The 72,089-nt window shown below is 36.3% G+C and overlaps 1 non-coding gene across 1 annotated transcript; it reads right to left on the reverse strand.

Annotated features, from left to right (window-relative positions):
• Positions 1-41,511: 41,511 nt before the first annotated feature.
• Positions 41,512-41,655, reverse strand: LOC115030486 (small nucleolar RNA SNORA48). Its single transcript, XR_003836081.1, has one exon. It is a non-coding gene; the product is annotated as a small nucleolar RNA SNORA48 (small nucleolar RNA).
• Positions 41,656-72,089: the final 30,434 nt, after the last annotated feature.

The following is a 72,089-nucleotide window of genomic DNA, read 5'->3' on the forward strand; positions in this document are numbered from 1 at the left end:
TTCTGTCTTGATTCTGCACAACTAAGCATTTTCTTTTCAGCAGAAAAAACATGGATGATGTTCCCCTGGACTTACATGCTCACCTCTCTCCATCTCTTTCATGTTTTCCTTTCCTTTTGCTTGATTGAACCCATCAATACTGGATGGATGCATGCTTAGTATGTGTTCTACCTCTGAACCATATCCCTAAGAAGTATTCATTTTTCTATAGATCCTCTGTCTCATAAGTCTTTTATTTTATATATTTATTTATTATTTCTTTTTTGACACAGAATTTCATGTAGCAAGACTGGCTATGTAGCTGTGACTAGCATTTAAATACTTGATCTTTCTGCCTCCATTCCGAGTCCTTGGATTGCAGAAAAACATGCTATCTCGGATAAAATTTGCAAAAAATAAATTTACTATGATTTTTTTTATTAAGGGAGCTTTGAAATTGACCTATCAGTTAGAAACCTATCAGCTTATAAGAATGAATATTCAGTTCTTCCCCTACTTAATCATAGTGATTTTAAGTCCAGTCTTTCTCAAATTTCCCAGCTATAAAATTAAAATATACCTATAACAACTATTTAATATGAGAAAAAGTAAATTTTTACATGTTTATATAAATGGCATGTTTCTTATGGGAATGTTCCTAGGAAAATCCACATTATTAAAATTACTAGTACTCAAAACTGGTAAGTAGAAATTTTTGTAGTACTGAGAAAACAGTTCTTTATGCCATTTGATTTTCCTCATATTTAGAATACAAGTATTTATTTGTAGTCAATTTTATCAAGATATAGTCATGATTCATGTTCTACCCCATCCCCAGCCAAGATGCCCACCCACCTGCTCCCCCACACTCCCTAGTTCTGTCTCATTGCTGGCCCACTGCTCATATTTAAAGAATTATCCTTTGCCAACTTTTCTATTATTCCTCTGCCCACCTTGCTACTGCCAAAAGTGATCTGTCCTTAGTAAATTCCTTAGACTGATCAAAAATATGGTAATTCTAAGTCGCTCTTTACAAAACAAGAAATGGAGGATAAAGGAATGTTCAAACTCTTTTACCCATCATTATCTTACAAATACAACAGTCTCACAACTAAAATGCTCTTGGTTTTTATTCTTTATGTGGCTGATACGACTGATGAGTGAATATATGTTAGGCTAGGATATCTCTACTAATTCGGACAAAAACCAAATAGTTGCCATGGTCCTTTAAACCACTTGATGTTTTTACAACCAATTAAACCCTTATACACATAGTACTCTCCCCTGAGTACTTTTTGATATGAATTTTAAAGTTAGAAGTATATTGGGTATGTTTCAAGAAAACATGAGAAGGAATTCCCAGGGTCATTTGTCTAGTAGTCCTATCTCTTCTCACCTTCTTTTCTCTCTCAGTGAAAAGATTAATGGATGAATCTTAAAACTAGCAATATGTTGAAAATAAAATTGGAATGCTACCTCTGTCTTAAAGAAGGTAGAAATGAATGTTAGTGAATCAGCAGTGAAATTATAGGATATTCATGTCCATTGCAGAAAGGAAGATGGGAAACCTAAAACTTAGCAAGACCACTTAAGAGAAGTTTTCTCTGAGTCCTATGTTGCTGTGGATGTTCTCTGTAGAAGAGTGACTAACAGTGACTTGACTATAGCTTTCCCATTACTGGCTCTAGTGCGCAGGAGATAATCTATTTGTAAATACGATTTTCAGTAGTGAGTCTACCTATCTCTTTGATTACAATCCCATTTTCATATCCCAAACTCACAGAAATCCTAAACAATATAAATAATTCAGTACTCACTGACACAGACCTGTCATATAAGCTCCAAATCTAACATTACTAGAGCTTAAATATAAATATTGACTGATATGCTTCCTAGGGTCACTTTCCCCCATTTTTCCTAGCTAATAATAATCTAATATGGCCTTTGTATAAAATGTCACCCATGTTGACTTAAAGTTCAACATATACACAGAGATACATTGTATTATGAATGTAGGGAGATAGCTTCACGGTAGACTTTTACTCTTTATTGAGAAACCTGCAGCACATTTTCTAAATTTACATTTTTATAAGGGAGATGAAAATGATCATAGAGTACCATGAAGTTATAAAATTAGTGAGGCAATGTTCTATATGTTTTAACTCTCATTATCAAAATAATTTGAACTGTAACATCTGAATTATATCTCTATAAACAGTGTAACTAAATGCCACTGTCAGTTACATCTCTCCCATCCTTTAAATTGAATTTTTACAACATCCAGTAGTATTGTAGGGAGTATCTCTAGATTGTACATTCAAAAACTCCTAAGCAGACATGAGGTACAGATATAACCAGTGTCTACTGCCCTTGCATCATTTCCTTTACTATCACTGAGATTGTTTCATTCTTGGATTGTGAGATTTAATACAAGATGGGAGGGAAGACTGTCATAGGAATCAGGCTATCATTTCCTTTGTGCTTCAAGTCACCATCATGATTGGAGGCTACCAAAGAGATATTTAAATAAGCCATCATAGATGTGATTTGAGTTTTTTACCACTTTGATGAAGTGCTTTCAAAATACTGTGTGTTAGTATGGAACTAATAACATGTGTGGACCCATAGGTTTAGTTTTTTGTTTATAAGATAGGTTATAGAAAAATCAGAAAAACAATGATATATTATCTTAATTCATTTCTTAGATCCTCAAATTTGATTCATTTCATGTTCATAATGACTAACTTCCTTGCCTTATTTATAACAGAGTGAATTTAATCAGCAAACATATCAATATAAATTTGATGAAAATAAAATATAAATTCAGGGCTGGATAAATAGATGGCTCTACACGTAGAGCACACATACTTTACTTAACAGAGGACTCTATTTTAGTTCTTAGTAACTCCAAGTGATCAGATACCCTCTTATGGCTTCCATAGGTACTGCATAAAATGCATAGTCTCATACTCAGAATTACACTCACACACACACACATACACACACACACTACACACACACACACACACACACACAAGCATAATTAGAACTAAATGTCTTAAATAAATAAAACACAACTAAATGTTCACTATTCATAGAAGGACATCATTAACTGAGTTCATCAGAGTTTAATTAGAGGCCTAATTTAAATAAGTATGCTTATATTAAGTAAATTTAAATTTTTCATCTCTAAGGTATCTTGTAAATCAAATTGGTAGCCTCCTGTTCTTTGATTATTATTACTGCATACATACATACATACATACACACACACACACACACGCACAAAATATGTAACTACAATATGGAAAACCTGTTTGGTGTTGCTTGTGTATATAAGATTTTAGAACTGACTTCTCTGTATTAGATAAACAATTATGGGACTCATCACTGTAAGAGACTAATTTGCTCTCACTTAGTACTACTTAATTGCTTTTTGTCTAAGGCAGGAGATGCATGTGTTGTTCCCTCTGTTAGCTTGTTTCTTGGGGTTTCTATTGGGCAGGTTTTGTTTTGACATTATCATTGACATGTTAATTTTCTCATTTTGCATAAGTTAAGATAGACACAGAAAAGTAATTTGTAGGAAATTTTTAGTTATTTTTTTTAGCTTACAAATGAAAATAGGGAAAAGGTAAATCTTTTTTTTTTCAATTTTTATTAGATATTTTCTTCATTTACATTTCAAATGCTATCCAAAAGTTCCCTCTACCCTCCCCCCGCCCTGCTCTCCTAACCCACCCACTCCCACTTCTTAGCCCTGGCATTCCCCTGTACTGGGGCATATAAAGTTTGCAAGACCAAGGGGCCTATCCTCTCAATGATGGCCGACTAGGCCATCTTCTGCTACATATGCAGCTAGAGACATGAGCTCTGGGGGTACTGGCTAGTTCATATTGTTGTTCCACCTATAGGGTTGCAGACCTCTTCAGCTCCTTGGGTACTTTCTCTAACTCCTCCATTGGGGGCCCTGTGTTCCATCCAATAGATAACTGTGAACATCCACTTCTGTATTTGCCAGGCACTGGCATAGCCTCACACGAGACAGCTATATCAGGGTCCTTTCAGCAAAATCTTGCTGGCATGTGCACTAGTATTTGCATTTGGTAGCTGATTATGGGATGGATCCCCAGGTGGGGTAGTCTCTGAATGGTCCATCCTTTCGTCTTAGCTCCAAACTTTGTCTGTAACTCCTTCCACACGTATCCACACGTTGGTCTTTCTTCTTCTTGAGAAAAAGTAAATCTTTATTATTTTTTTTACAGCATAGTTTTTATCACTGTCCCAGTCCACTCTCTGACTGTTCCTCATCCTATACATTCTCCTCTTCTCCAAAAGGATGACCCCCAACCCAACCCCAAGCCCACCCCTAATCCACCAGAATTCCCCACTCCCTAGGGTCTCAAGTCTCTTAACGGTTAGATGCATTTTCTCTCACTGAGGCCAGACTAAGCAGACCTCTGCTGTCTATGTGTCAGGGGGACTCATATCAGCTGGTGTATGTATGCTGCCTGTTTGATGGCTCAGTCTCTGAGAGATGTCAAAAGTCCAGGTTAATTAAGACTACTGGTCTTCCTGTGGGGTTGCTCTCCTCTTCAGATTCTTCCAGCTTTTTCCTAAATCAACCACAGGAGTCCCTGGCTGCTGTCCATTGTTTGGGTGTAAGTATTTACATCTGACTCTTTAAACTGCCTGTTGGGCCTCTTTGAGGAAAGCTGTGCTAGGCTCCTGTCTGTAAGCACACCACAGCCTTAGTAATAGTGTCAGGCCTTAAAACCTCCTCTTGAGCTGCATCTCAATTTTGGCCTGTCACTAGTTTTCCTTTCCCTCAGGCTGTTCTCCATTTTTGTCCCTACAGTTTAAGTAACCAATACAGTATGGGACTATCATAAAAGTAGATCCAGGCCAATCAAACAGCTTAGAGAACTCAAAAGTAAATGCAAACCTTCTAGCAAAAATTATCTTTAACAACAACAACAAAAACAAAAATTAACATTCATAAAGGAGAAACCTACTATTTCTATTGGTAAAATGAAATTAGACACATTAAAAAAAAAACTTGTCAAATCTGAATAATGGTGACTATAAGACCAACATGATAATGTGACTAGAAGAAAACGTGGAGGTTGAATTTCAGAATAATATAATGAATAATATACTTTTTATATCCTTTTCAAAAGTATGGGATACAAAATCAAAAAAGAGCAAAGGAGATTCTTAAAACCATGAATGCTTTTGCATAGCAACAGATACAATGAGGACCTAGTAAAGGTCTTCAAATGAATGTAATAAATATTTGTAAATTACAATCTAATAATGACTCAGAGCCAAAATATATGAAGATACTAAATACTGTAGAAATAAGTACACTTATTTGAAAATGCATAAACCATGGATAGATATTTCTCCATAAAAATATAATTATGCAATGAGTATATAAAAATTTGTAATTATGCCAATTAGTAGAGAAATTATGCTGTTTTGTCAACTCAACACAAACTAGAGTTACCTGTTAAGAGGGAATCTCAATTGACAAATTGCCTTCATCTCAAATTGGCCAGTAGCTATGACTCCAGGGAATTCTCCAAATCATTTATTGATTGGGGAGTACCTTGCCTTCTCTTGGTAAGGTTACTGCTGGGAGTGAATTTTGTATTATATAAGAAAGCAGGGTATGCAGTCCATGGAGACTAAGCCAGTAGAAAATACTCCATGATCTCTCCTATAGTTCTTGCTTACATTTTCCTGTCCTGATTTCTGTTTATGATGATGGGAACCTAATGTCCAGTAAACGCTTTTATCCTTCAAGTTGCTTTTATCAAAGCAACAGGAAATCAAGAACAGAGATAATAATTCAGACTATAATAAGGTGTCCTCTATTAGAGCAGTCATTATTTAGAAGGTAACTGGTTTTATGTGATAGGAATGGTATAAAGAAAATCAAAGTTCATTCACCTGCCACAGCTTTTGGAGTGCATTTTGAAGTTTCTTTAAAACCCAATGGCAGAACTATCTTAACTCCCAGTCAGTAGATAGTGAAGACAAATTCTCATTTTAGTCAGCAGCATTCTTCACAATTCCCAAGTTTTATGTCCACTTAAGTATCCACCAACAAAGAAATATTTAACCCATAAGACAACTAAAAAATGAAACACTACTCTGCCATAAAAATAGCAGATTTTTGCCATTGGTGATCATGGATCGACCTAAAGAACCTAGTTTAAAAAGGCACGACTAAAACAAATATCATGATTCCACCTGGAACCTACAGAAGCTGATGACATAGAAGCAGAGGATAGCATTCTGGCTTGCCATTTCCTGTGAAATCAGTTTGAGAAGTCAGGGAAATGGTAGTCAATAGTCGCAAAATTCAGTCAGACTAGAAACAGTTTTTTCAAGAGGTCTATTGTACAGAGCCAAAACTATAGATATACATTTATTAGTTTCTTGAAAATTATTTAGAAGATATAAAATGTTCTCACAGCAACATGATGTAAGGAAGGTAGCACACCACTTAGCCTAACTTAATCACATCAGACTATATATAATTAAATTTACCATATTAGGCACTAAACAAAGTAAAATGTACATATTTATAATTTTAGCATTAAGTATATAAAAATAATATAGTCAATATTTTTCTGTATCTTCAAAATTATTAGTATTTTAGTTTACATATTTTGCACAAGTACATGATGTAGCTCAGTATTGTAAATTGCATTTTTATTGCAGTCATTGATGATTGCTTCGTGTTTTATATATTGGTTACTGAAGTTTCCATACCCCAGAATCAGCTCTTCCTATATAGTATCTCTTTTACTTTTAGATTGTCAAATATTAATTAGAAAGTGTTTTTTAAAATATAATCTAGCAGTGCTGGGAATATGCCTTAGTCAGTAAAGTTCTATTCACACAAGTTTAAGACCTGAGTTTGGATCTACAGCAACCATGTAGAAAGAGGACCACCCAGTATAGCATGCATATGAAGCTATGCATTTTCATATTAAACATTATTTTTCAGTCTGTGAGATGACAGATTTAATATGTCCCCTGGAAAAAAAGATGAAAACTTTATAATCCCTCATTCTCTACTGGGAAAATGTCAAGGATTTGGCGTAGTTCACTATCAGCCTTAATATTCCTGCTTCACCTAGATGGACAGGCATGTCTGGTTATTATATGTCTTACATAAAGTATTTCCCATAGTAGCTAAATTCTGACTAATATCTTGCCAATATCAAGTCACCACAGCCTGGAACTGTAACTTTGTTTCCTTTGCACTTTTGTCACATGGGAATTATGGGACATTTTATTTCTTAATTGCTTCCTCTGCTAGAAGTTCAAATTTTCCAGATGAATTAATTAATTTTCAAATTAAACTAAATCAATAAACACACTTCATTTCTATAAAACTTGGTCAATGTTTAGTTGTGTCACTTGTTTTCCCCTTACCTAGTTTTGTATAATTTACATCCAATTATTTTTCTGATATTATATAGCATTCCAAAACAAGGCAAGTTTAGAAGATCTGATTATAGCATTTGACAGGTAAGGGTCTTGCCAAAAGACTAACATCTTGAGTGATACCCAGACAACCCATATAGCAAAATGAGAACAGTGAATTCTGTTCATCCTTTGACCTCCATATGTGTAATCTGGTGCACACACACACACACACACACACACTTATAAATTTAGAGGTACAATCTGATGAATATGTTTAGTTCTCTCTCTCTCTCTCTCTCTCTCTCTCTCTCTCTCTCTCTCTCTCTCTCTCTCTCCTCCCCCCCCCCCCATTTTGACTTGTCAAGTGGTGTTATCTTACAGGTTTTGTCCTATTCTATTTTACTACTGTAATTCAGCCTTCCCATTTGAATTACACTCCCTCAAGTCCATGCTTTGTTTATTTTACAATAGGCTGTTTGAGTTTCCTTCTGGGACACACACACACACCCACACACATGTGGGTGTGTGTTTGTGTCTTCAAATACTATCCTACATATGAAGGCAGAAGTTGTGTCATATAAGAACAAATGTTCTAACCATAAGAACCAATTTCCAGTACCTGATTATTTAGGAAATATTACACATGAAATTATTGTAATGTCATAAACTGGAAGGTCTCCAATAGAACCAGCTCAGAAAAGTACCAGCAAGGAAAAGTATATGTTGTTCATGTATTTCTATAGTAAAATAAAATATTGTTAAAAGAAAACACACTCATTTCTATGTATATTCTAGAGCATATCTTTAAACCCAATGTGTATACAAGCAATTTTCTTGGAGAAGTTGCCAACTAAAACCAATACTATGAAAATTTCAGATTGAAAATTTACCTTTACTCTTCTAAAATTCCAAGTATCTCCTCCTCATTTATGACTTATAGAATGATTTCTTTCTCTCCTATGTCAGACCTGTGAGTTCCCCGGGGCTATTGCAGATGATACAGTGTTTACTTTACTTTACTGCACTATGGCCCTTAAATGAAGAGTGTTCATCTTTCAGTAATGATTTAAAGGATTTTTCATCCACACAAAGCTTAGATATATACAAGACGATAAATTAATTTTTATTTAGCAGTCATATACATCATCTTATTTGGTGGCTTTTGAACCATTGGAGTTATAACGATAAATAGAGAACATTTCCTCTTTTCCTGAGGCTTACCTTCTAGTAAGTTTGCTAATATTAAATATATGAAACTGAAATTCAGCTAATAAGAAAGAAGATAGCACACTTGACACAGGGGAAGGAAAGAGTATAACATCTTCTTGATGTTTGGGGTTATCATCAGTACGTATTTTTATCCCTTGTATTTATTCACATTATAAATAACCCTGAGCTCTAATAAATCTTTTCCTTTTCCATTGGTAATTGGAAAGTGTCTCATATTCAGTGTACATGGATTGTTCCTATTTTCTAGATTTTTATAGTTGTTTTGGGACATTTCTGATCTAAATGTTTCCAGTGTGAGGTAGGTATCAGTGCCTTGTGTCACCCAGTAACACCTAGTATGTAGCAAATTCAATTATAGTTTCAATCGATGCCAGATTTTCTTCTCTGTTAAAGATAATTTGTAACTTTCACTTTTCAAAACATATTTAATGATGGTTCTTAAATTTTTTAACCTCCCCTTTTTATCCCACCACGTACCAGAGATAGTGGAAAAAGAAAAGATACAGGGAAGTGGTCCTGTTTAGAATGGTTCATTGGAGCAACTTCGTCTGTGCTGTCTGGAAATCAGCAGTTCAGTTCACAGGTTAACAGGGACAGAATACACCAGCAATCAAGTTTGGTTCAGTCAGGTTAGCAACAGCAGTGACATGACCTAGCAGGAACAGCCAGACCTCAGCCTTGGCTTGAGTTAGCAGGAGGGTTCATGAGAAATGCTAGGAGTTCTCAGCTGTGCCTCTCTCAGGGAAGCAAAGATCTGCAAAGACATGAGACCCACAAGTGTTGCACAGCTAGCTCTACAAGCAAGTCTAACTCAGCCTTCATCACTATCTGTAAGTCCTATTTATACCCTCCAAACATCACTTGTCTTCCCTGGGTCTTATCTCAACACCTGTCTTGCATCAGCATTTATGTCTCTCTCAGCTGACAAAACTCTGCCAATCAGCCTGAGTCTGGGGAAGCAGCAAGAAACTGCAGCACACCACTAAAGGGATTTTGGTGCATTTCTCTCTAAGGAGTCCAGGCAAATGCAGCTCCACTATGCAATGTAAGGCAGACCAATATTTGTGTGTTGCTAGCAAAGTATCCATCATGTGTCCTTTCACATGCTTGCTTTAGCAGAATATCCTCTCTCCTGTGTCTGCTAAAGCTAAATGTTCCTTCACGAGTCTGCCTTAGTTTTTCACCTGTGTCTACTTAAGCTAAATCTTCCTACATGTGTTTGCCTTAGCAAAACCCCATCCAACTGACTTTCCAAAGAATCCTTAAGGTTCCATTTCCATTATTCAACCCTTCCCCATTTTTTTTTCAAGTTTTACATGTAAGAAAGCTAGCTGGATTAATAGCATCAAGATGACATTTATTAAGTTTCATGGACATCAGTTTTTAACTATGGCACCTAGTTATAGCATACTGAGAATATGAGTGTTCAAACAACCCTAATATTCACCTACAGTTTATTAATAATTTTAGGTCAGAGAATGCAAAGGAATGAACCAACATCATTATTATCCTCATCATTATCAACATTTTGTAAAGGTTTTAAAAGTTAAAAGAAATGCAAATGAATAAAATGATTAATTAAAAAGGAAAAAATATTAGGAAAAATTACACAAAATGAAAAAAAAATGTTGTATCTCAGTAATTGTTCATTCAGAAAGAATACTGACAGCACAAGGTGATCAAGAGAGATTAACATATGTATTTATGTATACTTATATAAATATATTAATACAATATATATGTGTGTGTGTTTGTATATGTGTGTATAGATGTATTAACAACACAACACACACATATCTGAATTTTCCAAATGTAACTGCAAAGTAAGGCACCTTTTATTATGTATATTCATGTGAGTGGAGAAATCCACTTTAGTATAACTGAGAACTATGTTCACACCATGGGAAAGCACTGAGTAGAGAATAAGCATTTTTAGGCTTGGTTCTGACTGCTCTCCTGTAGCATCACCATCCTGTCATCCAGCCACATGTGCTTCTGATGCAGACCAGCATGCATATGCATAGCCATATGTTTCTTCCTTATGAGATTCTTCATCTCTTCCTTGCCATCCTATCCCTTGTATTCCACACATTGTATTTCACCCATCACACCGTTAGCCAAACAAGAAAAACTGTTGCTCTCCAGAGGGAAACAGAAGTGCCTGGGACATGTGAGGGTTGATCTATTCTGACCTTGTATGCTATGATTATGTTTCTGGGTGACTTCTCTGATTTGTCATCACAGAGGATAAATTAGTGGTTTTCTCTGCTTTGTGAGTTGCAGTGTAGGCTGAAGTTCTTTGCCACCCCTTCACTTTCAAATGAATTAAGGTTCTTAGAATAACCTAGAGGAATTGAGTTTTGCATGTGTTTCTAGCAGCTTTGTCTGCAATGTAGGTGATCTAAACTGCTAGGACACCCAAGAGAGTGCTGGTGAGAAATGCCATCTGACTCATCATCACCCATGAGATCCAAGTGTGGAATGTAGGGCGGGGTCTAGTGGGAAGGAAACAGGACAGAATAGAAATGGAAAACCATGGAGAAGCTTCTCTTCCTCCAGGTCAACGGAAACCACAAACATTTAAAGAATAATCACACTCTCCTCTCTTGATGGAACATCATTCGGGAGTACTACTGCCTCCAAGAGAAATGTCATGAGGATTTACAGAAAAAGGAAGCTTTGGGAAAAGAAACTCAGTGGTAAGAAATAGCTCACAGAGTAGTTGGTGTCAGAACTCCGCATTGACATTAAGACTCTAAATGCATCTATATAACATTTAGGGACCAATATAAAGGAAAATCTGGTTTTCCTCATATATAAAGCTCAAAATTTCATACCAAAGTTTCTTTTTAAAAGAGGTGTTTCCTTTTGTTCTGTGTTCCTGCTCTTAACTCATGGTTGAGCACAATACTGGATCCTTAATATCACTCTAAATGGATAAAATATTGATTTATTGGCATGAACTTTATAATTTTAATGTGTGCACTGCTATTTTAAAGCATTTAAATGTATTAACTCACCTAAGAAACCATAAATTACAGAATTCAGATCTTCCACCTTATACACACAATTTAGTATCTTCATCTTACAAGAATAGTAGAAGCACTGCAAACAATTAGCTCAAAGTGCTAAAAACTAAACTAAGTGTTCAGCATAATAGTCAAAGAGCTTGCCACAGACTATGCCCTTAATTCTATTTTACTTGACATGCACACACACACACACATAAACACACACAAACAGATGTGTGTGTGTGTGTGTGTGTGTGTGTGGTATATGTGATATATAGATATAGATGCATTCTTTTGTTTTCATGTTGATGAATAATTACAGGATGAAAAATAGAACTATAGAATGTCATATGTGTTCTTTTGTATGTGTTAGACTCAGTGGTTGACTCACACAAGAAAGTGATAGGATAGTCTTCAACATTTCTGAAGAAGGAAATAATATGTTACAGCCTGGATAAAGATTAAGCATACTGTGTTAAGTAAAATTAGTTAAAGAATGAAAAAACCTATATGACTCTACTTGTATAAACAGTATGATATAATCACACATAAAATCCAAAGTTCTTAAGGACTAACTAAAAAAAAAAAAAAAAAAAAAAAGAAAAAGAAAAAGAAAAAGAAAGTAGACCAGCTGATTAACAGGTATAAATATCCAATCGTACAAGATGAGCAAACTCCAGAAATCTTCTATGTAACATCTACTCACTTAAACATTTTAGATTATACATGTATAGTTTTCTAAAGGGATAAATCCCATATTAAATATTCTGGTAGGAGGATGAGTAAAAAAGGAAGAAAGAAAACATGCAGAAACTCCATAAAATATAGTATTTTAGCAATGAGGAAAAACATAATAACTGGAGGTCTGGGGGAACGAGCCTGGTTCTGGCAGATTCACCAAGCTATGCTCAGCCTCCCTTCCCAATACACTAATTAAATAGACATGCAAAGAGAAAGCACAGCGGAGATTTAATCAATATGTATTGGAAAGAGGAAGAGATGAAGGGAGCCATTGTCCCAGTGTTTGTGTGCAGGGTATTAACATGGGTTTTAAGCTTAAGCAGAGAAAACATTACAACAGAGGTAGTCCTGGGCAAGGTATAGTCTGGCTGGTCATTGTCTATTTTCATTCTACATGGTGGTTTAACAAGCTCTAATTGCTTGAAGGACCAAGATTGTTCTCAGTAGAGAATTATTCATGCTCCAGGTTCTGGGTTGCTGCTGAAGATACTACCCTCCTATGAGTCATGTTCTATCTGTGAAGCAGCCTTTTTACTGGAATCAAAGGTAACTGCTCAAATCTAAGGTGACTGAATGTTTAGGTCCAAGACTGAAGTATTCAGGTATACTCTGATGGTCTTTAAAAACAGCACTGTAATGAGATAATAAAAGCTGTCATACTTATTGTCTTAGTTAGGGTTTTACAGCTGTGAACAGATATCATAACCAAGGCAAGTCTTATAAATGACAATATTTAATTGGAGCTGGCTTACAGGTTCAGAGGCTCAGTCCATTGTCATGAAGGAGGGAGCATGACAGTACCCAGGCAAGCATGATACATGAGGAGCCAAGAGTTCTTAATCTTCATCCAAAGGAAGCCAGGAACCAACTAGGCATCCTCAGGCAGTTAGAAGGAAATTCTCCAAGTCCACCCCCACAGTGACACACTTCAACCAACAAGGCCACACCTTCTAATCGTGCCACCCCCTGTGATGAGCATATGCAAACCATTACATTCCACTCCATGGCCCCCATAGCCTGGATTTATGTTTTTCTTCACCTAGAACTTGTGCTGTTCTGGGCTGGCTTTGAGATCTGCTTATCTTTGCCTCCTAGGATTAAAGGTTTTTACTAGCACATCTGGACCTAAATTTAGCTAGGTGGAATCTTGCCCAAGGTCACTTCTCCCTTAATTCAATTTAATATCCTTGAACACAGGATTCAACTCCCATTTCACTTCCTGGTGTCCCTTTAATACTCAAATTATATATTTTGTATTTTTCCATTCTCAGCTTGCTATGCTTGTTAAAATGCTTTTCATGAGATTTAACAAGAGAACAAAGTCTATTATGGGCGATTCTGAGACTTCCTTTGTTAAGGCAATTAATCTGCTCAATTAATTGCAAGAGGCAATTAATTAGCCTCTTGCAAACTTTTCAGACAAGGGCAAAGAGGAGCCACATTCTTCACCAAAATACCACAAAAACAGTCTATAGGCCACATGTTGAAATTGTCCACTGAAACCTCTTGGGCCAGGTTTGCACAATTCAAATCACTCTCAGTAACAAAGTCTTCCATATTCCTACTAGGATAGCCCATTAATCCCCATTTAAAGCATTCTACTGCATTCCAAATCCAAAGTCTTCAAATCCACATTCTTCCAAACAAAAGTATGGTCAGGGCTATTACAACAATACCCCAGTCCCTGGTACCAACTTCTGTATTAGTCAGGGTTCTCTAGAGTCACAGAACTTATGGGTAGTCTCTATATAGTTAAGGAATTTGATGATGACTTACAGTCTGCAGTCCAACTCCCAACAGTGGTCCGCAGCAGCTGTGAACCAAAGTCTAAGGATCTGCTAGTTACTCAGTCCCACAAGGCAAGCTGGCAAAGGAGAGAGACAGTCTTTCTTCTTCCAATGTCGTTATGCAGGTCTCCAGCAGAAGGTGTAGCCCAGATTAAAGGTGTGTGCCACCACACCTTTAATCCCAGATGACCTTGAACTTGGAGATCTCCCTGTCTTAGTCTTCTGAAATTCATAACCACTATGCCTCAAGATCTCCATACCAAGATCCATGTTAGAACCTTGTATCTCCCAGCCTCCAGATTAGGATCACTGGTGAGCCTTCCAGTTCTGGATTGTAGTACACTCCAGAAATAGTCAAGTTAACAACCAGGAATAACCACTACACTTATCTTTGTTCTTTCCATTTTGAAAAGGAATGGACTGTTAGGTACTACAAGTTTCTAGATATGTATTATATGTGAATGCTTCATGAGCCTTCGGGGATTTTCACAGAAGATATTTGGCACATTTAATTGTCTGAAGGAGTCTAAAATGAATCCACTAATTCTGGCATATGGAATATGTAGTCAGAGTGATCTATGTATGTGAAATGACTTGCATTTCAAGATTGATGAGAGACTTCTGTGTGACATAATCAGATACAAAGAACATGTTTTTATTTTCTTTTAAAGATCAGAACCCTATTCCAATTAAAAAAAAAAAACAAAAACATATCTGCTAGAAACAAGAGAAGAAAAGTGTCTTAGTCAAGGTTTCTATTCCTGCACAAACATGACCAAGAAGCAAGTTGGGGAGGAAAGAGTTTATTCAGCATACACTTCCATACTGTTGTTCATCACCAAGGAAGTCAGGACTGGAACTCAATCAGGTCAGGAAGCAGGAGCTGATGCAGAGGCCATGGAGGGATGTTATTTACTGGCTTGCCTCCCCGAGCTTGCTCAGCCTGCTCTCTTATAGAACCAAGACTACCAGCCCAGAGATGATCCCACCCACAAGGGGCCTTTCCCCCTTGATCACTAATTGAGAAAATGCCTTACAGTTGGATCTCATGGAGGCATTTCCTCAACTGAAGCTCCTTTCTCTGTGATAACTCCAGCTGTGTCAAGTTGACACAAAACTATCCAGTACAAAAAGTTAAACCATTTTCTGTATCTCACATGATAAAATTTATTCATGAAAAATTATAGGATAGAAAGATATGTTCATGAAGGTATAATTTGTGAATAAATTTATATAAGTTGATATGGATAAAGTTTGAGGTTTCTTAAATATATCTTATGTTCATAAATCAAAATATTATGAGCCCACTTAAAAATAGTTATTTTTATAGTAAGTGTTTCTGTTTATAATGTGTATTCACATAGACAATGCATGCTTTGGCGCATATGCGGAAATCAAAGGACATCTATGTGGAGGTGGTTCTCACTTTCCATCTTTTAAAAATTTAAATGTTTGTTTGAAATTTTAAACGTAAAATATTTTTAAACTTTCCCTTTCATAAGTAAAATATTTAACCTTTCCCGTTCTTATCTCCAGTCAGTCCCTTTTATGAATTCCCCCTTTTCTCCTTCAAATTCATGCCATAGATCCCTGCCATGATAGAGTAGCCTCTGTCTTCTTCCCAGAAGTTCTTCTTGTCAGATAGTTTGTCATATTAACAAGAAAAATATTTAAAACAAACTTATGGACTAAAAACATTCAAATTTTCTACATGAGAATAAGAGGATTGTTGTAATCAATTTTATATTTTTTTAAGTTGAATGCATAGATAACCAGCATACATGTGACATAAATATATGTCAAGTATATCACAGTGCATCGGAGTGTATTAAATTATATATAAATGTGTTTCAATCTACATACTTATTATATACACATCTTTGTGATACCGGGTCTAGTGAAGCGTATTGGCCTTCTATTAGTCAGGTACTGTCCAGGACTTGTCAGCTTTTGCCTTCTATTGACCAGGGGTAAAAACAAAGTTTCCCAGTTCTCTCTGAGGGATGCTGTTAGTTCCAAGAGTGTATGTACAACAAAGACAACTTTTGTCTTTCAAGTATTCCAGTATATCTATGAATTCTAATACATCTAAATTAATTAGATCTTTTGATACCAAGAATCAAGATTTAGTAACTGAGTAGCATTAGTGACGTATCCATAAGAGACAAGCAATTATTCCCTCCAATAAAATGTTAAATTTGATTATTGAATCTTTCAGCAGGGTTTTCTCTTTAAGGGGTTTACCAAATGTAAGAAATCTTCTAGAAGACAAAAGTATTTCTCAGAATTTTTTAAGAAATCCAACTATAAAGCAATAAACTGTGTAATTAGAGAAAAAATACTTTGGAAAATAAACTTCTTGAGGTTGGATAGTACTCACCATTTTCTTATACCTTAGAAGTCAACATTGATTGGATCATTCAAGGTATTAAAATATATCTTAGATAAATGCCTTATGAATTACAATTTAAGTCAAGAGTTTCTCACAAATATATTTGTCCTAAGAAGACAAAATGCAATTTTTTTTCTATTGGTAACTAAGATAATCTTTGAATTACCCATATCCCAGAGTAAAACGTAAGACCCAGTGTAAATCTTAAAGTAAATCACTGCCTAAATTAGGACAAAATCTTCTGTTGGGTCAATATTCCTATTGGTTTGCAACAATGGAGACCCTCTTCAACTGTCCTAGCAGCACATATTCTAAAGAAACTATGGTATGCATAATAAGAATTAAAGAAAAACATGCTTTGTGCAACAAATATAAGAAATGACCTCATCAAAATGTGTTCCAGGATATGCAAACAAATAATATGCTCAAATGCTATTTCATAAAGTAACAGCTAATAGAGCATTAAATAAATACAAACATACTTTAAAATTATAAATATATGAGCAAAATGAATTTCAGAAAAATGCTTACATCGATTTCAGAAATTGTTTAAATAATGCAGCTCCATAAATTCACACTTTGATAAGATTTTTTAATGATCTTATTTAATGGAGGGTGAAAAATAAAAGAGGAGCTTTTTGAAAATTAAAGAAACTATAAATAGATACATAAAACTATATGTATTATCTTGTTTATTCCTTAAAATTTGTAAATGTCAAAATCAAGTTTTGTTTTTTTTAGATAAACTTGCAAACCTTTCTAAAATACAAAAGGAAAAGTTAAAAGAACTGGAAAACAGAGAGACAGTCTGATAAATATAGCAGACATAAATGAGATACCCGTTTTTAATGGAATGCTACAGAATAGACATGAGTCTATCAACCGTCAGGTTCATCCATTGTGACCAGTTTTCCAACAAACATTGAGGACTTTCAATCCAGGAGGTGCTAGTGTAGACAATGGGATCACAGCAAAGAGATTCCTGAGAGATTCCTAGCTATGTGGAACTGCTCAAGTTCAGAAACAAAGTAATAAAATGGCGAAGAAACTTTGAAAGTGGAGATTTCATAATAAATACAGCAAAGAAATGACCAGTTACATGGTGTTTCCAAGGCAGATAATAGATGGGGAAAAATTATGAAGAGGGACTAGTTAGCACAAGAGCTAGGACTCCAGAAAGTATATGCTGCAGAGAAGAGTCCAGAGGCCCAACTAACAGAGAGAAAAGGAACAAAATGACAACTATGTAAAAGACAGTAATGAAGGTAAGACCCAGATGATAACAGTTGCCACTGACAGGGACCTCTAACTTTCACTAAAAGAAAGGGCATGAAGGATCTGAAAAAAATTCTTTTTTTCTAGGCAGCAAAACAATTAAGAACATAATATTCCCCAGGAAAGAGCATGCCAATTGGTTACCAAATACCAAGTGGTCAACTGTGAAAACATATCATCCAAGAAACATTGTAGAGACTTAGCAGTATACATCTATGGGTTTAGGAATATGTATGCATACTCACATACATATATGGCTAATGAATAAAGAAACCAAGATTCAAAAATGAGAAAGTAGAGTATATATGAGGGTTTCAATGAAGATAAGGGAAGGCAGAAATGATGTATTTGTAGTATCTTAAAAGATAAAAGAAATACTAAAACATTTTGTAACCATTTATAATGATATTTTGGATAGTTAACCTCAAAGACATAATCAGATATGATATAATGGTTTGTGTCCAAGGATATTATAATCCAGTGTGATTGTGTGTGTGTGTGTTCAGTGGATTTATAATAACAGACAGTTGTAAATAACTTAGCATGGCAAGGTAGACAAATAATTAATTAGAACATGAAATATATTTACATCTTTAAAATGTACATTTAATTAAAGAATACAAAGAGCACACATCATGGAATTCATTTCATTGGCCAACTTCCTCTGGGTACGTGTACTGCTGCATTGATGATATAATCAATGTCACCCTTTGGAGACCAATGTTTCTCCTGAGGAGAAAAACGATTTTTCCCTATTGTGATAATTATCATTTGTAAAAAGTTCCTTGATTGGGGTCATATTTGTTTCATTTGATTTAGGAAGAGGGGAAACGAGGGAGAGAGAGAGAGAGAGAGAATGAAGTTGAATAAATAGGTGGTATTTGGGAGGAGTTAGGTGAGAGGAAATTATATATTTTTAAAACATTTAAAATAAAAAATGCATACTTGTGGCTGGAGAGATTGTTCAGTGGTTAAGAGCTCTTGCAGAGATCCTGAATTCAATTCCCAACAACCACGTGGTGACAACCATTTATAATGGGGTCTGATGCCCTCTTTCTGGTGTTTCTGAGGAGAGCTAGTATGCTCATATACATTAAATAAATAAAATATTTTAAAAATTAGTAATTGTACATTTAAAATATTAATAATTTAAATTTTCTTATAGAATAAAAGTTGATAAAAATGGAGGTGAATATATGTACATATTCCTAGTTTGCTTATTTTAATTTTTGTGATGTGTTGCTTTGTATTAAGAAAAGATTATAGTCTAGTTGATGCTCAAGTGATAACAGACATGGAGAATGAAATTAGGAGGATGACAGAACACTCCATAGAGAAGATGCAGGCCTCTAAAGGTAGTCACCAAAGGTGCCTTCATAATTAAAGCTCAATTAGCATATGCTAATTGTTAATTATCATTGATATTTATTAATAAGTTAAAAGCACAGGGATGAATCCCTAGTTGAGTTAGGAGGACTGTTTGTAGGTCATACACTATGGATATTAAAACATTTCTTCCGTAGTTATATTTGCTGGTCTATCTTTGGAAACCTAGTGTAAATTTGAAAGCTGTACTAAACTATTTTTTAACATGAGAAACTGATTCTGAAACCAGAATTTAAAAATCTGTTTAACAGGCAATTAGCTGTTTTTAATGAGGATAAAGAGAAGAAGGTAGACAGTGATAACTAAGGCAATCTACTTTCTAATCAGAGAGACTCAAGTTGACGTTCAGAACAGAAGAATGTAGAGTAATGCATTATATTTAATTCATTAGATCAAAAGATGCAAAACAAATAATGTAAATCTCGCAAGTAGCATTCTGTCAGTTAATGCACCCTCTTCGTCACAGATTACATCTCTGTAAGAGAGATAAGACAGGCACTATGCCTGTTATCAAGCTATTCCATATAATAGAGGTTATGTGAAACACTGTCATGAGTTATGAAATTTATACATGACAATGACCATGTGAAGTATACATCACTCATAATTTATACTTCAGAAAATGAGCCTTGTTAAATATTTCTGTCATAGATGAAAGCCTGAAACAAAAATGGGATAGCACCACAAGATACCTGGCCCTCAATATCAAACCCACTGTGTTAACCCTCTGTTTTGAACTTCCAGGAACACAATTTTGACCCTGAAACTGCTAGCATTTTATGTGTTTTAGAAACATTTAATGTGGGCTTAGTTTCAGCATCTTTACCATTAGGATGGAAAATTCATTGCCAGTACATGAACATAGTAACTAGAATGTATTCAAGTATGTCAATGCATTCTAGCTTCTGACTACATGTAAGCACATAGCTTTCATATGGAAACTTTGTCCTTTCATTTAGTAGCAAGAGTGGGAAACTCAGAAGTCTGTCACATTTCAGGCAATGTCATAGATGATAATGATTCATAAATGAACAAATACTTAATGCTACTTGCCAATAGATGTTAAGGAGGAATTCACCCAAATGCCAAGAGAACTTATAAAATGAAAGAAGAACTGAATGGGAAGTTGCTAGAAAGAGAAAACAGAAATGTAATTGTTTTCAAATGTTTGACTTAGTTCACTAATATAATTTACTTTAAAAATTGCCTTTGAAATTTTTGAGGCATAAGAAATATATTACTTGATAGAAGTTAGAAATGAAAAATATTAAGACACAGATTATCACAATCAAGTGTAGGATTCTGTTAGTATACCTTTCTCCATTGATTTGAGTCCTTCCCATAAGAGAACTGATTGGGAATTCAGACAAAAAATGACTTAAGCATCAAATTATTGTGTCACTTATATCTATATTCCTATTTTATATAGAAAAATCATGCTACAAGAGGTAGATTGGAAGCCCCGTCAGTGATTATAGTATAAGAATACAGAATTCTTACTTTGAAAACTGGATTTGTATCTTATAGATTTTGTATCAAGTCAAATGCTTCTTACTCAATAGACTCAGTACTTCACACAAATATTATGCCAAATGACTTGGAAAGTCCCTATTTCCATAGTTCTGTCTTTCAAGATAACTTTAACAGAGATGTTAGTGGTTTTATTCCATTAGATTAAACAATCTTTAAGTGCCAGAGGAGCAGAGAATATTAGAGACGATATCACAAAGATTCCTTGAAATAGACCCTGAAGACTAAAAGAATAACACAGACATATAAACTAACTGTGAATCATCTGTCCACATCATGATCTGACTTCCAAGCACTGAAGAATTTTCTAAAGATATGTTTTTCATTCATTCATTCATTCATTCATTCATTCATTCATATACGTGTGTGCATGAATGCACGTTCCAGTAAGTACATTGAGGCCAGAACACAACTGCTTGAGTTATTCTCCTTAATCTCTGAGTTCCAGAGATTATACTTGGGTCATTAGACTCAGTGACAAGACCCTTTACAGGTTCATCTTCACTGCAGCCCACACAGAACCTTAACTACTGACCAATTATTTCACAAAAAAGGTTAGCTTTTTGATACAGCTCTCAACCAATGACAAATGCAACTTGGAAAGTGTTTTAATTTCTTTAAATAGTCCAGTTAACTTTTAGCTGCATGTTCTACATGGACGAATATAATTTTCAATGAAACTAATCTCAAGAATGCTTTTAAGTCTCAAAACCCTTTTACTATCCTTTGGTAATCTCTGTCTTTTCATCATTTTTATTAATGTGTCCTAGAGTGACTGCCCTGTGGATTCGGGATCAGCTTCTGGAAAGCTGACATCTCCACCGGTGTCAGCCTTCATACTAGTATAACCAGTTCTCAAGCATGTAAGAGACTACTCTGAGTCTCAAGGCCATCTAGTGAATCATAAAGGATAGCTGCATCCAAAATAGCAGCTGTCAATCATTGGAGTTAATAACAAAGTTGAAAGATTTGTCAGTGTGGGCATTACAATATACTTAAGACTGATGGCGTGTTCCTTATAGCTATTCTATAAACGGCAGACTGAAACTTATTGGCGCCAGCTGCGAGAATTCTAAAGACAGACTTGGTTTTGGATTAAACTCAAGAAAGACACTTAATTAAAAGATAACATTAAATCATGCCTGGTCAAATTCTGTTATCTGTCATGATTGATCGGGTACTCACACTATAACTCAGGCTCTTTTCAAACCACTGACAGTCTTACTGTCTCAGCCTCCATAGTGCTGGGATTACAGGCATAAGTCACTAAAGTTGAGTCTCTGGATATAATTTGAATAAAGTCTAGGTGTTCTTGTTAAAATATCAATAAAGAAAATACCAAACAAAAATAAAAATTAGTGCTGGTGATCCTGTAAAATATTAGAATTTTATTTCAAATCCACATAAATAGCTATACATTTTCCAAGGTATTTTGTAAACCTTCCAAAAGTTGCCACTGTTATAACATGATTAACAGCACTTTCCATTTCTAAGGCCTTGTGACATCACTTAAAAATGCACAGTCTTCATTTAAAATGGACAATGGTACTAGATATGGTTAAATAGTTTAGGTTAGGTGTGAATATTGTTTTAATGATTTTCTTTATTGGCTGCAGTATTTGACCTTTTACATTAAAATGAATTTCTGGTGAGATTTCCTAAAGGGAAGGTTTTAGGCTAGGAAGAGAGAAAGGCCTTAGGACAACATTGTTATTTTTATTTGGATTCTTCTCGGCTGCTGTAGGGCTGCTGGGAATTACTGGCTAATGTATAATGTGTTCCTTCCCATGACCCTAAAAGTTCCTGGTCTTTCCCTCCTCAGCATTATTTTCTGTGAACTTAACAATGAGATTCTTAAAGTTCCTTGGGGAAGATACATGTCCTGGGAAGTGTTATTAGGGCCAACTTTGTGAACGACTGCCATCAAATTTCTGAATCAATGTAACAGATTTTAATGTTAACTATGGCAACACAGCAATTCTCACTCATAATGCTTTACTGACACAGATTTCTTTCTTATTTAACTTTTTGAGAATTTCATACATTTTTTTTGTTACTATGCATCCTACTTTCTGCAAATCCCCCCACATCTATCCCTTCCACCCTTACCTCATTTCTCACACCACTCTCTGTTGTCTTTTATGTACTTTCTGCCTTTGAATATGGTTTGTGTTACCCAGTATTTCCTGAACATGAGGCCTATGGTGAAGTGTGGTCGACCTACCAGAGGTCATGTCTTTAAGGATATCTGCCTCGCTTTCTTGAAGAAGCTACTAAAGGCCAAGTGCTCTTTATCTAGTGGTGGGATTTCATTCTAACTTCCTCTGCTGGTGACTTAAGATCATGCAAGTCTTTCATATACTGTCCTATACACCTATGAGTTCATGTGCACAAATCTATGTTCTGTCCAGAAAGAAAAGAACTCTTTCCTTGAAGTCAACCTCATGTCTAATTTTATAAGATCTCCCCTTCCTGTTCCCCTCCTGCTGCTATTTCTGTGAAGCTCTGAGAGCGTTGTAGATGTAGATGATATTTGCATGCCACTTATGTCTGACAACTGCCCAGTATCATGTTGGATCACTGATGAACTCTGTGGTCATAGACATTGTGCACATGAAAAAGCTCTGATGATGCTTTAATGAAGCACTGTCCTATAAGTATAGCAATGACTTGTTAGGAGTCAATTTAATAATATGTTCATTTAGTAGAATATTATTAGGCTTTCTCACTAGAGGCTATGACGTAGCAAAACACAGATTCTTGGCCCATTAACCATGCTAGGAATGTGTTTCAGCTCTCAGAGGGTCGCTTAGTTCCAATCAGAGTATGATTGATTACTCCCATGATATTTGTGTCATGATTATACCAGATGACATATCATATCAGGCAAGTAATTATTGGTTATTGGATACAGCTGAGTGTGATCTCTGATAAATTTTTCTCTAATGTCTTTTTTCCTTTTTTAAATTAGATATTTTCTTTATTTACATGTCAAATGTTATCCCTTTTCTTGGTTTCCCCGCCAAAAATCCCTTATCCCCTCCCTCCTCCCCCTGCTCCCCAACTCAACCACTCCCATTCCTAGTCCTGGCATTCAACTATACTGGGGCATAGAGCCTTCACAGGACCAAGATCCTCTCCTCCTATTGATGACCGACTAGGCCATCCTCTGCTACATATATAGCTAGAGCCACAAGTTCCAGCATGTGTTTTCTTTGATTGGTGGTGTAGTTCCAAGGAGCTCTGGGGGTTACTGGTTAGTTCATATTGATGATCCTTCCATGGGACTTCAGTCCCCTTCAGCTCCCTGAATATTTTTCTGGCTCCTTCATTTGGGACCTTGTGCTCCGTCCAATGGATGACTGTGAGCACCCACTAATATATTTGCCAGGCACTGGTAGAGCCTCACAGGAGACAGCTATATCAGGCAGGTCAGCAGGCTCTTGTTGTCATCTGCCTAGTGTCTGTTTGGTGTTTGTTTATCTGGTGGATCCCCAAGGAGGGCAGTCTCTGGATGGCCAGTCCTTCAGGCTCTGCTCCAAACTTTGTTTCTGTAACTCCTTCCATGGGTATTTTGTTCCTCATTCTAAGAAGGAATGAGGTATCCACACTTTGGTCTTCCTTCTTCCTGAGTTTCAAGTGTTATGCAAATTGTATCTTAGATATTCTAAATTTCTAGGCTAATATCCACTTATCAGTGAGTGCATATCATGTGTAGTCTTTTGTGATTGGATTACCTCACACAGGATGATATCCTCCAAATACATCCATTTGCCTAAGAATTTCAAAAATTCGTTGTTTTTTTCAATTTTTTATTAGATATTTTCTTCATTTACATTTAAATGCTATCCCATAAGTGCCCTATACCTTCCCCCTGTCCTGCTCCCATAACCACCCACTCCCACTTCTTGGCCCTGGCATTCCCTTGTACTGGGGCATATAAAGTTTGCAAGACCAAGGGGCCTCTTTTCCCATTGATGGCCAATTAGGCCATCTTCTTCTACACATGCAGCTAGAGACAAGAGCTCTGGGGGTACTGGTTGGTTCATATTGTTGTTCCACCTATAGGACTGCAGACCCCTTCACTTCTTGGGTCCTTTCTCAAGCTCCTCCATTATTTATTGGATGGAACACAAGGCCCTGAATGGAGGAGCTAAAGAAATTCATTGTTTTTTAATAGCTGATTATTACTCCATTGTGTAAATATACCACATTTTCTCTATCCATTCTTCTGTTGAGGGACATCTGAGTTCTTTTCAGCTTCTGACTATTATAAATGAGGCTGCTATGAACATAGTGGAACATGTGTTCTTATTACTAGTTGGAACTTCTGGGTATATGCTCTGGAGAGGTGTTGCTGGATCTTCAGGTAGTATTATGTCCAATTTTCTGAGAAACCTCCAGACTGACTTCCAGAGTGGTTGTACCAGCTTGCAATCCCACCACCAATGGAGGAGTGTTCCTCTTTCTCCACATCCTTGCCAGCATCTGATGTCACCTACATTTTTGATCTTAGTCATTTTGATTGGTGTGAGGTGGAATCTCAGCATTGTTTTGATTTGCATTTCCCTGATGATTAAGAATGTTGAACATTTTTTCAGGTGCTTCTCAGCCATCCATTCGGTATTCATCAGTTGAGAATTCTTTGTTTAGCTCTGTACTCCATTTTTTAATAGGTTTATTTGATTTTATGGAGTCCACCTTCTTGAGTTCTCGGTAAATATTGGATATTAGTCCCCTATCATATTTAGGATTAGCAACAATCCTTTCCTAATCTGTTGGTGGCCGTTTTGTTTTATTAACTGTCTTTTGCCTTACAAAGGCTTTGCAATTATAAATTATATGAGGTCCCATTTGTGGATTCTTGATCTAAAAGCACAAGCCATTGATGGTTCTGTTCAGGAAATTTTCCCCTGTGCCCATATCTTCGAGGCTTTCCCCATTTTCTCCTCTATAAGTTTCAGAGTCTCTGGTTTTAAGTGGAATTCCTTGATCTACTTAGACTTGAACTTTGTACAAGTAGATAAGAACGGACCAATTCACATTCTTCTACATGATAACTGCCAGTTGTACCAGCACCATTTGTTGAAAATGCTGTCTTTTTTCCACTGGATGGTTTTAACTCCCTTGTCAAAGATCAAGTGACCATAGGTGTGTGGGTTCATTTCTAGGTCTTCAATTCTATTCCTTTTTTTTGTTGTTGTTGGTTTTTCGAGACAGGGTTTCTCTGTGTAGCCCTGGCTGTCCTGGCACTCACTTTGTAGACCAGGCTGGCCTCGAACTCAGAAATCCGCCTGCCTCTGCCTCCCGAGTGCTGGGATTAAAGGCGTGCGCCACCACGCCTGGCTTCAATTCTATTCCTTTGATCTACCTGTCTCTTGTACCAGTATCATGCAGTTTTTACCAAAATTGCTCTGTAGTAAAGCTTGAGGTCAAGCATGGTGATTCCACCAGAGGTTAATTTATTGTTGAGAAGACTTTTTGTTATCCTAGGTTTTTTGTTATTCCAGATGAATTTCCAAATTACCCCCTCTAACTTTGAAGAATTGGGTTGGAATTTTGATGGAGGTTGCTTTGAATCTGTAGATTTCTTTCAGCAAGATAGCCATTTTTACTATATTAATCCTGCCAATCCATGAGCATGGGAGATCTTTCCATCTTCTGAGATTTTCTTCGATTTCTTTCTCCAGAGATTTGAAGTTCTTATACAGATCTTTCACTTCCTTAGTTAGAGTCCCACCAAGTTATTTTATGTTATTTATGACTATTGTGAAGGGTGTTGTTTTCCTAATTTCTTTCTCAGCCTGTTTATCCTGTGTGTAGTGAAAGGCCACTGAATCTTTTGAATTAATTTTATATCCAGCTACTGCACTGAAACTGTTTATCAGGTTTAGGAGATCTCTGGTGGAATTTTTAGGGTCACTTATATATACTATCATATCATCTGCAAAGAGTGATATTTTGACTTCTTCCTTTCCAGTTTGTATTTCCTTGGTCTCCTTTTGTTGTTTAATTGCTCTGGCTAGGACTTCAAGTACTATATTGAATAAGTAGGGGGAAAGTGGGCAGCCTTGTCTAGTCCCTGATTTTAGTGGGATTGCTTCAAGGTTCTCTCCATTTAGTTTGATGTTGGCTTGGTTTACTATATATTGCATTTATTATGCTTAGATATGGGCCTTGAATTCCTGTTCTTTCCAAGACTTTTAGCATGAATGGGTGTTGGATTTGGTTAAATGCTTTCTCAGCATCTAACAAGATGATCATGTAATTTCTGTCTTTGAGTTTGTTTATATAGTAGATTATGTTGATGGATTTCCATATATTAAACCATCTCTGCATTCCTGGTATGAAGACTACTTGATCATGATGGATGATCATTTTGATGTGTTCTTTGATTTGGTTAGTGAGAGTTTTATTGAGTATTTTTGCATCGATATTCATAAGGAAAATTGGTCTGAAGTTCTATTTCTTTGTTGGGTCTTTGTGTGGTTTAGGTTATCAGACTAATTGTGGCTTCATAGAATCAACTGGGTAGAGTACTTTTTGCTTCTATTTTGTGAAATAGTTTGAGGAGAATTGGCATTAGGACTTCTTTGAAGGTCTGCTAGAACTCTGCACTAAACCCATCTTGTTGTGGGCTCTTTTTGGTTTGGAGACAATTAATGACTGCTTCTATTGCTTTTGGGGATATGGGGCTGTTTAAGCCATTAATCTGATCCTGATTTAACTTTGGTACCTGGTATCTGTCTAGAAAATTGTCCATTTCATCTAGGTTTTCCAGTTTTCCTGGGTATAGACTTTTGTAGTAGGATCTGATGATATTATAGATTTCCTTAGGTTCTGTTGTTATGTCTCTTTTCATTTCTGATTTTATTAATTAGGATGCTGTCCCTGTGCCCTCTAGTGAGTCTGGCTAAGGGTTTATCTATCTTGTTGGTTTTCTCAAAGAACCAGCTCCTCATTTGGTTGATTCTTTGTATAGTTCTTTTTGTTTCTACTTGGTTGATTTCAGCCCTGAGTTTGATTATTTCTTGCTCTCTACTCCTTTTGGGTGAATTTGCTTCCTTTTGTTCTAGAGCTTTTAGGTGTGCTGTCAAGCTGCTAATGTGTGCTCTCTCTAGTTTCTTTTGGTGACACTCAGAGCTACGAGTTTTCTACTTAGGACTGCTTTTATTGTATTCCATAAGTTTGGGTATGTTGTGGCTTCATTTTCATTAAACTCTAAAAAGTCATTAATTTCTTTTTTTATTCCTTCCTTGACCAAGTTGTCATTGTTGTTGTTCAGCTTCCACATCAAAGTTGGCTTTCTCTTATATATGTTGGTATTGAATATCAGCCTTTGTCCATAGTGATCTGATAGGATGCATGGGGTAATTTCAATATTTTTGTATCTGTTGAGGCCTGTTTTGTCACCGATTATATGGTCAATTTTGGAGAAGGTACCAGAAAGTGCTGAGAAGGGTAAAATATTCATTTGGGGTAAAACGTTCTGTATATATCTATTAAATCCATTTGTTTCATAACTTCTGTTAGTTTCAATGTGTCTTTGTTTAGTTTCTGTTTCCAGGATCTGTTCATTGATGAGAATGGGATGTTAAAGTCTCCTACTATTATTGTGTGTGATGCAATGTGTGCTTTGAGCTTTACTAAAGTTTCTTTAATGAATGTGGTTGCCCTAGCATTTGGAGCATAGATGTTCAGAATAGAGTTAATCTTGGAAGATTTTACATTTGATGAATATGAAGTGCCCCTCCTTGTCTTTTTTCATAACTTTTGGTTGGAAGTCGATTGTATTTGATATTAGAATGGCTACTCCAGCTTCTTTCTTTGGACCATTTGCTTGGAAAATTGTTTTCAGCCTTTTACTCTGAGGTAGTGACTATCTTTGTCCCTGAGGTATGTTTCCTGTATGCAGCAAAATGTTCCGTACAGTTTATGTAGCCAGTCTGTCAGTCTATGTCTTTTTATTGGGAAATTGAGTCCATTGGTATTAAGAGATATTAAGGAAAAGTAATTGTTGCTTCCTGTTATTTTTGTTGTTAGAGTTGGAATTCTGTTCTTGCAGCTATCTACTTTTAGGGTTTTTTTTGAAGGATTTTTTTCTTATTTTTTCTAGGGTGTCATTTGCCACCTTGTGTTGAAGCTTAACCTTTATTATCCTTTGAAAGACTGGATTCATGGAAAGATATTGTGTGAATTTGGTTTTGTCATGAAATACTTTGGTTTTTCCATCTATAGTAATTGAGAGTTTTGTTGGGTATAGTTGGGATCTTCTGGCTTTCATAGTCTCTGGTGAAAAGTCTGGTGTAATTCTGATAGGCTTGCCTTTATATGTTATTTGACCTTTTTCCCTTGCTGCTTTTAATATTCCATCCTTATTTAGTGCATTTGTTGTTCTTATTATTATGTGTTTGGAGGAAAATTTTTTCTGGTCCAGTCTATTTGGATTTCTGTAGACTTCTTGTATGTTCATGGGCATCTATTTCTTTAGGTTGGGAAAGTGTTCTTCTATAATTTTGTTGAAGATATTTGCTGGCCCTTTAAGTTGAAAATTTTCATTCTCATCTACTCCTATTATCCGTAGTTTTGGTCTTCTCATTGTGTCCTGTATTTCCTGGATGTTTTGAGTTAGGATCTTTTTGCATTTTGCATTTTCTTTGATTGTTGTGTCCATGTTTTCTATGGAATCTTCTGCACCTGAGATTCTCTCTTCCATCTCTTGTATTCTGTTGCTGCTACTTGCATCTATGTTTCCTGATTTTTTCCCTAGGTTTTCTATCTCCAGAGTTGTCACCCTTTGTGATTTCTTTATTGTTTCTCCTTCCATTTTTAGATCCTGGATGGTTTTTTTCAATTCTTTCACCTGTTTGTTAGTGTTTTCCTGTAACTCTCTAAGGGATTTTTGTGTTTCCTCTTTAAGGGCTTCTAGCTGTTTACCTGTGTTTTCCTTTATTTCCTGCTTAAAAGCCTCCATCATCATCATGAGAATTGACTTGAGATACATATCTTTCTTTTGTGGTGTGATGGTGTGTATCCAGGACTTGCTATGATGGGGGAGCTTGGTTCTGATGATGCCAAGTAAGCTTGGTTTCTGTTTTGTCTGTTCTTATGCTTGCCTCCTGACATCTGATTATCTCAAGTGCTTGCTGCCCTCAATATATCTGATTGGAGCCTGTCCTTCCTATAATCCTGGTTGATTCAGGACTCCTCAGAGTCCAGATTTCTCTGTGATCCTGTGATTCTGGGCTCCTGTGAACTTGAGATTCTGGGTGTGTCAGTTCTTGGCGCTGCTCAAGCTTCCTCTGAGATCCTGAGATCCTGATGTGACCAAGCTCCTATTATCCTGGGATCCTGGAATCCTAAGATCTTGGGCATGTTACAGCGCCTGGAAGTGGTGTCTCCTCTGGGGACTATGGAGCTCTCTAGTGTTTTCAAACCAAGGTATACCAGCACTGATCAGAAGGAACCCGAGCTGCTGGTCAGGTAGGACTCTTGTGTCCTTGTTCCTACTGTCACTGGCCTGTCACTATTGGTTTGGAACAGATGTTGTGTTCTACTCACCAGTGATCTTAGGATGGAGTGGAGAGTCCTCTGGGGACCATGGGACCTTCCGCTGAGTTCATGCCCAAAACTCTCTAATATCTTGAATAGAATCTTTTAGAAGTATGTCAGCTAGTCAATATAACTGAAGGGTTCCAGATGAGTATTCCTTTGATGTCTCCATGTTCTATGACTCTAATGTATTGTACATTCAGTGATAAACCCTTGGAGTAATGTTCTGAAGAGTGACAAAGAGTACTAGTCATAAATAGCCTGTAATGCTTAGATGCTTTTGGATCCAATAACTCAAAGAAAAAAAAATAACCCATTTATGAGGATTCACTTGTTCGAATGTGATGTCTAGTTTGAGAATTTACCCTCCATTGTAGGATAGCTCCAACAACACTCTTTTTATATATGCATATCTATATATTTTAGGAAGTTTCTATAAACTTTTTCCAGAAGCTCTTTGTTATTTATCCCCCAATATTTCTCTTCTTATTCTGCTTTTCCATTCTCCTACTCCAATTTGAATGTTTCATCCACTATTTTCCTTAACCCTTTACACCACTGTATTCTGTCTCTGCTCATTCCCCATATTTCTTTATTAATTTCCTAATCTCTGTAAATATTCATATATTTAAAGATTTAAAAATAACATATACAAGTGAGAAAAGTATCATTCAATGTTTGTCTTTCTACACCTGACCCCTTATTATATGACTCTTTCTAGATCCACACACTCAACTGTGAATTTCATAATTTTATTTTTCACAACTGAGAAATATTCCATTATGCAGGTAGACCTCATTTTCAAAATTCATTTTGCAGTTGATTGACAAGTGATATTTTTCCATTCCTGGTTATTGTGGACAGAGCAAAAATGAACATAGAACAGCAAATGCTTGTTTGGGTATATGCCCAAGAGTGATATCGCTTAATAATGTGACAGATATGTTTATACAAACAACATGAAAAACAAAACATCAAGAAAACAAAGAACTCAAGTAAAAATTGGGTCACAGAACAAAACTGAGTTCTTAAATGATGAAAATCAAACAGCAGATAAACATTTTAAAAAGAGTGTAACATCCTTAGCCATCACAAAACTTCAGATTAAAACTACTTTGAATTTTTATTAAAAAAATTCATCTTTTCCCAGTAAGAATGCCAAACATCAAAAGCATAAATGACAACAGACTCAGGTGACCACGTTGTGCACAACTTGTCATATAACAGATAATCAGAGACCTTGTCTCAAACAAGGTCAAAACAAGGGCCAAAGCCTAAGGTTGTTCAATTTATGTCTTCTACACATAGGCTGTGCCAGACTTATACAACTTACACCACCACTTTAAAAATTTAAAAGTCTTTAAGAAAAATTAGCTGGAAAACAAAACAGAGCATTGGGATGGGGAAGTTTCCATTGTTGACCAAGAAGCTACTTACAACTGATACCTGCTGCCAAAAGAAAACCAATTCTGTATTGGGTATGGCATGTCACTGGATATGTCAACCACATGCTCAGACAGGCCCCATACCCAGGAGTGGTTAGATAGCACAAAATGAACTCCATGTGTTGTCTCTGCACATTTTGGGCTACTTTTTTGTGAGTTGCCTTTTGTTTTTTTCTTTCTTGATTTGTTTTATTTGCTTACTTATTTCTTTTTATAATTGTTGTTTGTTTTTAAAAAGACAATGGAAGAACATAAAATGTTGGTGGGTACAGAAGGAGGTGGGTAGGAGGATATGGGAAGAGTTGGTACAGGGGGAATAGTGATCAAAATATAGAGTATGAAAAGGATGGAGAGATGCAGAGAGAATGTGAGAACAAAAGCAAAGTTAGTAGTACCAAAGAGGTCTGAAGGGTACCTCTAACATGCACATACTCAGGTGTATATCTGCATGCATGGCCACATACACACTCACACACACACACACACACACACACACACGCACGAGTCTGTCTGTATATCTGTTTTCATTGACAACACTACAATTTATGCCAGAGATCCGTAGATGTGCTCTAAGAGATTAGAATTTTTTATTTAAGCCCACCTATCTCCAGAGACAGATTTTAGAGATTGAGTCCTACAGAATCTTGAATACAACTTATATATTGATTTCTAAGATGGGTGAACACAAGGAGGTGTGAATGATGTCATACCTAGAAAGGACATGTAAGTACATGCAATGTTCTCACTTCCCTCCAATTTTATACCTTTTTCCTGTTTGGTGGTTCTGAGGGACATCCTTCATCACAAAGCAGTGAATTCATTCAAGAGAACAATAGCAATATGATGATTGTTCTTAAAGTTTTAAAGCCAGAAAATAAGTTAATCACTTCAGCTTTCAGTTTGGCCTATCATTAGCTCTGGGTCTGTGTCAATGCTTTCTCATTTTATAAATTGTATTCCTCATCTAGAATGATAAATTGATCTCAATACCCCCGAACTGATATTAATAAAAGTTAATGGTATGTAATTTGTCTAGCATGCAAACCACATAAGTGTAGCCTATGGAAAGGAGGCAGAAGGATGAACAGTCAGATATGACTCCATATGTGTATGTCTGCATGCATATACACAGAGACACAGATACTCCTCCAAATCAGCACAGAAGTGTTATTCAAAATAGAATTAAACAGTTAGCCTATTTAAACAAACACTGGCATGTTTTAGATATATTTTCATGGCTTAAACCAGATACCTAAAAAGAACATTTTAATATGCAAGTATTTAGTTCATATATCATTCTGTCATTGAGGAAAACACAGAAGATCAAATCAGTTCCCATCACGGTGACTACAAAGCTGAGAATAGGGTCAGTGGAGGGTTAAGGATAAAATATTCTTGTGAATCCATCTCCAATGAAATACTTTCAAGTCAAAGCTCACTACCTAATGCTTCGGCAACTTCCCACAATCCCAACAGACCCTGAGGACCAAACCTCGAACACATGGACATTCTCAGGGAACATATGATATCCAAGCCATAGCAAGATATTTGCAATTATGTATTATATGAAAATTTTCTACTAATGATGTAAAGGAATATCATTATTGCTCTTTCCTTTACTATCCTAGATTGTTTCATTAGCTATTTTACTGAAATAGTGTATTGTTACAATTTTTATTATGAAAATACATTGCATGTTTATGGATTATCCAAAGGAGAGAGAGCGAGAGTGAGCTAGTGAGAGAGAGAGAGAGAGAGAGAGAGAGAGAGAGAGAGAATGGGGGGAAGAATCTCCTTTCCTTTCTTCCCTTCCTATATCCTGCTCCTCTGCCTTCTCTTGTTATGGAGCATTAGTATTTTCTACAGGATGACAAGATCTGCAGGCTTTCATTGTCTTCTGAGACACTGACCAAGATCATGTGACACTGTCCTAACCAAGGATCTCCTCCAAACACCACTTCTCTTCTCCTTTCTCATTAAGGCAGCATGGACCAAGGCCTGAACAGCCATGGGCAAGGGGTCTTAGATGACTCTCTTTTGTTAAAGACTTTAGATATCACACTTTGTCCTATTTATGAACATATTTCATTAGACTGCCCCTTTCTGTTGTAAAAAAGACTCAGACACAGGACACAGTGGCTTGCTTGATTGAGTGATCTAGCCAAGTCTAGCTAGTCTAGCTCCTGTAAGCCCTAACTTTGCACACTAAAAATAATTAATAAGTTTTTTTTTACAATTAGATCCTTTAATTAGTATATTAATCCATGGCAACATTATATCTGGTTAATTTCAGGAGTGAAATACCTTTCCATTGCTTGGAAGGCCAAGGCAGATGAATAGCCATGAATTACAACCTACCCTGTGTAGTAGAGTGAGTTTCAAGCAGACTTATCTAGAGTAAATCCCTGATTTAAAACAACAGTGATAATAAAAACAACAGGAGAATCCATAATTTCCACGAATAACTACAAATTTAATTAATATCTTAGTCTTTAAGAATCCCTTATTTTCAAACAAGATCATCTACTTCTGTGTAGCAAGTCAGAAATTGGTATCTATCAGTCTCATCTCCTAATCTTCTAGCTCTCTACTGTAGGTTCCATGAGCTTCAAGTGCATATCAAGTACTTGTTCTTGATAGCAAAGTTCTCTAGTTTCTCATTGCTTTTCTCCAAATATCCACAGGTTCCATTCATCCTTTCAAATACAGCTCAGTCATCACTTTACACATGTAAAGAAACACTTCCATCCCATGAGAGCCCCCTTCATTTAGCTAACTGAGGCATACTTTTGAGTGTTGTTATGACAAATCACAAAATCTGAAAAGAAGAGGTTCTGCTTCCATCCACCTTAGTGTACTAAATTGCTACTAAATATTTTGTTGGTCTGGACTAAAATGATTGCTCAATGGTTAAAGTCTGGGCTTCCAGAGGATTAGACTTTGATTCTTACCACCAATATCCATGGCATGCAACAATCTGTAACTGCAGCTTCAGAAGATGTGAAATCCTCTTATTATCTGCATAGACACTAACAAGCAGGCAGCGTACACTCACTCGGACAAAGCAGAAAAAAAGGCAAAAGAAAAAAGAAAGAAAAAAGGGAGGGAAGGACAGAGTGAGGGAGGAAAGGAAGAAGGAAGGAAGGAAAGAAGGAAGGAAGGAAGGAAGGAAGGAAGGGAGGGAGGAAGGGAGGGAGGAAGGAAGGAAGGAAGGAAGAAAATATAAACATAACTAAAAATAATATATTTTTGTATTTTCTCAGAAGGTGATATTTTTTACTGACATGCATATAGTTAGAAAAAAATGGCTTCTGTTATTAATTTAAAGAATAAAGAAAAGTATAACAACCACAATTAGAATTAGTGATTGAAGGGCATTCTAGTGAGTGGTTAAAAAACGTCGTTTCTCTAGCTAGCAGCCTAGTGCAGTTAGTGAGCATGAATAAGTTTAACTATGTACTGACATCTTTTTGTGATATTAGTATTAACATCCTAACTTAAAGATAAATGAGAAAGAAAAGGTTCTAGTTGAAAAGTCATGTGTTCATGTGTCAAGATGATATTTGTGATTTTTATGTCAATTTGACACAAGAAAGAGTCATCAGAGGAGAGAATCTCAAGTGGAAAAATCACCTTACAAAGTCAGGCTTTAGATAAGGCTGGAGGACTTTTTATTCATTAGTTGTTGATAAGGGATGGATCAAACAGTTACTGGGCAGGTGTTCTTGAGCTCTATAAGAAAGCTAAATACAGAAGTGGATGCTCACAGTCATCCACATATAGGATGGAACACAGGGCCCCCAATGTAGGAGCTAGAGAAAGTACCTGTCTTAGTCAGGGTTTCTATTCCTCCACAAACATCATGACCAAGAAGCAAGTTGGGGAGGAAAGGGTTTATTTGGCTTACACTTCCATGCTGCTGTTCATCACCAAAGAAGTAGGACTGGAACTCAAGCAGGTCAGAAAGCAGGAGCTGATGAAGAGGCCATGGAGGGATGTTCTTTATTGGCTTGCTTCCCCTGGCTTGCTCACCCTGCCCTCTTATAGAACCCAAGACTACCAGCCCAGAGATGGTCCCACCCACAAGGGGCCTTTCCCTCTTGATCACTAATTGAGAAAATGCCTTACAGTTGGATCTCATGGAGGCATTTCCTCAACTGAAGCTCCTTTCTCTGTGATAACTCCAGCTGTGTCAAGTTGACACAAAACTAACCAGTATAGTACCCAAGAGCTGAAGGGGTCTGCAACCCTATAGGAACAACAATATGAACTAACCATTACCCCCAGAGCTCATGTCTCTAGCTGCATATGGAACAGAAGATGGACTAGTCAGCCATCATTGGGTAGAGAGGCCCCTTGGTCTAGCAAACTTTATATATCTCAGGACAGGGGAACGCCAGGGCCAATAAGTGGGAGTGGGTGGGTAGGGGAGCAGGGTGGGGGGAGGGTATAGGGGACTTTTGGATAGCATTTGAAATGTAAATGAAGAAAATATCTAATAAAAATTTAAAAAATAAAATGAAACGAATTTTAGCTAAAAAAAAAAAAAAAAAAAGCAGGCTGAGTAAGCAATGAGGAGCAAGCCAGAAAACAGCATTTCTCTGTAGTCTCTGTGTTGGCTTCTGCCTCCAGGTTTCTTTCTTGCTTGAGTTCCTGCCTTGACTTCCTTTGATGACAAACTGTGATGTGGAAGCATAACTGGGTAAACCATTTTCTCCAAAATTATTTCCATCATGGTGTTACATCTCAACAGTAGTAACCATGATACAATAGGCTAATTTTGACATCATCCAAATCATGAAGAACTAGATTCCAAATACAATCTTAGTGGCTGGGTACGTTTTTGTTCAGTGGGCAGCTAGTGCTCTGTGCACCATATCTCACCCTGATACCCAGATGTAAGAAGGCACACTAGGAAATCTAAAGGTATCCAGGCATCATGAAATCCAAAGTCAAGCCGTTTTCATGGTGCTTAGAATAGACCTTAAATTCTCCTGTGTGCTACCAAGTACTCTATAACTAATACCATTTCAAGTTAAGAATAAACTAAAATAGGCTCATTTGGCTTATTTTTCTAATTGCTATTTTTCTACCCTGATAATAAAGTACTGCCTAAAATTTGGTCAATCCCCCATACCATTTTTTGTTTGTTTGTTTGTTTGTTTGTTTGTTTGTTTTTTGAGACAGGGCTTCTCTGTGTCCTGGACTCACTCTGTAGACCAGGCTGGCCTTGAACTCAGAAATCTGCCTGCCTCTGCCTCCCAAGTGTTGAGATTAAGGGTGTGCACCACCACTGCCCAGCCCCCCATACCATTTTTAATATGTAGTTGAGGTTTTTCTAGGCCAATGTATTGAAGACTGAGGCCAATCTGGCAAAGAGGATCACATCCAGATATTTATTTGGAGTTAAATATTCCAAAATTAGGAGCAAGAAAAAAATATAAACTCACCTTAATTTGCAATTATTCCCCTGACACTTGAAGTACTTATCTTTTACTTTCTCTGTGATGTTCTGATGCTAGCATGATACACATGTTAAGTGACTTACACCAGTAATCAAGAGGTCAGTTACTAGCTATGGGACCGACAGGAATTTACATAATAAACTTGAGACGATTTCTCTAGGCATGGAGCATTAGTCCTTATAATACGGTTCTCACAGTATAAATGCTTACACTAAGTCTTAGGTAAAAATCCTGAAAAGTGTGAATTTTTCACAATTATTGAGCACACTACTTTTATACCATCAAGACTAAAGGTCTTGTCCCTGGAATAACAACTCAGGTCTTACATTCCTTAGCATTTGAACTTTATGGTCTACTTGTCTCCCCAGATCTCTACCTCTAATACCAGAATATTTTGAGTTTAGGATTTGTGTTAGCTAATTTTTGATTTTAGTCCCTGAAACCAAACAGCTGACATAAGGAACATGAGAAAGAAAGGGTTTCTTTGGGTTGAGTTTTAAGATTTTCAGTCATGGTAGAATTCATGTTTCTGAAATTGTTGTGAGGCAACAGTAGTCAAAAGGAAGTGAAGACGGAGAGCAAGAGATTAGGGACAAAACACCTTTAAAGATGTTCCTTTACTTGCCCCTATTAGCCAGGTATCACCTTTGAAATGTGCAGAATTTTGACGAATTGTGAGCCTATAGTAGCACTTCATATTCTATCAGGTTTCAACATATGAGAAATTTAAGGGGATTCAACTGTGAATTCTATAACTTATATAGGAGGCTTGTAACATGAAACTATAGTTTTAATATTATTTGAGAAAAAGGTAGCTAATTGCTTAGAATTGCAAACTCCTTGTATACCACAAGAGGATATTTTCCCATTAAATTAAATGTTAGTAATTTAGCAAACATCACTAATTTAGCTCTAATTAACTCAGACAGTTGAAAAGAATTGGAAAGGTCTTTAATTATATTTAAGAAGTAACTAGAAAAATATTAATCTTTATAAAGCATATTTATAAATAGAGATAATTTTAAGATAAAGTAGAAAATGTATTTTCAAACTTGTGCTATAAAATACAATTAATGTATATAAAACAACATTAATTGTATTTTATAGCACAAGTTTGAAAATATATAAACATATACATATACATATACATATACATATACATATACATATACATATACATATACATATACATATACATATACACATACATATACATATATATTACTTTCTAGATTGATCAGGTAAATGTCCAAATGAAACAGAAGCTACACTGGTTTCTTAATAATAAAATTTCCCCATCTTTAAGGTCATCTTACTTGTGATTCTTAAGGCAGAAGTCATATGGAATTACTTAATGAATTTTTTGAACACCAGAAAAGGTATGAAATTGACAAAAGCACATGTGATAATACTGATGTAGGGATGTTTTCTGGCATATCTGAGGTATGTCTCCTAAAGTAAATGTGTGAGAATGTCCATGCAGTAGCAGTATTTAGAGATGGGTCCATTTAGGGAGTCATGTGGGTTAAACCGCATTGTGGAAATGAAAGACTTGTGAATACATTTATGTAGCAATCTGCAAGAGCAAGTAGGCATACATTGGAGCAATGCTCTTCATGATGGGCTCCCATGATTTTTATTTCATACATGATCTCATGATGCAATGCCTACAGCCACATTATGACAAGAATGTAGATATTGTTATCTTGAAGTTTGACTTTTAATTGTCCAGAATTAAAAAGATTAACACTTTGATCTTTAAGTATATTTTAACTTCTTATTGGTTCTTTGTTAGTTTCACATCATGCAACTCAATCCTGCTCATCTCCTAGTCTCCTTTGCATTTGCAACATACCCCAATAAACACACACACACACACACACACACACAGAGAGAGAGAGAGAGAGAGAGAGAGAGAGAGAGAGAGAGAGAGAGCAATAGCAACAAAAACAAAGTATAGAAAACATCATGAAAATTGTAGTATGTCACAGTGTATCTGTCCCACACATCTTCAATTGCAAAATGGTTATTGCAATGAGGCATTGGTCTGGTTTGAGATCTATGACTTCTGTGACACCATCAGAGTTAGATCCTCAGAGGGTCTCCTAATTATCCTGTAGTTCCACTGTGTCATGAAGATCCTGAAGCTTTCGAACAGCAGGACTGAAACTTTCCCATATTACAAGCATTTGAAGATGATAAAGATTTGGCCATAGGCCAATTCAGAACCCTGGATGTGGGGCTGGGTGGTAACTGAGCCGGTCAGGCCTCTGGATCTCCCTTATCCACACCACCAGGAAAGTTCTTTTTTTTTTTTTTTTGATTTTTAATATTTTTATTACATATTTTCCTCAATTACATTTCCAATGCTATCCCAAAAGTCCCCCATAGCGCCCCCCACTTCCCTACCCACCCATTCCCATTCTTTTGGCCCTGGCATTCCCCTATATTGGGGCATATAAAGTTTGCAAGTCCAATGGGCCTCTCTTTCCATTGATGGCCGACTAGGCCATCTTTCGATACATATGCAGCTAGAGACAAGAGCTCCGGGGTTCTGGTTAGTACATCATGTTGTTCCAACAATAGGGTTGCAGATCCCTTTAGCTCCTTGGGTACTTTCTCTAGCTTCTCCATTGGGAGCCCTGTGATACATCCAATAGCTGACTGTGAACATCCACTCCTGTGTTTGCTAGGCCCCGGCATCGTCTCACAAGAGACAGCTATATTTGGGTCCTTTCAGCAAAATCTTGCTAGTGTATGCAATGGTGTCAGCGTTTAGAAGCTGATTATGGGATGGATCCCTGGATACGGCAGTCTCTAAATGGTCCATCCTTTCATCACAGCTACGAACTTTGTCTCTGTAACTCCTTCCCTGGGTGTTTTGTTCCCAATTCTAAGAAGGTGCACAGTGTCCACACTTTGGTCTTCATTCTTCTTGAGTTTCATGCGTTTATCAAATTGGAAAGTTCTATAGTACTGTTTCTGCAAGGTCACCCAATGGTGCCTTTGGCAAGAGAAGGGTCAACTCTCCTATTCTCATAGATTTAGAGTCAGCTCACCTATATCTGTGCCTCCAGAGCCAGCTCCACTGTGATTCTCAGTCAATATGCTAGCTAGGCCCAGTCTCCTAAGTGTTTCACACTGTGAGGTGCTGAGACAGCTCTACCACATTCACAGCCTTGGGGCTGGCTCATCCCTGCCTTTGTCATTAGGGCCAACTCCACTGTAACATGTTACAGTCACTAGCTCTCCTGCTCTTATGAGTTCAGGGACAGATCTCCTGCATAGTACAGGAGATGAAGGGCTAGCAGCTGTGGGGGTGGGGTGGGTGGGTATCACCTCCATACTCATTCCAACTCAAGGCAGAGGACTGGCAGAGCCAGCTCCCCTACTCCTTTAACCTCAGGTTTGGCATACTCATGCCCTCGTAACCAGGATCAGTTCTACTTTGCTCCATAGCTGAGGGCCAAGGCTAGTTCTTCCAAGTTTTGCAGCTAGTGGGGAAAAGAAATAGCTCTCATGAGTTCAGGACACTCTGGGTAGCTTTCCTGAATGTCAGAGGTATCAAGGAGCTGGAGATGGGGGGTGTGGCAGGAGCATCACTTCTGTGTCTGTGATCCCACACTGCAGACAAATGGTAAGGTCAGCTTTCCCATACTGACAGGCTTACAGGGTCATCTCACCCACACTCCTGCCACCAGAGGCAGCCCCATTGTGCTGCATGGGCTGTCTGCATCCAGTGAGGGATGAGTCCAGAATGCACACCCTATGAACATCCTTGTGGTCCCCTACAGCTGACCCAACCAGGAGCATTAGTATATTCTCTAGTGATAATATGAGCCATGGACACTGATAACCCAGCTGTTTTGTAGCCATGTACCCAGAATGGCCCTCAGCATCAGCTGATGCTGGGACCCCACCATGGCCCCAGGTGGTAGGGCTGGATAGTGACAACAGGCTACTCCTCTTTGCCCTCAAGTCACCTGATCCATCTCTCTTCAAAATGCTAAAGTTATTCCATTGCTCTTTCTATTCTATTTGACCACCACATACTCACACTTTAGGGTGGTTCCTTCTGTGGGCTGGCCACATGGTTTACAGGCCTCTGGGTGACATACTACATTCATGCTAAGTGATGTAGAGTAGCTACAAGCAGGTATCCATGTCCCTTCTGGATGGCAGGTCTGTGGGTGGCATGGTGATCAGCAGGTCCCTATCTGCCTTCCACTTCCCCAGCTGTGATACCTGGATTTGATTTGATTTGATGTGATTTTATGAGTCCTAAGCATAAGACAGCTCCAGCCACCAAGGCAGGCACCAAGCTAGGATGAACAAAGAACTGCCATCTGCTCTGCCTCTGACTGATATAAGAACACCATCACTAGCAAGGTATCTCTTTGCCCATTGCCAGGGAGGACACTTTGTCCTTAATAAATGATGCAATAGTTGTTATCCATATAAAGAATATTTTTGGATGATTTCTGTGTCTATAATTTCATGACCTTGACTTAGACTTATACGTTTAGTTATGTGCTGAAATAGAGAAGAAGAAACTGTTACCATTAGTGGAGATTTCACATGTAACCAAACAAGTAAAGTCTTTTAAATTTACAATTAGACTAAAAGAGATATTTTCTGAGCACCTTCTTTTTCTCCCACTCAATTATGAATTTGAAATATTGTTTTATAATATAAACTGTACAAATATATACAAACATATGCATGTACACATGCACACAGGTACATATGCACAAATATACGTATAATACAAATATGCATAGGCATGTTGTATGCACATATAGACAACTAAATTTATAATTATGCCAATGGCTCAACAGCTAATTATTTTCATGACCTTGAAAGTAATTCGAATATTTACTTCAGTGTACAATTACGAAAAGAATTTCTTTCAAATTATAGGTCATTAAGTTGAATCTTTTCAAGGAATTTTTGTTTAAGCAGTGAATTATATTAATTATTTAAGATACCTTTTCAAGAAATGTGGCCAGTTGTAATCCATATTTCCAAATAATTCCAAAAGAACTCATTTATTAAATTCTTTCATTATGTTTTTGTCATTGTTATTGGCATGTATGCTCTGACGTTTGGGAAAAAGAAATTTTCAGAAACTCAACATTAAAAATGAGTATTCAACTGTGATAGAGGACAAGGTGTTTTAATGTTATTGATTTTCAGAATTTTCTATTGCCTACCATTTTAATCTAGGCCTCTCAATAGAAATAAATAAATAGCCATCAATATATCTGTAAGGCAGACAAATGGGACTTCTGAAAATTCTCATGTGGAGACTTTGAGTTATTTTCTGACTCAGCACACAATGGCTTAATAGCAGAAAGTTCTGAACTGTGACTTAGTATCTAGTTAGAGGCTAGGGGTCAAGATTATTACCAAGAGCACTCCCTGTCTCTACTGACACAGATTTTCCCTTAATATAATACATTAAGACCATATTTTCCCATCCCTTTACCCTACCCAGCTGTCCCCCACCAACCCTCTCCTATAGATCCTCACCCCCTCCATTTTCCTTCAGAAATGAGCAAGAAAAAAAGTGACAGCAATAATAAAGGACGAGGCAAGGTACATAAAAGTTGAGGCAAAACCTTTATATTGAGGCCAAACAAGACAACCCAGTAGGAGGAGAACAGTCTCAAGAGTAGGCAAAGGAGTCAGAGACACACTTGTTCTCCTGTAAGGACTCCCACAAAAACCACCAAGCTAATGGCCATAAGTCTCTCAGAAGACAGTTGTTGGGCTCCTATCTGTAAGCATAACAGTATCATTAATTGTATCACGGGTGGGCTCTCTCTCATGAAATGAGTTTCTTGTTGGACCTGTCATGGGTTGGCCATTCCCTCAATTTCTGTTCCATCTTTTTCACTGCACTTCTTGTAGGCAAAGCAAATTGTGGTTCTAAGATTTTGTTGGCAGGTTAGTGTTTCCCCTCCTTCCTCTGGAAGTCTGACCTGGCTACAGAAGGTGGCCACTTCAGGTTCCATATCCCCAGATGCTAGTAGTCTCAGCTAGAGTCACCCCCATAGACTTTAGGGAGCATCCCTCAAGCCAGGTCTTCAGTTTGTCCCAGAGATGCCCTGTGCTCCAGCAGATTTTATTTCTCTCTCCCAGACCTCTCCAATATATCTCTTTGTACCTGATCCCCATCCATGTTCTTGGCCCCATATTTTCCCACCTATTTTCATCCCTTTATCTACCTCTGATGTTCTTTTTACTTCGCCTTCTCAGTGAGATTCAAGCATCCTTCTTTGGTCCATCCTCATTACTTAGCTTCTTTGGATGTGTGGATTGTAGCCATGTTATCTTGTACTTTATTGATAATCAATAATCTCCGGCTGGAGAGATGGCTCAGTGGTTAAGAGCACTGACTCTTCTTCCAAAGGTCCTGATTTCAATACCCAACACCCACATGGTGGCTCACAACCATCTGTAAAGGTATTTGATTCCCCCTTCTGGTGTGTCTGGAAACAACTACAGTGTACTCATATAAATAAAATAAATCTTAAAAGAACAATAATCTCCATTTATAAGTGAGTATATACCATGTGTGCCTTTCTGGGTCTGAGTTACCTCACTCAGAATGAGTTGTATCCATTTGCTTGAAATTTTCATGATATCTTTGGTTTTAGTAGCTGAGTAGTATTCCATTGTGTAAATGTACCAAAATTTCTTTGTTCATTCTTTGATTGAGGGGCATATAGGTTGTTTCCAGACTCTGCCTTGAACTTTTGATTCTACTGTCTCCAGCCCCATGTGGAGCCATAAATCAAACAAACATTTATTTGTTTTATCTCTGTGAAAATAACTTGTGAAACTTACCTTAAGCCATGAAAGATGTATGATGGCTCAAAAATTATAACCTTTAGTTATATTAATGATAATCATACATTGCTTTGGACCTGAGGTAAAACAGAGCTTCACTGGCTAGCAGACAGAATATGAGGTGTAAATATGCCCACCTCTTTGAAATAAGAAAGCAGAGTGTGTGTGTGGAGGGGGGAGTCACCCCCTAGTGGCACACTGCCTCTAACTATAGCTTACTTTCTATTATTCCCACCACTTCCCACCCAAAAAGTGTCAAAAGCTGGAGAGCAAGTTTTCAACATATGAAGCCATAGTGGACATTTGATATTTAAATTCTATTGAATTAAATTTAAATTTAAATTCTATTCTCTGGTTCTTTTAGAACTCCGAATTTGTTTATCCAGAATTACATCCTGAGATGATTTTATGAGTTTCACTTCCTCTGAGAATGTCAGGGAATATTTGCTTCCTTTTAAATTCACTATATTAACTGCTTTAAACCTATTGACTATTTTTGAAATTTATTTCCCAAAAAGCTTAGCATTTTGTTTAAAAAGTTTGCCATGTGTTTCTAATTCTGTACATTACTTTTTCCCATTTCTGCATTTTCTAGCAGAGCTGTATTATTTACTTTGACATATCTTCTGAGGATGTATTTTTCAACCCTATAATTGTTTGTGGTAATAATTAAGATATTCCATACTTTCAATATTTTGGAGTCCAAAACTTAATATTTCAGTTATTTCTTTAGCAAAAATTGACTATCTAAAAACACATTAGTTCTAAATGTGATATAATAGTTTTCTTTTTAAATATGAAACTTTGGGAATTTATATAGGGATATAACAACTTATGATAGGCAACTTTCCAAAAAAATTTAAGTAAAATTGTCCCTTTCAATGCATTAGGAATAATATATCAATTTAGATATACATACAGATATAAACATAAACATATAAGCTGTAATATGACTATAAATTTCTTTTGCCTTTTCAGGGGGAGAGGTGAGCAAACACCTATTTACCACAGAGATGACCCAGATTATAAACTGAAGAAATTATTCCACTCAAGCCTCAGTGAATTAACTAGACTTTGTTGCATGAGAATAGGCCTTCTAGTTTGTTTTTTTCCCCCTTTTTTTACTCTCTTTTTTTAATTAGGTATTTTCTTCATTTACATTTCAAATGCTATCCCAAAAGTCCCCCATACCCCCCCCCACACACACACACACTTCCCTTCCACCCACTCCCACTTCTTGGCCCTGGCTTTCCCCTGTACTGGGGCATATAAAGTTTGCAAGACCAAGGGGCCTCTCTTCCCTATAATGGCCAACTAGGCCATCTTCTACTAAATATGCAGCTAGAGACATGAGCTCTGGGAATACTGGTTAGTTCGTATTGTTGTTTCACCTATAGGGTTGCAGACCCCTTTAGCTCCTTGGGTACTTTCTCTAGCTCCTCTATTGGGGGCCCTGTGTTCCATCCAATAGTGGACTGTGAGCATCCACTTCTGTGTTTGCCAGGCATTTCAAATGTTATCCCTTTTTCCATTTTCCACTCTGGAAACCCCCTAGTCTATCCTCCCTCCCCCTGCTTATATGAGGGTATTCTTCCACCTACCTACCCAGTCCAGACTCCCCACTCTAGCATTTTCCTACACTGGGGAATCAAGCCTTCATAGGACAGATGGCCTTTCCTCCTGTTGATGCCTGACAAGGCCATCCTCTGCTACATGTGCAGCTGCAACCACAGGTCTTTCCATGTGTACTCTTTGGTTGGTGGTTTAGTCCCTGAGAACTCTGGGGAGTCTAGTTAGTTGATATTGTTGTTCTTCCTATGGATTGCAAACCCCTTCTGTTTCTTCAGTCCTCTCGTTAACTCTTCCATTGGGAAACCCATGCTCCGTCCAATAGTTGGCTATGAATATCTGCCTCTGTATTTGTCTGGCTCTGGCAGAGCTCATCAGGAAACAGCTATATCAGGCTCCTGTCAGTAAGCACTTCTTGCTATACTCTGTAGTTTCTGGGTTTGTTATCTGCATATGGGATGGATCCTCAGGTGGGGCAGTCTATGAATGGCCTTTCCTCCAGTCTCTGCTCTGCACATTGTCTCTGTATATCCTCACTTGAGTATTTTGTTCTTCCTTCTAAGAAGGACTGAAGCATCCACAATTTGGTCTTCCTTCTTCTTGAGCTTCATGTGGTCTGTGAATTGTACTTGGGTAATCTGAGCTTTTGGGCTAATATCTATTTATCAGTGAGTGCATTTCATATGTATTCTTTTTTGACTGGGTTACCTCACTCAGGATAATATTTTCTAATTCGATCCATTTTCCTAAGAATTTCATGAAGCCATTGTTTTTAATAGAGTAGTAGTAATCCAAGCTGTAAATGTACCACATTTTCTATATCCATTCCTCTGTTGAAGGACATCAGGATTCTTTCCTTCTTCTGGCTATTATAAGCAAAGTGGAGCATGTATCCTTGTTATATATTGGAGCTTCTTTCCTTCTTCTGGCTATTATAAGCAAAGTGGAGCATGTATCCTTGTTATATATTGGAGCATCTTTTGAGTATATGCCTAGGAGTGGTATATTTGAATCCTAAGGTAGTACTATGTCCAATTTTCTGAGGGCTCTGCAGACTGATTTCCAGAATGGTTGTACCAGCTTGCAATCCGCTCCCCCCAACAATGGAAGAGTGTCCTCTTTCTCTACATTCTTGCCAGAATCTAATGTCACCTGAGTTTTTGTTCTTAGCCATTCTGACTGGTGTGAGATAGAATCTCAGGGTTGTTTTGATTTGCATTTCCCTGATGAATAGAGTTGTTGGACATTTCTTTAGGTGCTTCTCAGCCATTCAATATTCCTCAGTTTTGAATTCTTTGTTTTGCTCTATACTCCAGATTTTTATTATATTTTACTAGATATTTTATTTATTTAAATTTTAAGTGTTACCATCTTTCCTGGTTTCCCCTTTAAAAACCTCCTATCTCACCCCCCACCCTGCTTACCAATCCACCCCCTCATGCTTCCCTGTCCTATCATTTCCCTACACTGGGGCACCTCATTTTTAATAGGGTTATTTGATTCTCTGGAGTCAAATTTCTTGAGTTCTTTGTATACATTCAATATTAGCCCTCTATCAGATGTAAGATAGGTAAACCTCAGCCGGGCATGGTGGCACATGCCTTTAATCCCAGCACTAGGGAGGCAGAGGCAGGTAGATTTCTGAGTTCGAGGCCAGCCTGGTCTACAAAGTGAGTTCCAGGACAGCCAGGCCTATACAGAAAAAACCTGTCTTGAAAAACCAAAAAAAAAAAAAAAAACAACAAAAAAAAAAAAACCAAAACAAAACAAAACAAAAAAACCCAACCTCTTTCCCAATCTGCTGTGTGCAGTTTGTCCTATTGACTGTGTGTTTTGGCTTCTAGAAGCTTTGCAATTTTATGAAGTCCCATTTGTAGATTGTTGATCTTAGAGCATAAGAAAATTTCCCCAGTGCCCATGTGTTCAAGGCTTTTCCCCACTTTCTCTTCTATTAGTTTTAGTGTATCTGGATTTATATGGAGGTCCTTAATCCACTTGAACTTGAGCTTTATACAAGGTGATAAGTATGGATAGATTTGCATTGTTCTACATGCTGACCTCCAGTTGAACCAGCACCATTTTTGAAAATGCTGTCTTTTTTCCACTGGATGGTTTTAGGTCCTTTGCCAAAGATCAAGTGACAATAGGTGTATGGCTTCATTTCTGGATCTTCAATTCTTTTCCATTGATTTACCTGCCTGTCTCTGTATCAACACCATGCAGGGTTTTTTGTTTGTTTCTTTGTTTTGTTTTGTTTTTTATATCACAACTTTTCTGTAATGCAACTTGAGGTAGGGATGGTGATTCCCCAGAAGTTCTTTTTATTTTTGAGAATTTTTTTTATCCTGAGCTTTTTGTTATTCTAAATGACTTGAGAATTGCCTTTCGACTCTATGAAGAACTGAGTTGGATTTTTGCTTGGGATAGTATGGAATATGAAGATTGCTTTCAGCAAGATGGCCATTTCTATTATTTTATCTTGCCAATCCATGAGCATTGGAGATATTTCCATCTAATTTCTTTCTTCAGAGACTTGAAGTTCTTGTCATACAGTTCTTTCACTTGCTTGGTTAGAGTCATACCAAGGTATTTTATATTTTTTGTGATTATTGTGAAGTATGTAGTTTACCTAATTTCTTTCTAAGCCTGCTTATCCTTTGAGTAGAGGAAGGCTAATGATTTGTTTGAGTTAAATTTATCTCCATCCACTTTCCTAAAGCTGTTTATCAGGTCTAGGAGATCTCTGGTGAAAATTTTGGGGTCACTTAAGTATACTATCATATCACCTGCAAATAGTGATTTTTTTACTTCTTCTTTTCCAATTTGTATCCCTTTTGACCCCCTTTTGTGATCTACTTGCTCTGCCTTGGACTTTGAGTACTACAGTGAATAGGAAGGGAGAGACTTGGATTCCTTTAAGTTTCTCTCCATGTAGTTTGATGTTCATTCCTGGTTTGCTGTATATTGCTTTTACTATGTTCAGGTATGGAACTTGAATTCCTGATCTTTGTAAGACTTTTAGCATAAAGGGGTGTTGAATTTGGTCAAATGCTTTCTCAGCATCTAATGGAATGATCACATACCCCCCCTCCCTTTGAGTTTGTTTATATAGTGAATTACATTGATGGGAATTGAATTTCTGATCTTTCTAAGACTTTTAACATGAAGGGTTGTTGAATTTGGTCAAATGCTTTCTCAGCATCTAATGAAATGATCTTTTTTTTTCTTTGAGTTTGTTTGTATAGTGTATTACATTGATGGATTTCATATATTGAACCATTCCTGCATCCCTGGGATGAAGCCTACTTGCTCATAATGGATGATCAATTTAATGTGTTTTTGGATATTCAGTTTGCAAAAATTGTATTGAGTATTTTCACATTGATATTTATAAGTGAAATTGCTTGGATTTTCTTTTTCTTTGTTGAGTCTGTGCGGTTTAGTTGTGAGTGTAATTGTGGTTTCATAGAACGAATTTGGCAATGTTTCTTCTGTTTCTATTTTGTGGAATAGTTTGAAGAGTATTGGTATTAGGTTTTCTTTGAAGGTCTGATAGAATTCTGCAGTAAACCCATCTGGTCCTGGGCTTTTTTTTTTTTTTTCCTTTCTTTCTTTCTTTCTTTCTTTCTTTTTTTTTTTTTTTTTTTTGGTTGGGAGACTTTTAATGACTGCTTCTATATTTATTTATTTATTTATTTAGGCACTATGGGACTGTTAAGATGGTTTATCTGATCCTGATTTAAATTTGATACCTGGTATCTGTCTAGAAAATTGTTCCTTTTTTCCAGATTTTCCAGTTTTGCTGAGTACAGTCATTTATAGTAGGATCTAATGCTTTTCTGAATTTCCTCAGTCTCTGTTGTCTTGTCTCCCTTTTCTCTTCTGGTTTTGTTAATTTGGATACTGTCTCTTTGCCCTCTCTTTAGTCTGGATAAGGGTTAAGCTTGGTGATTTCTCAAAGAACCAGATCTTGGTTTTGTTGATACTTTGCATACCTCTTTTTCTTTCTACTTGCTTGATTTCAGTCCTGAGTTTAATTATTTACTGCCATTTAATCCTTTTGGGTATATTTTCTTCTATTTGTTGTAGAGCTTTCAGATGTCCTGTCTAGCTGCTAGTGCATGCTCTCTCCAGTTTCTTTTTGGAGGCACTCAGAGCTATGTGTTTTTCTGTTAGTACTGGTTTCATTGCGTCCCATAAGTTTTTATATGTTGTGTCTTCATTTTCATTAAAAAATTTAAAAAGTCTTTAATTTTTCTCTTTATTTCTTCCTTGACCAAGTTATCATTGAGTAGAGCATTGTTTAGCTTCCATGTGAATGTGGGCTTTCTGTTGTCTTCATTGTTATTGAAGACCAACCTTATTTCTTGGAGATCTTTTAGGATGTGTGGGAATATTTCAATCTTCTATTCTCTGTTGAATTCTGTTTTGTTTTTTTTTTTTTTTGACAAATTCTATGGACAATTTTGGAAAAGGCACCATGAGTTGCTGAGAAGAAATAATATTCTTTTGGTTTTTGATGAAATTTTCTATAGATATCTGTTAAATACATTTGATTCACACTTCTGTTAGTTTCATTGTGTCTCTTTTTTGTTTCTGTTTCCATGATCTGTCAATTAAAGAGTGTGGGGTATTGAAGTTTCCTACTATTATTGTGTGAGGTGGGTGCTAAAGTTTTCCACTATTATGTGGGGTGGCATGTTTGTTTTGAGCTTTAGTAAAGTTTCTTTTATGAATGTGGGAGCCCTTGCATTTGGAGCATAGATGTTTAGAATTGAGAGGTCTTCTTGATACATTTTTCCTATGACAAGTATGAGGTGTCCTTCCTTATCTTCTTTGATAACTTTTGGTTGAAAATTGATTTTATTAGATTTTAAAATGGCCACTCCATCTTGTTTCTTGGGACCATTTGCTTGGAAATTTTTTTCCAGCCTTTTACTCTGAGGTAGTTTCTGCCTTTGTCACTGAGATGCATTTCCTCTATGCGGCAAAATAATGGGACCTATTTACTTATCCAATCTCTTAGTCTATGTCTTTTTATTGGGGAATTGAGTCCATTGATTTTAAGAGATATTAAGGAAAAGTTATTGTTGCTTCCTGTTATTTATTTTTGTTCTAAGAGGTGGAATTATGTTTGTGTGGCTTTCTTCTTTTGGATTTGTTGAAAGAAAAATTACTTTCTTGCTTTTTCTAAGGTGTAGTTTCTGTTCTTGTGTTGGAGTTTTGCCTCTATTATGCTTTGTAGAGCTGGAAAGATTTGTTGAAAGACTTTGTGTAAATTTTGTTTTGTCATGGAATATCTAGGTTTCTACATCTATGTTAATTGACAGTTTTACTGGGTATAGTAGCCTGGGTGGCATTTGTATTTTCTTAGGGTCTGTATGACATCTTCCCAGAATCTTCTGGATTTTTGAGTCTCTGGAGAGAAATCTGGTGTAATTATGATAGGCCTGCCTTTATATGTTACTTGATCTTTCCCCCTTAGTGCTTTTAATATTCTTTCTTTGATTTTGTGCATTTGGTGTTTTGATTATTATGTGACAGGAGGAAATTCTTTTCTGATGCTGTCTATTTGGAGTTCTGTAGGATTCCTGTATGTTCATGGGCATCTCTTTCTTAAGGTTAGGGTGTTTTCTTCTATAATTTTGTTGAAGATATTTACTGGCCCTTTATGTTGGGAATCCTTGCTCTCTTCTATATGTAATATCCTAAAGTTTGGTCTTCTGATTGTATCCTGGATTTCCTGGATGTTTTGGGTTAGGAGCTTTTTGCATTTTCTTTGACTGTTGTGTCCATGTTTACTATGGTATCTTCTGCCTGAGATTCTCTCTTCTATCTCTTGTATTTTGTTGGTAGTGCTTGTATCTATGATTCCTGATCTCTTTCCTAGTGTTTCTTTCTCCAGTGCTGCCTTCCTATGTGATTTCCTTATTGCTTATATTTCCATTTTTAGAACCTGGATGGTTCTAACCATTCAATCCCTTCAGCTGTTTGTTTGTGTTTTCCTGTAATTCTTTAAAGGATTTTTGTGTTACCTCTTTATTGGCTTCAATCTGTTTACCTCTGTTCTCCTGTATATATTTAAGGTAGTTATTTATGTTCTTTTTACACTCCTCTGTCATCATCATTAGATGTGATTTTAAATCCAAGTCTTGCTTTTCCAGTGTGTTGGGTTACCCAGGACTTGCTGTAGCAGAAGAACTGGGTTCTGATGATGCCAAGTAACTGATTTCTTTTGGTCTAGTTTGCTGTTTATCTCTTTGGTCAACACTATGACCAAAGGCAACTTGGAGAAGAAAGAGTTTATTTTGCCTACAGATTACAATATTGAGATAAGCTGTCATTTATCAATATACTCTACTAGCAGTATCAGTATATATATATATATATATATATATATATATATATATATATATATATTCAGTGTTTAAATGTAAAAATCATGAACATCTAGTCTACCAAAGCTTAAAATACTATCTTTCATTTGATGTCATTTCTTGATACTTTTGCCAAATTTTATGTGGATGTACTTTTGTGGTCTTTATTTTTCTGTTCTTTTGGTCTACATATCTGCTTTTATGCTATAACATAAAGTTTTTGTCACTGTGTCTCTGTAATAAAAGTTGAGGTTAGGTACCACCAACATTTATCTTTCTGCTTAGGATTATGTTGGCTATTTTTTACCTGCATATGACCTCTAATATTGTCTTCACTAATTCTGTAAACAATGTTTCTTAAATGTTAATGCAGTTTGTGTTGAATCTGTAACTTAATTTTAGTAATGTAGTCATTTCCAAAGCATTACTTCTGGCAATTCACGAACACTAGAAATCTTTCCATTTTCTAGTGTATTATCAAATTTCTATGTTTAATGTTTCAGTTACATTGGCCTTTCACTTCTTTTTATTAGATTCATTCCTAGGTACATTTGGTTGAAGATATCATGAACAGAATTGATTTTTTTCCCTGACTGATTTCTTTCATGACATATTTGTTATTGGTATATAGAAAATATGCATACTGCTAAAAGTATTTATCAGATCTAAGAGACTTGGTGTCTTATAAGTCGAGGGATGGATACAGAAATTATGGTACATTTACACAATGGAGTAATACTCAGCTATTAAAAAGAATGAATTTATGAGATTCCTAGCCAAATGGATGGACCTGGAGGGCATCATCTTGAGTGAGGTAACACAATCACAAAGGAACTCACACAATATGTATTCACTGATAAGTGGATATTAGCCCAAAACTTAGGATACCCAAGATACAAGATACAATTTGCTAAACGCATGAAACTCAAGAAGAATGAAGACCAAAGTGTGGACACTATGCCCCTTCTTAGAATTGGGAACAAAACACCCATGGAAGGATTTACACAGACAAAGTTTGGAGCTGTGATGAAAGGATGGACCATCTAGAGACTGCCGTATCCAGGGATCCATTCCATAATCAGCTTCCAAACGCTGACACCATTGCATACACTAGCAAGATTTTGCTGAAAGGACCCAGATATAGCTGTCTCTTGTGAGACTATGCCAAGGCCTAGCAAACACAGAAGTGGATGCTCACAGTCAGCTATTAGATGTATCACAGGGCTCCCAATGGAGAAGCTAGAGAAAGTACCCAAGGAGCTAAAGGGATCTGCAACCCTATAGTTGGAACAACATGATGAACTAACCAGTACCCCGGAGCTCGTGTCTCTAGCTGCATATGTATCGAAAGATGGCCTAGTAGGCCATCACTGGAAAGAGAGGCCCATTGGACTTGCAAACTTTATATGACCCAATATAAGGGAATGCCAGGGCCAAAAGAATGGGAATGGGTGGGTAGGGAAGTGGGGGGAGGGTATGGGGGACTTTTGGGATAGTATTGGAAATGTAATTGAGGAAAATATGTAATAAAAAATATTAAAAATTAAAAAAAAATAAGTCGAGGGTCATGCCATCTCCCAATAGGGATACATTTCTCTTTTTTCCTATTATACCTTTTTATTTAATTTTCTTATTGTTCTAGCTAAGATGTTAAATATCATATAGAGTAAGATTGGATAGGGATTACCTATTTTCAAGGTTTAAAGGAAATCGTTTTAATTATTTATTTTTGTATTTAGTATATTATTGGCTACCATTGTAAATATGGTATGTTTCTTCTGGGCTTTTATCACAATATTATGTTGGAGTTTTTCAAAGACCTTCCTTTTTCTTGTGAAAAACGTATGTCCTTAAATCTAAATTAGGCAACATATTAGATCAGTCTGGATATTGGCTAAGAGAGGAATAGATAAAGAAATTGTGCTATATATACATACCAAAATTATATTAATCTTTAAACACAAAATAAACCTGTGGCATTAGAATAAACATAACAGCTCTTGCCTGGGCCACACTGCCTGGGTTGCCTGGAAGAAAGTCACCCAAGCACCTGCCACAGGCTTGCTGGACTGTGACAGTCAGAAGAAAGATAGCCAAGCACCAGCCAAAAGTGCCTTTAAGACAAATTAATTGCAATGGAGAGATGGAAAAGATGGAGTACAGGATGGAGAGGTATTACAGAAAGTGAAGATAAGGGTTTCATACATTGAAGAGAGGTGGAAGTGGAGACTAGATGGATGTGAGGATACATGAAGAAACCATGGTAATGTTCTGGCCTGAGTAGCTTCCATGGGTCATGTTTGGGTCCATGGTCCTGATGCAACCAGGGTCTGTGTCAATATCTATGGCCCAAGGTATTACTAAAAGTCAAGAAGATGACCCTTCTCTGGGCTGACATTTGAGATGATATGGCTATCTAAGGGTTGTGCTGCCAATGGCAAGGGGCATGGCATTCTGAGTATCCTATACTGCCATCTGTAGCAATGGGACAACCAGGCCCATGCTGCTGATGGTGAATGCATCTGGGTCCGTGGTCCCATAAGAGCCAGACAGTGTTGACATCCTAGGTCTTTGTTACCAAGAAAGGCCATGCAGATGGCTCAGACTGCTGCCTAAGGCACCATATTGAGCTGTCCCTATGCCTAGCAAACCACCACACTCAGAAGGAGTTGACTGGAGACTTTAATCTGATGTGCTGGTGCAAGAACCTGGTTTCCCGACAATTTCAGCTATTTTCCAGACTCATATCTAGGGCTTTTTGTCCCATTACAATGTTTACCTTATCTATGATCTGCTGGCACATGTAAAAGAGCTATTCCTGTAGACCCAAATGAATATTTATAGATGAAGATATGTGGCCAAAGTACACTGTGTGGCACACTGACACACTACAGATTTTACAACAATTTGTTTTGGGTTTTGATTTGATTTGGTTTGATTTTTTATATTTTTATTTTGTCTTATTTTATTTTTTTTCAAGGGGGAGGTTGCAAGGGTACAGAGCATATATAAAAGGATGGAGAGATGAACGAGTTTGAGGTGCATGATGTGAAAGTCACATTGAATCAACAAAATGGTTTTCAAAAAACAGGAAAATGAGCCAGGTGTGGTGGTGCACGCCTTTAATCCCAGCACTTGGGAGGCAGAGGCAGGCGAATTTCTGAGTTCGAGGCCAGCCTGGTCTACAAAGTGGGCTCCAGGACAGCCAGGGCTATACAGGGCTATACAGAGAAACCCTGTCTCGAAAAACCGAAAAACAAACAAACAAACAAACAGGAAAATGGATTAAACTACAGATAACTCTATTAAACAAAATAATTGCTATTCAAGACAAGTGCTACATATTTCCTTCATATTATGAATATTTCTCATTTTCATTTTCGTTGTTACAGACACCACAGAGAATACTAATATATTGCCTCTGAATGAATACATATGTACAAAGTCTCTTTCCACTTGATTACAAATGTATGTCAAGTATAAGAAAAATACCAATTTTTATTCAGGAGAGGAATTTGTCACCATAACTTAACCTAGTACAGTCTATATAATGAAATATCTTATACTTTTTTACAAGGCTCCACATTATGATACACATATGCACCGGTGGTATTTATATCTCTGTAAACTAAACAATAGTTTTGATAAATGTGTTTTCAGATTGCTATAATTATAGCACCAGGACCACCTACTAAAATACTTTTAGCATACACCATGTACTGTGCTTGATGCATGATAAAATATCTGATGTAGATATTAGATTAGACTATAAACTTTTATCTGAAGATAAGCTAAATGTAAGAAAATATCTTCTCCATTATTTTATATTTCTTTATATATTTTTCGCCACTTGTAAACTATAGTAATTTTATTTCATATTAAGTAGTCAAGTTTTTTATTTCTGTCTCATGGTTTATTATTTGGATAGCATTTTCCTACCCTGTTTAAAAATAGCATTGTCTTTGTATTACTCTTTATGTTAATGGCAATGAATATAGTACATTATCATTACTTGTAATACTGGAAGTTTATTAAAAACTATGTACCATGACAAGAATATGTTTCACCTCACCTTCTATTCTGGTAACTTCAATACCTCCCCTTTGTTTTTTATTAAGAAGTATTCAAAGGCATCAAGTTGACTTTTTCAGAAAGGTGTTTTTATTGTTTTATTTATTGGTTTGATGATTAAAAAAATTTCTCCATCAGATTTCCTATAGACATATATGTAGAGCTTACTCTTGATTAATGTTTGATATGGGTAGACCCAACCTGCTGGGCATGCTGAAATACCCGAGGTGGTAGAACTAGGTTATATAGGGAAGCAGGCTGAGCAAGCCATGAGAAGAAAGCTAAAATAAAAAAAAAAAGCACATTTCCTTATCCTCTGCTTTAGTACTGATCTCCAGGTTCCTAACTTATGCTCCTGCACTCACCTACCCAGATGATGAACTACAATCTATATGATGGCATAACATGGCATAAACCTTTTCTTCTACAAGTTGCTATGGATTATAGTTTTTGTCCCAGCAATAGGAAGTGGGGTAAAAAGCATTAGTAATGACCCATTTGTGCTTGATATTAATAGGTATGCTGGATGTTAGCATAGTAATTGGTGGCAACTGATATATTGCTACCGAGATGATTTGGTTTTAGTATTGTGTTTTGATGAATATTTTTATTGTTAAGATGAAGCTAAAAGTCAACAACAGGGGTCAGCAGCTTCTTTTCTACAAATATCTGCATCTGACTCTTTCAGCTGCTTGCTGCATCTTTCGGAGGGCAGTCCTGATAGGTCCCTTTTTGTGAGCACTCCATAGCCTCAGTAATAGTGTCACTTGGGACCTCCCCTAGAGCTGTATCCCACTTTGGGCCTGTTGCTGGACCTTCTTTCCTCAGGTTTCTCTCCATTTCCATCAGACAGAAACAATTATGGGTCAGAGATGTGACTGTGCGATGTCAACCCCATCCTCACTTTATGTCCTGTCTTCCTGTTGGAGGTGGGATCTATAAGTTCCTTTTCCCTGCCCTAGAGAACAATACAGCCTTAGAAAAAACAAATAAATATTAGAATATTTACTTCCTGATGAGCAGAAGTGGAAACACTTTCCATCACAAAGGTTAATTTCTAAGATGAGGTTTATCTATAGTCTATGCTTTCAAGAAACAGAAATTGAACTAAGGTAGCTTAATAAAAAGTGGGATTTTCTGCACTTTGACCTGTTTCTATCTTGATTTGGAAAAAGAATAAATCTCCCCACCATAGCCAAATATTCCAGAACACATCTTGTCTCACTATTCTTTCTCATTCTCCCTGTTTGAATTACTGTAGTTATGATTTCCACTTTGTAGTAACAGGATAGCAGAAAAATCAGTAACATGCAGAGAAAGTTAGGAATGAGTGTTTATTAAAATAAAAGTTTGATGAAGTTAAAAAAAAAGAATTGCCATCCCTGATTTCAAGCTGTACTACAGAACAATAGTACTAAAACCCACATGATATTGACAAAAACAAACAAACAAACAAACAAACAAACAAACTACTTGAAAAAATACTCAATAAAATACTTGCAAACTGAATCCAAGAACACAAAAAAATCATCATCCACCATGATTAGAGAGGCATCATCAATTTAGTCCACAATATAAACAAACGGAAAGAAAAAAAGTATGTTCATCTCCTTAAATGCTAAAAAATACCCTTTGAAAACAGCCAACACTCTTTCACTATAAATATGTTGAGGTGATCAGGGATACAATGTGCATACCTACATATAATAAAGGCAATTTCCAGAAAACCAATAGTCAACGTCTAATAAAATGAAGAGGAGCTTAAAGCCATTCCACTAAAATCAGGGACAAGACAAGCCTGTCCAATATCTCCATATCTCTTTAATACAGTAATTGAAGTTTTAGCCAGATCAGTAAACAAAACAAAACAAAACAAAACAAAAAACAAAAAACAAAAAACAAAAACCAGCAACAACAACAAAAAAAACTAATGGGGATCAAGAGGATATGAACTGGAAAGGAAGAGGTCAAAGTATTGCTATTTGAAGATGACATGATTGTATAAGTAAGTAGCAACAATAACAAAAATTCTACAAGATAACTCATACAGCTGATTATTGCCTTTAGCAAAGTAGCTCAAAAAGTTAAAAAAAAAAATCAGTATCTCTCTTTTATACCAATAATGAGTGGGCTGAGAAAGGAATTAGGAAAGCCTAATAATACCCTTCATAATAGCCACAAATAATATACAATATCTTGGTGTAACTGTTAACAAAGCAAGTGAAATACCTGTATGACAAGAACCTCAAGTCTTCAAAGAATGTAATTGATGATGATTATCAGCGGATGAAAAGATCTCCCATGTTCATAGATCAGAATGATTAAGTTAATAAATTGGGCATCTTATCAAAAGCAATCTATAGATTCAACACAATTTCTATCAAAATTCTAACACAATATATTACAGACCTGGAAAGAATAATATTCAACTTCATATGGAAAAGAAAGTACCCAGGATACCTAAATCAGTGCCTGGCAAATACAGAAGTGGATGCTCATAGTCATCTATTTTATGGAACACAGGGACCCCAAGGAGCTGAAGGGGTCTGCAACCATAAAGGAGGAATAACAATATGAATTAATCAGTACGCTCAGAGATTGTGTCTGTAGCTGCATATGTAGGAGAAGATGGCCTAGTCGGCCATCATTGAGAGGAGAGGCTCTTGGTCTTGTGACGATTATATGCCCCAGTACAGGGGAATGCCAGGGCTAGGAAGCAGGAGTGGGTGGGTTGGGGAACAGGGTGGGGACAGGGTATAGGGGGCTTTTGGGATAGCATTTGAAATTTAAATGAAGAAAATATATAATAAAAAAAAAAGGAGTTAAAGAAAAAAAAAAGAACACCTCAGGAATTTGCTACAAAATAATATGAAAAAGAAGTTTTGATGCCAATTTATTAAAATAAAAGTTTGCTGAAGTTAAAAAAAAATTGCCATCCCTGATTTCAAGCTGTACTACAGAACAATAATACTAAAAACCACATGATATTGACAAAAATAAAAAACAAATAAAAACGAAACAAACAACAACAAAAACAGATTAATCAACAGAATCAACCTGAAGAACCAGAAGTAAACCTGTGATCACTTGATTTTTGACAAAGAAGCCAAAACTATACAATGGGGAAAATAGAAAAAAGAAAAATTCTTCAACATATAGCACTGGTCTAACTGGATGTCTCTATGTAGAAGTATGCAAATACATTTCATATTAGTCACACTGCTCAAAACTCAAGTCCAAGTGAAACAAAGAACTCAACATAAAATCAACATAAAATGGATATACTAAATGTGGTAGAAGAGAAAGTAGGGAGTAGCCTTGAAATAATTGGCACAAGAGACCAAGTTCTGACCAAACACCCATAGCTCAACAATTAATAAATGAGAACCGAAACACTTCTGTAATACAAAGGACACTTAGAACAGATTGGCAGTCTGCAGAATATGAAAAAATCTTCACCATCCCTAAATCCAACAGCGGGCTGATATCTAAAATATACAAAGAACCTAAGAAAATAGGTTCTTTGTATATTTTACAAACCAAATAACCCAATTTAAAAATTAGAGTATGGAGATTGGTGGACCAATACCCTCCTACACCCTACAGCCTGCCTGTCTCCCAAGCCTGCATTAACCAGGGACACAGGTGAGACTCCACCCAAATACTCAAGCCAGTTGGGACACCATAGAGCCCAGCAGATGTGGGATCTACCCCCACCCCTGCAGAGCTCCATCTTTCTTCCTCTCTGTTTCTCCACCAGGGCCAGATCTGCAGACCCAAAATACCCTCCTACACCCTACAGCCTGCCTGTCTCCCACAAGGTCTGCTTGTGTCCCAGGAGATCTGCAGTAACCAGGGACACAATCCTTCCAGCATAGGGATGAAGAACACCTTTATCTTGACCAATGTCTAGTACAAATGTTAGTTATATTTTCATCACTTTTACTCATTTATTTAGTGTGTGGGAACAGATACTGGTGAAGGTCAGAGAATAACTTGCAGAAGATGCCCTCTTCTCCCATCATCTAGGTCTATGGTTCGATCTCAGATCATTAGATTGTCTGTCCAATCTTTACCCAGCAAAACATTTCTCTAGCTACATTTACACATTCATACTCTCTAAGTCATACAGTATTAGAGAGACCTTTCAGGATCTATGTTAAGAGCTTCTTGCTGAGGATGAAATGGCAATATTCTCATCTATTACAATTCTGATTTAATTAGTTACCGTTCCAAAATGCTACTGCTCCTTCACAAAGAGCAGCAAAGACTGACAGCTTAAACCCAGCTGGTAAGCTGTTACACTTCCTTCAATTTTATGATTTAAGAATTTCTATTCTCCTGGAGGTGCTGTGTTATCTACAACCTGTGGAACACTGTCTTCCTCTCAGCTGGGTGTCCACACAATTGCTTTGTGAGTAGAATGACTTTCATGTGTAAACCAGGAAGCACTGAGCAAAGATAAGACACTGTTATTACTGTTATTACTTAAGTCTGAGAACTAACCATGACAAGATGATCACATGGACTTCCTTATTATTCAGAAGGAGCACTAGGAGGAAAAGGAGTGCCTGGGGAATTCAGTACTATCTGACTGTACACTCTGTGGTTCATTCAGAATAGTGTGATTTGGTGTGCCCCCCCAGCCCCTCACCAAGTTTAATTCCCAAGTAATTGGGTGATATCCACTTATGTGCAGTGCAGAAGGATCACCTCTGCCTCACGAATCGTGCCTCATTTCCTCCGTTAATGCCTTCTCAGTTCCGTTATTTATTTTCTTTAATATTACAGCAGTTCAGTAGGATGAGTCACGTTGCCATTCCCAGTAGCACCCTCTAAGGCCCATGGAACAATAAGGTGATTTATGAGGCCCTTTCCACCGAAAGAATGCACAATCAGGAAAGCTTGCTTTTATTACTGCTTTGCTCTTCAAACAAGGAGCAAGTTTCAGTTCCCAGGTTTGGAAAAGGGCTGGTAATCCAGTGTCTTAGGATGGAAGCAACCTTACATGCATGCAGGGAACTGAACTTGGATACTTCACAAGAGAAAAAGTCTCAATCATTGAGCCATAGTCCCTGTATATTTATTTTAGTTGAAAAACATCAATAGCATTATGACATACAAAGGATGTTTTGATATCTGTGGAATTCATTTTCCATATAAAATCCAACTAATGAACCTATCCATTGCATTATAGAAACTCTTTGAGGACATATTCTTACAATAAGCTATGTGACAGCATTATCTTATACACATCTTTTTAGGACACATTCTTTTTAAACGGTATGATACACTGTTACTGACTATATTCACCATGTTTTGCTGAAGGTCATTTAAACTATCTTTAAGTAAAACATCAAAAAACAGTTTTATCTTATATTTTTACCAGTATCTTTCAAATCCCCACTCCTCATCCCACAAATCAGTTCTTGGTAAGCACTATTCTACTATGTTTCTATGACTCAATGATTTTAGTAACTTTTACTTATTAATGGAATCATGGATCATTTTTCTGTGTGTTCCTGGTTTAATCTTGAAATAATGCATATGGTTACAAATGACAGGGTTTCATTCTTTTAAAAATACTGCACCATATTCTTTTGTGTTTAACATAATATTTTTTATACTTTAGTTATCTACAATAGATTCCTTCCTTTTTGTCCACCATTTCCAGTAATTCTACAAAGATCACAGCATGATGAAACTCAGGTTACCTTTGGCCTTTCTACAATTAACATGACAGAACCTCCAAAAGCTTACTCACTCTCAACCATGACATACTGGAAAAAATACTCTGCTCTAAGCTCAAGAGGGCTTTAAAGTTTCTCAGATTTAAGGTAAGTAGGGGACAAAGAGGAGGGGAGAAATTCTGGGTCTGTTCATCCATGACAATATCAGTATTTCATTTACAAACAGTAAGTGTTTTTCAATGTTCATCTGCCTTTAGTATCTTCGGGAGTTTGTCAACTGAAAAAGAGTAAAGAAATTGTGTGTTGAAAAGACTCCAATTTAGATACAAGCCTAACAACATAACTCCATGACTCAATTTCTATCTTTGTAGGATACAACAGAAATAATAATTAAGTCCTATAGCAGTACTAATATTCAACAAATTGCTGTTATTTCAGAAGCTCTCAGCTAAAGTACAGGATCCTTGATTGGGATGTGATAAACAGACCAATGACGAATGATTAGGGGGAATTTGATTTACATATTAGGAATTCTTATGGCTGTGTCATAAATATTTTCCTCTGTTGCTTTATTAATATTAATTCTAACACTAAGTAAGCTAGTGCATGCAAAATCATGCATTCAATGGCCATTTATTGTATTTTCAGCTCAACAAGTATTTTAATTACTGTTAATAATATTTCTTATCTACAGTCAGTATTGCTTAATTGTCATACAATACAGACTTCAAGCTACCCAGCCTTGTAGTGATATTTTGACCTTAGTATTCACCATATTATAGTTAGGAATTAACATCTATTAGCCTTCAAATTTCAAATATAAAGAATAATAGTGACATCATTGAACCTTTTGATAAGTGTTATGTTAAAATCTCATTAGCATTCCTAACATGTAGTTAGTACACAGAATGTTTGCATAGTGTGGATATCTCAAGTGTAACTGTATCCAGTACAAATTGCTTTTGCTGAGCTTTTGTTTCCCAAAAGGAAATATCCCTCATCTCTCTGAAGAGCAAGCCATATGAATGCTACAAGCCTAGTTCTATTTTGAATTTGTTTTAAAAAAAATCCTATGCATTTTCTGCTTCCAACTTAGATAAGGACTTTATCACATCTTACCTTGATTTGTATAAACACCTGGACATGAGTTTCTCTGCTTGTGTTCCTTCTGCTTCCCAACTACTCTAAAAGATCACAAAATGTAATCCTCATTTAAAAAGTGAAGAAAATCACAACTAATAAAAAGGAAGAACTGAGGAAAACAGACCCAGTTGTTACATCTAAAATCCATTTCCTAAGACTCAGAGAACATTGTGGAAGAGGGAACAGAAAAATTCTAAATCTGTTCCTCCTAGGATTGTCAGATACTACACCCCAGAAGTCTTACCATCACTACCCAACTATGAGAGGAACAAGGAAATAACAACAATAGAGATGCCAAACTGGATAAGAAGCCTTCAACCCTACACAGTGAGCTACAGGTAGCCAAAGAATGCTGAGAGAAAGAAATAGTCTTCTCCAGGAAAGACCATACCAAGTTTTTATCCAATACCAAATGCTTAACCCTGAAAACCTACATATGTGGTATATATAACATTATAAAAATGGAGTGGGTTATATTTAGTAATATATAGGTACATACATATAAAATTTATGCCTGTAACAAAAATTAATGGCAAAAAGTTTATGAATTTGAAAGAGAGAAAGGACATGTATATGGGAATGTTTGAAGGAAGAGAAAGAAAGGGGGAAATGACATCATATTATAATATCAACAATAAAAGAAAAGATTCACATGGGAAGATTGGTTTTGTTTTATTTTAAAAACCTTATTGGCCTCATCTGACTCTTAGAGTATAATTCAAACTATTCTGTAGGAAAGTTTTCTGGACAGGGTTCTATTCTCCCTTTAATAGCATCACTGTTTGAACTCCAACCTTATTGTTCTGCTCCTTCTTCCAAAGCATTTTTCTATCATTTCCAACAAGAGTGGAATACTCCTTCTCTGTCTTTCACCACAGTTACTCCCACTCTGACTTCAGAGCTCATCACACTCTTGTAATTACATGAAATGTGTTTGGCTCAGTGCACTGAGTTTATAACACGAATTTAATCAACATTAGTTTGTCAAATAAATCACTGGCGAATGAATTTGTCTTCCAAGATTAAAGTCAGTACTGACTGGTATCCTTGCCCTGAGGGTATAAAGTTTTGCTTCAGTACATTGTACTGCCTAGCTTTCTTCACTAGACTGAGCCAGTTAGGGAGGAATATCATGATTTATTCATATCTGGGTTTTATGGATAAAACATAGAGAGTAAATCACACATGCATACACTCATTCATACATACAGAATCCCCATATTAGTATAGCCAGTGTAGGCATTTGATAAATAGTTCTTGAATTATGTGAAATTATCTTTCATATGTGCAATCTGCAACTCCAAGGAGTCATTGTCAAGAAAATAATTCTCCATAATTCAACCTTCAAAGATGCCTCTATATTCTCATGAAATGAAATTGTTGAGAAAAATCATACATAAATGAAATCCAGACTCATAATTTCAATTTTTTATAGTTTTTATTGGTATACATGCTTGTCCAGTTGAGCCCAGTGCAGATGAAGGCTCCTGTTTGGCTTTGCAGGAGGCTGGTTGAGGCTCAAATTACACCACTCCCTAAATTCACACATATAGACAAGTCAGATAATTGTATCCAGTGGCCTCACCTTCCAACTAATTGTGACTTTAAAGATATTTCAGGGCTTCTTGACATTTTTCTTATTGATGTTTGGGCTGTTTAATTCTGTGTCTGGTCTTCTTTCTTAGGTGTTAGAGGATGTTTAGTATCTACTAAAGAGTATTAGGACGTACATGCCAGATGTGATGATGGCTAACAATATTTTCAGACATTTCCAGATATTCCCTAAAAAACAAGTAGAGAGCTCTCCTACATAACTGAAAACCAATATTATCATGGAAAAAATGTTACATTCCCAGGCTAGGGAAGATGATGTGTCTTTCACTTCCCAACAAGTCACATCAAATCTCATAGGCACATGTACAAGAAAAAATGTTTATGCATATTACCAACCTCTCAGTGAACATTTTATCTGAGATTTGTCCTGATGTATTGCTGTATATCTAGCTAGCTATATACAGCAACTTTACTTAGGAAAACCTAATTGCCAAGGCTGATTGTCTGAATTTTTGAGTGGTAACATTGGCACTCTAGTAGTTGTTTATGAATTAAAAATTAAATAAAAATTAAAATAAAATAAACAAAACAACAACAACAACCCCACATACTTCCTTTTCTTGGAGAGGATAGAGAAAGCAAAGAAACCACAAGCTGAAAGAAACTGGAGGCTGTGGGTGTCATGGCAATGTGAATTGAGGTATGATCGATTTTCCTAGATTCTTAGTGGTACATTCTGTGCACGGAGCGCTGGCTGACGTCAATCGGATTAAGTGGCCTCAATGGGAGCACTGCATGCAAGATGAGTACAACACAGGCCCAAGGATTTGTCACTGCCTCCAAAAGAAGCTTTTTGCTTCACAGTGAGGAGTGTCTGTGAATCCAAAATGAGAGGAGTCACGTTCTTCCTTAAGAGAAAGCTCTGCTGGCTTGAATAATCATTGCAAATATGGGTAAAATCTGAAAACATTTAACCTTTATGTCCATGCATTTGTTCAGAGTCATCTCTTCAGAAAAACTACACAGTTTGCTTTTAAACCCAGAGAGTATATATGTTCTTCTAGCACCATTTTATTAAAAGCTGAGAGTGTTTCAACATTTTATCATCTTAAGACATGAATTCATGAAAATGAATGACCACAAATTTTTCATAGATGTTTTACATCTCTGCAATTAAAGACTGAAATGATTTTATCTCTTCAAAGCACTTAGAACAGTTTATTCCTAATAAATTCTATATACATATTTATATTCTTATTACAAGTCCTTCAATTGCTGATAGTACTTTCATTTCATAGTAATTATTATTATTTAAGGGTCATGGGATAGAAGATTTCTTTTATCTTCTATGATAGATTTAAGACCTGTCTCTCATGAATCCAAAGTAAAGTTTTCTATTTTTGACTTACCCAAATCTAATAAAATTGTCTGCTTAGATGTTTTGCCTGTTTTGAAAGAATATCTTTGGTTGCCAGCCTTATTTTTCCACCCATGAATATTGCTTGGTTTGTGTATATTGACTTAGGGTTGTCCAGAGCTCTGGTTTCAAGGAGTGGCCTGGGAATCTGCATAGACTAACCAAAGAAGAATTGCTGCCTTTTGATGGAAACACAAGATTTGGTAACTAGCACCTGACTTGGGCTTTCTATTTTTCACTATGCAGCTGTTAGCTCCATGGACTAGAACAAGTTTAAAACTGCTGAGTCAGAGTTGTCAGTCTTCGCATGTCAGTGTATTTTGTAGTCATCACTCTGTATAGCTTCAATCCCAGTTTTCAAAGCATTCGCTTGGAGAAATTTGAAATCGTCTTGTGTTGGAAGGTATACTAACTGGCACAGGCAAACTACATGCCTACTATTTTGTGAAAGAAAGTGAATGTATGACTTTTAGAAATACATAAAATTTAAGAAACCACTGAGGTATTCATATCTCAAGCTAGAATGGGGGGGGGGGAGCTTTTCTTCTCCATGACTTTGAATCTTAGCATTCTTTTTATGTCTCATGATCCAAACAGCCTTAGTTAACCTGTGCTGTCTATCAGACCACACTGCCTTCCAGAATACTAACTAGTGAGTATTCTACCCTAAGCCCCACATAATATTGTTCTTCTCTGCCAATGCCAATAGGTTAATTTTCCCTACAAGTAGCCCATACATATGCTTGCACATTAGTACAGTATGTAGGTGTGTGTGAAATGCAAGTTTTTTAGAATTTTGCTGATCGCCACATCGTATACACTATTTAATAGACACTTACTTCTATTCTGCTTTTGATGGTGGTTCTCAATCAAAGTAATTTTATGAGCACCATTACATCATGACCTACTATTTGAAAAAAAAATGTTTCCCTGGGGCTGTGACAATTTTGATTTTGCTACTGAATTGGACTTTTGAAGGAATGTCAGAATTCTCTTCTACTGTCAGGTCTTGGAGTCAGTGATCCAGCAAAGCATGCAATTGGAAAAATTCTGTTGCAGAGGATAATATTAAAGAATGTCAGATGCTTATGAAGTCCCATGGATTAAAATTATATCTTTGATAAACTTAAATTAAAAGTTTTATAATATTTTTGGATGAGTGACCTCAAGTCTCATATCATAATTTTGACATAGGTATTATTTGTCATGTTTTATTGACAAAAATAACCATGTAAGTCATATTGAGAAATTTAATATCCTCAGTTTTATATAAGAAAATACAAACGTGGCCAAAAATTTATCTCTCCAAAATACTAACTGCATTCACTTTATCTATTTGAGTATTTTACTTATTGTTATTTCCTATTATTTACTAATTTATTCATTTCATCATTTATACATTATACATTTTAATGAAAATATAATTTTATTATTTCTCCCATTTCTTTTCTATTGCCAGCCCTTCTTATATGTTCTCCCTACAAGCCTTCCCATGTCTTTACTGCTCTCAGATTATGGTATCATTTGTATATATATATATATATATATATATATATATATAATCAAATATATAATATATGTTTGTATATACTATATTCATATATAATAAAATGCATGTGCATGCTATGTCTGTCTGTATATAAAAATATATGTATTTATGTATGTATCTATGCATATATATGTGTATGTACAAATATACAAATACAATTTACCCAGCCAATTTTTCTTGTTTGTTTGCATATGAATTTAGTGTAGACCACTTTGTAGGAACTCATTGCTGGGAGAGGCTAACTTTCTCTACCTCAAGTCACTATTTGCCCTTAGTTTTTTCTCTAGAGGTTTTAAGATGGTCCCTTTCATATTAGCATGTCTACTGATATTGTCATTTTTCAGGTCTTGTTTATGCAAACATTTCTAGAACAGGCAGTCTCACAACAGACTTGTATTCTGGATATAAGAGTCTTTCTTTCATTTTTCTTGTAAAGCTCTCTGAGCTGTAGGTGCAGATGTGCTACAGATGTATCCATTGGGGGTGGGCTTCTTATGACTTACTGATCTTTGTATTAAGTCCAGTTGTGATTTTCTGTGATAGTCTCCATTTGTTGTACGAACAAGTGTCTTTGAGAATTTATAAATACACTTTTCTGCAAGTAGAAAAAGATTTAGAATGCCACTAAGTAATTCTACTGATCTATGAAAGTGACAGTGGTAAGTTTTCTTCTAAGATCTATGACTTATACTAGTCTTGAGGAGGAGCTGTGTAGGTGTCTAGCACCAATTATCATTTCCCTTCTGATGATGGAGATTAAAGTCCACTTAAACAACTGTTGATTGTCACCAATATATCAATGCCATTATTTCACCTTTATAAATATCTACCATTCTGGTCATTTTTAGATCAGAGCTGTTATAGTTGGACATGGCTATTAATTGTTTTTCTCCCTTGGCAGTTTGAACAGTATTTTCTTATACTATCGAAACTAGATGATTGGAAGAAGGATTTCAAGTTAGATCCAGCCCAAATAATTGAAGTCTTGAACGCCAGGGCCAAAAAATGGGAATGGGTGGGTAGGGAAGTGGGGGGTGAGGGTGTAGGGGACTTTTGGGATAGCATTGGAAATGTAATTGAGGAAAATACATAATAAAAAAAATAATAAAATTGCAAAAAAAAAAGTCTTCTGGGACAGGGACTTATCTTCAACTCTGAGCGTCATCCAATTGCAATAGCAATAGTATATATTGTTTTAGTAGTCATTTGACTACCTTGTCCAACCATTTGAAAGAATGTTTTGTTTAACTGACAATTCATCTGTGTTTTTTTTTCTAAAGTTCACCATCAGCTCAAGTGTTATAACTGTCTATACACCACATGTGTTTGTATGTGTGCAGATACACTTAAGTGTTGTTTGTACTTTCAGATAAATAGTAGCATTATTTATTAAGATTTTATCAAACAACCTCGGTGTTATTTTCCATCCCCTTTATTCTCCTTGTATCAACCTATCGCAACCCTTTTTGGTTATAGCTCCCTTCCCCATTCTTCCACTTTCCTCATCCTTTCATCTGTATCCTATTCTTCTCCCCTTAAGCTATGCCCTAATGGTATATTCACATTTTACTGGTTTCAACAGTTACTCCATATAATATACTTACATATGAAGATAAAGAGCTTGAAACCAGAGGTGAGAGAGAACATATCCTGTTTGTCCTTCTGGGTCTATTTGATCTCAGTCAATATAATATTTTCTAGGTATAGCTATTTATCCATAAATTTCATGATATCAGTTCTCTTTACCACTGAATATTATCCAATGATATATATATGTATATATATATATATATGTATATATATATATATATACATATATATATCAGATTTCCATATTTGTTTGATGAGGTTTATTTATGGTGTTTCTATTTTGTAGCTTTTATGAACATATACTACCTTGCATAAAAAATAGCTCAAAGTAGATTAAAAAAACCTCAGTGTGAAACTTGAAACCCTAAAACTGAAGGAAGAAAACATAGGTTGTACCCTACAAGGTGTAGGTATAGTAACAACCTTTCAGAATGAGAATCTATTACCTAGGAATTAAAACCAACAAACTACAAGTGAGAGGTCATAAAATTTAATGGCTGTTCAACAGCTACAATAAGGTTAAAAACATACTCACAGAGTAGGAGGAAACTTTGCTAAGTACATATTTGACAAAAGACTAAAATCTATAATATACAAAGAACTAAAAACAAAAACAAAGAGTTAGTTGAGAAATCAAGTTTTGTTTTTGTTTTTTTTTTGTTTTTTTTGGTCTTTTGAGACAGGGTTTCTCTGTGTAGCCCTGGCTGTCCTGGCACTCACTTTGTAGACCAGGCTGGCCTCGAACTCAGAAATCTGCCTGCCTCTGCCTCCGGAGTGCTGGGATTAAAGGCGTGCGCCACCACGATCAAGTGTTATTCAATTAAAAAATCTGCTAGGGTTTTAAGCAGAAAGGCCACAATAGGAGAAATAAAAATGCCGAGAAATACTCAGACAATTCTCATCATCCTTGGCAATTATGGAAGTGAAAATGAAAGCAACAGAAACCACCCTAATCATAAGGGCTAAGAGCAACAAAACAACTAACAATAGATTCTGTGAGTTTGTATGGAAAGCAAACACTCAGTCACTGTTCTTAGGAATGCAAATTGGTACACTCACTCCGGTAACCTTATAGAGACTCCTAAAGTAAACTAAAACAAAATTTACTATATGACCCAGCTACATCACCCCTCTGGAATACACAACATATTTGACATCCTTCTCTGCAGACATTTGCTCATCTATGTTTGTCACCATATTTGGGTATTTTTAAGCCTTATGATTTACTTATTGCAAGTCAACTACCATTATAAAACTTCTGTTCTCAATGATTCATTCAGACCCTAATACTGTAATAAACACATGCATTTTCCTCATTTGATAGAGAAGAAAATTAAGGCAAAATAGGTAAGTTATAATCTTAATAGAACATTGGTGGTGAACAGCAAAGACTTAATTTGAAAATGTCTATGAATATTTAGGGCAGAGTTTTGACCAAAAGAATTAGAAAGTTTTACTATCTTAGGAAATATTTAGTGGCAATTTGTAGAAATTCTACAATAGTGTATATGTTTCTAAATTTTGTTTAAGTTTTACATGAGCATATATTTATATCTTAATAAAACCTACAGGACTAAAACGGTAATTTAACAACAAAAATCTAAGCTTATAATGCTTAGGAGACTGAGACAGAAGAATTGTAATTCAAAGTTATTCTGGCCACCTTTGAGACCATATTTACACTACTTTTTTTTAATGATATAGTCATCTATTGCAATAATGATTTGATCAATTCATGAGCATGGAATGTCATCAGGTTATCTGGTATCTTCTTGCATTTATTTCTTTAGTATTTGAATTTCTTGGAGTATTTGGAACAAGTGACTGATAAAATACTTTAAGGTATAGACACAGACAGAAATTCATGAAAGACTCCAATAGTAATGAACATATTCTGCTAAGTGGACAAATAAGGTTATGTTAACTAAATTCTCTGTAGAACAGAGGAAATAATTATCGAAGTGAAGAAACAGTTTGCAGAATAGAAGAGGAGGAAATTGTTGCCAATTATGCATCAGACAAGAAATTCCTATATTAAGAATATAGTACATATTCTAGAATATATAAAGAATTACTATCTATCTAGAATATATAAAGTAATCTTCAAATAAGCAAACCATCCAATCAATAAATGACTTTATTAAATGATAATTTTCAACAATGACAACAACAAAAAATATGAATGGTCAATAAATATTTGAAAGATCATTCAACTCTGGATAAAAAGAAATTGGAAACTGCATGGAGTTCTTACTAGAATGATACCTAGTAAGAATACCAACTATGAAGCAAACAAATTCTTGTTAAAGATGCAGTGATGACAGAACCTGTACACAGCTTATGGGAATATAAACTAATGACACTACTTTGATGTTAATGTGCAGTTTACCTAAGAGTAATTAAAAATCTACCAAATTACACATTTGTATCACTCAGCAATAGATATGAAGGACTGTAAGTCATCATCATGGTACCAGAGAATTGTGCTTATTGCTGTGTCATACACAATAGATACGAAATGGACCCAGTCAAGATTCCATCAACAAATGAATAGCTATGGAAAGTGTGGCAATATAAGGAAAAATATTTAATCATAAATAAAAATAAAATCAAAATACTTGCAGGAAATGAGTCGGTCTGAAGACCACTGAACTAAGTGAAATAAGCCACATTCAGAAATTTATGTTAGTTTTAAATATACATGTACATCCACCCACTTCCATTCTAGGCCAAATATTTGGAGGTTGTATAAGTAGGAGGGGATGAGAGAGAAGAGGGAGAGTATTTCAAGTGTGGGAAGAGAAGAGGACTATTTACAAAAAAGAGCACCACCCAAGAAGGAGAAAGAGCAATAGAGAGAGACATGTGGTCAAGAAAGAGAAAAATTATCCCCCAAGTATAAAGTTATATGTGCACATCAGTTTGAAAATGCCATAATGAAAGTCATCAGTCCGAATCTAACTTAAAACAATGAAGAAATGACTATATATATACATATATATGATATAGATATATAGAGAGATAGAGATAGAGAT

This window comes from Mus caroli, unplaced genomic scaffold, assembly GCF_978045245.1.
Source record: "Mus caroli unplaced genomic scaffold, Mus_caroli_1 scaffold_2, whole genome shotgun sequence".
In the NCBI taxonomy this organism is placed as follows: Eukaryota; Metazoa; Chordata; class Mammalia; order Rodentia; family Muridae; genus Mus; species Mus caroli.